This window comes from Triticum urartu, chromosome 5, assembly GCF_003073215.2.
Source record: "Triticum urartu cultivar G1812 chromosome 5, Tu2.1, whole genome shotgun sequence".
NCBI classification, from domain to species: domain Eukaryota; kingdom Viridiplantae; phylum Streptophyta; class Magnoliopsida; order Poales; family Poaceae; genus Triticum; species Triticum urartu.
The window spans coordinates 17,579,196-17,651,284 of NC_053026.1; the positions used below are offsets into that span (position 1 = coordinate 17,579,196).

At 46.2% G+C, this 72,089-nt stretch overlaps 2 protein-coding genes across 3 annotated transcripts; both read right to left on the reverse strand.

The window, feature by feature from the left end:
* Positions 1-22,639: 22,639 nt before the first annotated feature.
* Positions 22,640-23,381, reverse strand: LOC125555471 (thaumatin-like protein). The gene has a single exon (XM_048718414.1). The coding sequence runs from the start codon at positions 23,354-23,356 to the stop codon at positions 22,727-22,729; it is 630 nt and encodes a 209-aa protein (XP_048574371.1). The 5' UTR covers positions 23,357-23,381; the 3' UTR covers positions 22,640-22,726.
* Positions 23,382-27,076: 3,695 nt separating this feature from the next.
* LOC125507055 lies at positions 27,077-30,623 on the reverse strand. 2 transcript variants are annotated; one of them, XR_007282832.1, is made up of 2 exons: positions 30,249-30,623; positions 27,077-29,421 (listed from the first exon to the last, which is right to left on the reverse strand). XR_007282832.1 is itself a non-coding variant. In XM_048671750.1 (2 exons), exons 1-2 carry the CDS (start codon positions 30,596-30,598, stop codon positions 28,322-28,324), a joined length of 411 nt encoding a protein of 136 aa, XP_048527707.1. In that variant the 5' UTR covers positions 30,599-30,623; the 3' UTR covers positions 27,116-28,321. The 2 variants fall into 2 exon arrangements, 1 of the variants encoding a protein (XP_048527707.1); XM_048671750.1 differs by having other exon boundaries at positions 27,116-28,382.
* Positions 30,624-72,089: the final 41,466 nt, after the last annotated feature.

Genomic DNA, 72,089 nt, shown 5'->3' on the forward strand with positions numbered 1-72,089 from the left:
CATTAATGACCCCAAAGGGAAACAACGCTACACATATGAACCTAGGTATGAAGGAATCTCACCAACGCATAGAATAGTGTATTAGCTAAATCATCAAATGAAGGGTACTTAGCAGCAACAAATTAAACACCTATGCATTGAGACTCTTAGTTGCTAAACTATTTAATATGCTTAGCACATCATCTAAACACATATGCGGGACCTAAATAGGAGTAGTTCCCATTACCTTACTTCCTCCGTCCATGAATAAGTGTATATCTACCTTTTGTTCTAAGTCAAAGTTTTAGATTTTGACCAATTATATAGAAAAGATTAGTAACATATATGACCAAATTGGTATATTATGAAAGTACATTTTAAAATGGATCTATTGATATTAATTTGGTGTCATAAATGCTGCTACTTTTTTCTAGAAAGTTGGTCAAAGTTTTAAAACTTTGACTTAGAACAAAAACTAGATGTACACTTATTCGTGAACGGAGGGAGTATTTTAATGAACACACACCTATGCCATCTCACCATGGTTACCAGATCATCCCAATTAGTTTTAGCAATTAATTGCATGGATGCATGCAAGCGTGGTTCATAGCAAATTTTCTTCTCGCGCTCTTTTTTTTAACTCCTTTTCAACTAGTAACTGACGCCACAGTATGACTTGATTTATACGCAATAACCAAATAGTTGTGTTCATACAATGAAATCTCATTGAAATATTTTACAACGAATTCGCACGACAACGCGTAGGGCATCATCTAGTAGTGAGAAGAAAATCGTGAGCATTGGTTGGATGTCGTGAGCGTTGTTCCGTGTGGCCAAGGGCATCGGCACGCGCCACCGCAGCGCGTTGCATCGCATGCATGCCCAAACCATTCCGTGTGCCAGGTCGTTGTCATCATCGAAAAGATAAAGGGATGGACGATATATTTCCGAACAACTTGCGATAGTGATACGTCCAATTGGTCGTGCCAAATGCAGAGACGCCAACCTTTGTGTGGCCGCATGCAGCCTGCAATACACGGCAACAAAAAGAAAAAAAAACATTTGTCTTGGTAAAGAAAAGGTGCTGGTACGGATATTAAAAATAGCAATAATTTGTGAACCATCCTGTGGTTGAGATGGTTAGGTGGACAGTGATATCCCCAACCCATCAGGCTTCAAATCCTGGTGCTCGCATTATTTCTGAATTTATTTCAGGATTTCCGCGATGCGCTTTCAGTGGAAGGAGACGTTTCCGTCGACGACGAGGCGTCTATGGTGATTTCGTAAATCTCAAAATGATATGCCGACTCAGTCTCTCGAAGATGGTCATAGGGATAGGGTGTGCGTGTGGGCGTTCATAAGGGTGAGTGTCTGCACGTGTACATGAACGTTTGTGTCTGTATTGATGCTAAAAAAATAGCAATAAACTTTGAGTTTAGTGTTCATTCGAGAGCATGCGATCTCAGGAGCCAAAATGCTATGTGTGCTACCACAAGCAGTACAACTACTTTACTGGTTGGGTAGATCTTCTCCAGAAGAAAAATATATTCGACGAAGAAAAATTTACAACGAAACATTTTGTGAAAACCAAGTTTGGAATCTTTAAAAATTATCAAAAAGTTATTTTGTGTTAGAAAAATAACTTTATATAAAAAAACCCAGGCATTTGGAGCAGTCCGCACTGTTTCCGTGCTAAAACCTCGCACTTTCTTCACCTCCTCCGCTCCAACCGCTGGCACTTTCTTCACCTTTTCGCATCCGCCGCTGCATGGACTCGATCGACAAGCTGCCGGAGCCGGCAGAGGTGGAGCATCCACAGAAGGTGGAGGCCCGGAGGATCAACTTGGCGACACGGCAAGCCCGCCGCCTCAAACAGAAGGCAAAGGAAGGCGCCAACAAAAAGGGCGGCAGGAAGGGCGGGCAGGGGTGGGCGACGGGGTGCATGAGTTGGGTGTGGCTGGGGACGCAGGGTACCCCTGCCACAACAGTTGTCTGTCCACACACCATCCTAGCTGGAGCAATATCAACGGCGTCTAAGATGACGAAGAGATTCAAGGGAATCTTGGTGAAGAAGGAGGGGCATGTATCAAGCGGTCTAAAATGGACAAAAAGACGAAGAGGTTTAACATATTGATGGCGGCGTCTGATAAGAAATCCAAGCTTGAAGAGAGGAGCGTTGAGCTTGCGCCCGCTTCGAAGGATACTAAAATGTTGACCACGAGGGACAAAAAGTTTGACCCCAAAGCAGCGTGCATCGTGCGCGATGTCCGTGTTAAGATGTTGAAGCACTTGAAGGTCGGGATGAAGAAGGACAGGAAGTAGGTGGCTGAAGAGGAGCCATAGGCGGCAAAGTGACCACGGACACTCGGACTAAACATCATAGACCGGCAAAATTGAGTTAAGGACAGCACTTCGGCCAGAATTGTTCTTTGAGACAATTTGCCCGCCTTCTTGATTCATTGATCGTATGCTGAACAAGGCGACAATATAGAGTGGTAGTTAGAGGCGAGATGAGGTCCGAGTCACCCGCGGCGGCCAACGAGGATACAGGGTGGTACCGCCAAGTGGATACACACTTCAAGGTTGGAGTGGGGCCGACAACACTGAGACACAACACGGATTAGAGTAGATGACTATGTTAGCATGGCGATGACGGCAGGGGCAACTTGAGATAAGGCGACAAGTTAGGGGTTAGCGTCACATCCTCGGACTTGTCTCTAGAGGAAACAACATTTCTGATCAGATGGCTCCTCGATGGTGGGTGAGACTATAGCCGGCCCGGAAGAAAAAGACGATGGCAAAGGGTGACTTTGGTGTGTCGAGTATAAGGATCGGTTCGTGTTCCAAGTCTGATCCTGGCCATCCAATCTCAATCCAACGGTGTGAAGGATTAACTAATCCAACCTAGGCGAACTGAAATAAGTCTAACTTGTGATTAAACATACTCTCTTCATCATATGCTAAAAAAGTACTCTCTCCATCATCCGCAAAAAAAGGGACATACTCTCGCCATCAAGTTAGTTTTCTTTTATTGATGAGTTTTGCTAGAGCTACGGGCAGTGAGGGAGTTCTGGATTAGGGGGTGTCCGGATAGCCGGACTATACCTTTGACCGGACTCCTTGACTATGAAGATACAAGATTGAAGACTCCATCCCGTGTCCGGAAGGGACTTTCCTTGGCGTGGAAGGCAAGCTTGGCGATACGGATATGTAGATTTCCTACCATTGTAACCGACTCTGTGTAACCCTAGCCCTCTCCGGTGTCTATATAAACCGGAGGGTTTTAGTCTGTAAAAACAACAATCATACCATAGGCTAGCTTCTAGGGTTTAGCCTCTCCGATCTCGTGGTAGATCTACTCTTGTAATACCCATATCATCAATATTAATCAAGCAGGACGTAAGGTTTTACCTCCATCAAGAGGGCCCGAACCTAGGTAAAACATCGTGTCCCCTGCCTCCTGTTACCATCCGCCTAGACGCACAGTTCGGGACCCCCTACCCGAGATCCGCCGGTTTTGACACCGACATTGGTGCTTTCATTGAGAGTTCCTCTGTGCCGTCGCCATCAGGAAGGATGCCTCATCCCGTCTTTAAAGACGGCACCGTTGCTAAGGGAGCTTTGGCTGTCGGCCAGACTCTCAGGCTAGGTGGTTTCCTTATGACCGCCCATTCGGCTGCTGCGCCAACGATGACCTCTCGGGTCATCGAAAGCAATCTTCACGTCAGCTCGGAATTCGCCGAGCAGCTAGATCCAATGGAGCTCTCTTCCCTAAACGAGCTCTTGGATCGCTTCCCCGCCTTAGGAGTCGCTACGGATTACGACCAGATTGGGCCTAAATCCGATCTGAGAGAGATTAACTCTCCCCAGGTCACCCATCACGTTGCCGTGGTAGAGGGATAGTGCGGCGACCCTTCATCTATCTTAAGGACTATCTATGTCCGGATTCCCGATCCCTCCAAGGCGGATACCCGCGGAGGGGAGGACATCACTCAAGACCTGAACTTAAAGTCAGGCGACGGGCTAGATTCATTGGACAACATCCAAGAATCCAAACTTCTGAGTTCGGAAACTCGTTGGCCCCTGGGTCTCAGATTGGGTGAGGTTTCGGATTTGATTCCACCCACCCACCGGTACATAAGCGATTTATCCCAAATTAGGCAAGAACCCGAAGAAACAGTACATCATTACCGGGCCAGATTCCTCCTGGTTATGAACAGGATAAAGGACTGCCGCGAGGAAGACGCAATTTCATTCTTCTGCAATAATTGCACGGACAAGGGAATCCTCAACGCCATAAGTCGCCGTGATATTACTGAAGGAAATATGCCCTAGAGGCAATAATAAAGTTATTATTTATTTCCTTATATTATGATAAATGTTTATTATTCATGCTAGAATTGTATTAACCGGAAACATAATACTTGTGTGAATACATAGACAAACTAAACGTCACTAGTATGCCTCTACTTGACTAGCTCGTTAATCGAAGATGGTTATGTTTCCTAACCATAGACATGTGTTGTCATTTGATTAACGGGATCACATCATTAGAGAATGATGTGATTGACATGACCAATTCCATTAGCTTAGCACCCGATCGTTTAGTATGTTGCTATTGCTTTCTTCATGACTTATACATGTTCCTATGACTAGATTATGCAACTCCTGTTTGCCGGAGGAACACTTTGTGTGCTACCAAACGTCACAACGTAACTGGGTGATTATAAAGGAGCTATATCTACAGGTGTCTCCAAAGGTACATATTGGGTTGGCGTATTTCGAGATTAGGATTTGTCACTCCGATTGTCGGAGAGGTATCTCTGGGCCCTCTCGGTAATGCACATCACATAAGCCTTGCAAGCATTGCAACTAATGAGTTAGTTGTGAGATGATGTATTACGAAACGAGTAAAGAGACTTGCCGGTAACGAGATTGAACTAGGTATTGAGATACCGACGATCAAATCTCGGGCAAGTAACATACCGATGACAAAGGGAACAACGTATGTTGTTATGCGGTCTGACCAATAAAGATCTTCGTAGAATATGTAGGAGCCAATATGAGCATCCAGGTTCCGCTATTGGTTATTGACCGGATACATGTCTCAGTCATGTCTACATTGTTCTCGAACCCGTAGGGTCCGCACGCTTAACGTTACGATGACAATTTCATTATGAGTTTATATATTTTGATGTACCGAAGTTCGTTCGGAGTCCCGGATGTGATCACGGACATGACGAGGAGTCTTAAAATGGTCGAGACATAAAGATTGATATATTGGAAGCCTATGTTTGGACATCGGAAGTGTTCCGAGTGAAAACGGCATTTTACCGGAGTACCGGGAGGTTACCGGAACCCCCCCGGTAACCTAATGGGCCTTAATGGGCCTAGTGGAGAAAGAGGAGAGGAGGCCTAGGGGCTGCCGCGCGCCCCTGCCCCCCCCCCCCCAAGTCCGAATTGGACAAGGAGGGGGCGGCGCCCCCCTTTCCTTTCCCCCCTCTCTTCCTTCCCCCCAAGTCCTAATCCAACTAGGGAAAGGGGGGGGTCCTACTCCCGGTAGTAGGACTCCTCCTGTGCGCCTCCTCCTAGGGCCGGCCGCACCCCCCCCCCTTGCTCCTTTATATACAGGGGCAGGGGGCACCTCTAGACAAACAAGTTGATCTTCGTGATCGTTCTCTTAGCCGTGTGCGGTGCCCCCCTCCACCATAATCCTCGATAATATTGTAGCGGTGCTTAGGCGAAGCCCTGCGACGGTAGAACATCAAGATCGTCACCACGCCGTCGTGCTGACGGAACTCTTCCCCGAGACTTTGCTGGATCGGAGTCCGGGGATCGTCATCAAGCTGAACGTGTGCAGAACTCGGAGGTGTCGTACGTTCGGTACTTGGATCGGTCGGATCGGGAAGACGTACGACTACTTCCTCTACGTTGTGTCAACACTTCCATTGCCGGTCTACGAGGGTACGTAGACTACACTCTCCCCTCTCGTTGCTATGCATCACCATGATCTTGCGTGTGCATAGGAAAATTTTGAAATTACTACGTTCCCCAACAATTACACGCTTCGCTGACTTGGCGTCCATAGTACGAAAGTACTGTGCGATGGAAAGCGCCTGGAAAACCGAAATAAAATTTTGGGACAATCCGGCCTTGAATACAAACCCAGTCCGAAATAAAAGGATGCATCATCGCCAGACACCCGGATAAAATACCAAAAAGCAAAAGCCCTCTACAGGGCACGGAACCGTGCTGGAAGGATGGCTTAATGGACCCTGTAAAATTCACAGTGCAGAGGGTGCCACACCAACTCATAGCCTTAGAGCATGTTGGATACTCCGGCAGGTGGCAAAAATTGGCGAAGATCTTCTAATTCCAGAAGCCACAGAAAGTCACCCCAGAGACACCAGTACGGTATTAACAATCTTCGAGACTTTCGCATCAAATAATATGCGAAAAAGAACACTCCGCAGCCTTGCCGAAGTATACCAAGTAGCAACAATAAACCCATGGAGTGACACGGCTATTATTTTTAACGCCAGTGATGAACCTAAATTCCGAACAGCCCGAGCACCAGCCACATTGGTCCTCAGTCCAATGGTGGACGGCTTTCGTCTTACCAAGATACTCATGGATGGCGGCAGCGGATTGAACCTCATTTATGAGGAAACCCTTCAAAAAATGGAAATAGACTGGAACCGCATTGAGCAAAGCAGCACAACCTTTAGAGGAATAATCCCCAGTCGGGAAGCGCGCTGTACAGGAAAAATCACACTAGATGTGGTGTTCGGCACGCCGGATAATTACAGGTCCGAAGAGGTCACGTTCCAAGTGGCCCCGTTCAGTAGCGGATATCACGCTCTGCTCGGGCGGGAAGCGTTTACAATCTTCCAAGCAATACCCCATTACGGGTACATGAAGCTCAAGATGCCCGGGCCAAACGGAATCATCACTCTCGCTAGTGATCCGGACATAGCACTCCGCGCCGAAAAGAAGACAGCCGCACTAGCCCTCGAGGCGCTATCCGAAGCCCTAGCGGCTGAGGAACTGACTGCGCTGCGCTCCATGGTGAATAGGGACGATGTGATACTCGACAAAAGATCCAAGTCCACCTCCTTTAAACCGGCGGACGAAATAGTCAAATTCCAGGTCCATCCAACGGACCCCAATAAAACAGCTTCCATCGAGGCACAGTTAAACCCTGATGTAGACGCCGCACTGCGAGAGTTCCTACGAGAGAACTGGGACATTTTCACCTGGCACCCTTCAGACATGCCAGGAATCCCACGCAGGCTGGCCGAACACAGCTTAAATATCCTAAAAGGATTCAAGCCAGTCAAACAGGCTCTTCGGCGTTTTTCCGAACCTAAGAGACAGGCCATGGGAGAGGAACTAGCCAAGCTATTGGAGGCCGGATTCATCAAAGATATAAAACACCCGGACTGGCTAGCAAACCTGGTGATGGTACCAAAAAAGGACAAATCCTGGCCCCTGTGCGTTGATTTTAAAGACCTTAACAAGGCTTGCCCAAAGGATCCCTTCCCTCTGCCCCGCATTGATCAAATTATCGACGCTACCGCAGGACACGATTTGTTGTGTTTCCTCGACGCATACTCCGGCTACCATCAAATAAAGATGGCAAACTCAGACCAAGCCGCAACATCATTCATCACACCATACAGCCCTCTTCAACACAATGCCCTTCGGGCTCAAAAACGCCGGCGCAACATATCAGCGCATGATCCAGACATGTCTGGCAAACCAGATCGGTAAAACAGTGGAGGCATACATAGATGATGTGGTCGTTAAAACAAGACATGTCGAATCTCTAGTAGACGACTTGAGGCTAACATCCGGTAACCTCCAAACATACGACATCAAGCTCAATCCGGAAAAATGCGTTTTCGGTGTTCCAGCCGGAAAGCTCTTGGGCTTCATTGTATCCGGTAGAGGAATTGAAGAAAATCCAGCCAAGATCCGAGCTCTGTCACAATTGGATATCCCGAAGGACCTCAAACAAATACAAAAATTAACCGGAGGCGTGGCGGCTCTAAGACGCTTTATCTCCCGCTTGGGAGAAAAGGCCCTACCCCTTTACCGCCTCCTTCGGCGCACCGAACACTTCGAGTGGACGGATGCAGCCACGGCCGGACTCGATGAAATAAAAGCCATCTTGGCAACAAACCCAGTCCTGACCGCGCCAAACATTGGCGAACCAATGCTATTATACATTGCTGCAACTCATCAGGTCGTAAGCGCAGTGCTCGTCGTCTAACAAGAAACGAACGGACACAAATTCCCCCTTCAAAAGCCGGTCTACTATGTGTCCACTGTCCTTACTCCGTGCAAGTCATGGTACCCGCATTATCAAAAGATTGCATACGCGATATTTATGGCATCCCGGAAGCTGCGACACTACTTTCAAGAGTGTTCAATAACAGTAGCCTCGGAAGTGCCACTTAACGATATTATAAACAACCGCGACGCGACGGGCCGGATTGCAAAATGGACCATTGAGCTCCTCCCGTTCGACATAACTTACAAGCCACGACGAGCTATCAAGTCGCAAGTCTTGGCTAACTTCGTCGCAGAATGGACGGAGGCCGAACTCCCTAAAGAGTATGGCACATATTCAAACTAGGTCATGCACTTCGACGGCTCCAAAATGTTGGCCGGTCTAGGGGCTGGCGTCGTTTTGACGTCCCCCACAGGAGACACAGTTCAATACGTACTCCAGATAATGTACACGGACTCCAACAATGCAGCCGAATATGAGGCCCTTTTACATGGTCTCCGGATGGCAGTATCCATGTGCATTCAACGCCTAGAGGTGCGTGGGGACTCAAACCTCGCAATATCCCAAATAAATGGAGACTTTGATGCCAAAGATCCAAAAATGGCAGCTTAACGCAACGCCGTCCTAAAAATGTCAGCTCGGTTCGAAGGGCTCGAATTTCACCATATAGCCCGGGAAAATAATCAGGCGGCAGATGTCCTGGCACGCATCGGCGCAAAACGCGATGTAGTCCCCCCAACATCTTCTTGGAAAGGCTGTTCAAGCCGTCCGTAGTATGGGAAGGGGAACCTGGCAATAACAGCCCGGACCCAACCGCACTGCCCGACACCGAACACTCTGACATAATTGGAGGCTCTGCCAATGAAATAACACCTTCGGTCCACGTAATAATGGCCGTCATCGCCCTGTGGGCAGAACCATTCCTCGCCTACCTTACCAGGCAGGAACTCCCCGAGGACCAAAATGAGGCACGCTGCATAGTGCGGCGATCTAAAGCCTATAAAGTCCATGAGGGAGAGCTTTATAAGAAAAGCACTACCGGAGTCCTTCAAAGGTGCATCTCCGAAGAGGAAGGGCGGAACCTCCTGGCTGAAATTCATGCCGGACTCGACGGTCATCACGCTGCAGCTCGGTCCCTTGTAAGCAAGGCCTTCCGTACAGGCTTTTATTGGCCGACGGCCCGGGCAGACGCCCAGGACTTAGTCCCACGATGCGTCGGTTGCGAGCTTTTTGCAAACCAAAGACATATGCCACCCACCGCCCTCCAAACTATTCCCATCATTTGGCCCATCGCGGTCTGGGGGCTTGACATGGTTGGACCCCTTAAAGGCGGAACCCACAAGAAAAAATACTTACTGGTCATGGTGGATAAGTTCACCAAATGGATAGAAGCCAAGCCTGTTAAGACGGCCGAATCCGGACCGGTGATAGACTTTATATCCGGGGTTGTACACCGTTACGGCGTCCCCCACAGCATCATCACTGATAACGGCACGAACTTTACGGCCGGCGAGGTAAAACTCTGGTACAAAAACATGGGCATCAAGCTCAATTATGCTTCCGTCTATCACCCACAAACTAACGGCCAGGTTGAACGTGCAAATGGTCTTATCATGAGCGGCATCAAACCCAGATTAGTGCGGTCCCTTAAGGAATCTAATACGCACTGGGTAGAGGAGCTCGACTCCGTACTCTGGGGGCTGCGGACCATGCCGAATCGCACCACCGGATACACACCATTCTTCATGGTGTACGGCGCAGAGGCAGTTTTGCCCTGCGACATAATTCATGACTCACCTCGAGTGCGCATGTACGAAGAAAGAGAAGCCGAGCTCGATCGGCAGGACAGTTTGGACGCCTTGGAGGAAGAGCGTGACGTGGCAAAAGCCCGTTCCGCATTCTATCAACAGCAGGCTCGAAGATACCAAAGCAGAGAAGTACGGGCCAAAAATTACAACGTTGGCGAATTAGTTCTACGCCTGCCGGACAAGAAAAAGGACAAACTCAAGCCCAAGTGGGAAGGTCCCTTCATAATTGACCAAGTCCTGACTGGTGGAGCATACCGCCTGCGAGATGCATCGGATAACCGACTCGAGCCGAACCCATGGAACGCAGCCCGTCTCCGAAGATTCTACCCCTAGCGCCGGACTCTGTGTCCGTCTTCTTCCTCTGTCCATTTTTTATATACTTTATGTCTTACATTTCTCTCCTTCTCCCCTCTCTCTCTCTCTCTCTCTCTCTCTCTCTCTCTCTCTTATAGCCTTTAAAGGGTCATACAGTGATGCGCTATCCGCGCTCATTAAACCTGGGGGCTTCTTTGAACAGAAGTTTATTCATACGGGCTTCATGCCCAACACATGTGTCACACTTCCGCATGTACCTTTTATTCACCATTATATGCATCAATATGACTTAAGTTTTGGCCAAGATGGGTTGCCTGACTCCTGTGCTTACCCCTACGTTCCCGATTGTTTGGATAGGTGGTAAAGGGAGCACCTCTGTGATTGTTACTGCCGGGTCAGCCGGATGTGTACCTCAGACTAGATGAAGCCGAAAGCTAGTGTTCTTAAGGGAATATTCGGTCGGTGAACTAAAGATGATCTTTTTTTATTTATCTATACGCCCCCAGATGTTTTTCCTACGTCTATTTTCGCAGAATGGACATGCACTTTAGGGCATGCCTCCCAGGGAAAGGAACCCCTAACGGAACTATTCTCCCTGGAAGATGTTTCTTACTAACCATGTAATATAACATAACTAGTTGGGCACTTGTCTGTTCAAGCACTAATGACCCCTACGCCTGGTCTCCATGCATACCCCGGTTCTTATATAACCGCGAGGGTATTCGGACACACTTTGGACCGTCAAGTCCCGAGGTTGAAGCAAAAAAGGTCGGCCATGACAAACGATCTACAATCCAGCTAGAAGGCATTACACATGTCAATTATAATGACATAGTCAATCTAACTGATTGTATTCCTCTTCAATACCATCTAACAGGCTGTCCAGTTTACAGTCCTGTTGAGAATACTTTGCGGCCAATTCTACTTGGCCGTATACTAAGCTCACAGGGATCTCCTTCCCATCGGGCCCCACGGGTCCGACCACGGCCATGTGGTTTGGGTCACCCTTCATGTACCGCGTCTTCACCATGGCCCAGGCCTCCCTGGCGCCTTGACGGTAGGCCGACATCTTCCATAATCGGAAGCGCCGCCGCGCTCCCTTCAGCTTCTCTACAAGCTCTCCAAGGCCTTCGGGCATGGAGACGGATGGCCACAAGACCTGGGCGACGCTTTGCATCACCTACCAAACTCGCTCGTGCAGTTGTGAGAGCTCGGGAAGAAGGTCACCCATAGAACCGGGCATTTCCTCTGCAGGACGACCTGTTAGCATACCTACAGACATTACTCTGTTAGTCGACTTCCTCGCCGAACTCTTTTTTCAAAGTTCGTTTAAGCACTTACTATATATGCTACGTCGAAGTCGCTGATTCTCCTTCACGGAGTCCAACAGCTGGGCACGAACATCCTTCAGTTCAACGCCCAGCTTGGTGTTGGCATCTTGGAGATCGTTCTTCTCCCGCCTCACCTTTGTCAGCACGCTCTCACCAGCCTTCAGCTGGCATCGGAGTTGTTGCTCTTCCGGATTTAATCCGGCGCCATCTGCAATTTCATTTGTCAGATTTGCACCCACGTCGCACTTCGCAAAATACTTATCTTTCAAAGCGTATATTACCAGAGGGGGTCTCCTTGGGCTCCCCTGCCGCGGCTAGTGCGGCCTCAAGTTAGGCTTTGCACTCTTCCAGCTCCTGGGACAGTAGGGTATTCTTTTCTGTAAATACATGTATAACAAATGATCCTTAAATCAGTTATTTTAACTGTTTCAAGTCTCGGGGGCTACTGGTATATATATAATTACCATAATTTTCTTACCCGTCTTTTACATATTGCTCCATGGCTCTGGTTAGACCATTTTAAGTGGCACGGAGGTACGCATCTCCCGAATTGAAGGCATCCAATGCCTCTTGGGAGAAACAAGCGTCGCGAAGAACTGTCCGGCGACGCTTGTGGTTCATGGCACTCTCCACTTCGGAATTGGTGGCAGAGAGCCTATCCGCATCCTCTGTCAGAGGAGCGTCCGGTGCGCGCCTCGTGTTCGCCTCCGCTTCCGGACCAGGCTTTGGAGCCTGGCTGGTGGAGGCGCGATTGGCAACCTCTCCGGATATAGTCCGGCGAGGTCTCTTCGTCCTGAAGAAAGCACGAGCGTTAGTATGCCTTGAAGGAATAACACCTGGGAATAAGATGGCGCGCTATACCTTCGCGCCGGCGTCTCAGTTCGGACCGCACTTCTTTTCAGCCCGCGGGGCCTTGCCGCCCCTCGTTGGCTAGTCACTGCAGGCTCGGGCTCCCGTCTCAAGGACCTCCCCTGCAAAACACGGTTGTCATACGGCAATCGAAAATACGCGAGGATAGATCCCTTTTCAAAGTGCTGGGACTTCGGTCTCAGTTACCTGTGAGGCTGGGAGTAGCCCTGGGTAATCGGCCGTGATGGCCACCAAGGCGTTGTCCTTACTCAATTGATGAAACACCCCATCAATCAGCTCCACAGATAAGTCCGGATCCTCTTGAGAGGCCGGGTCGAGGGACCATCCCGGATCCTCGGGTCGTGGAGGAGGGCTGTTTATTTATTTAACAGCCTGGCGCAGTTCCTGCGTTGAAGTCGTTAGACTGAATATTTAACGATGAGAATATAAAACGGATGGGCAAGTAAAAGTGTCCACTTACCCAACTTGGGGGATTATACATAGAAAATCCACCCTGTGGGTTGACGCGGAGAAATTCCTCCTCTTCTCCCTTGTACAAAGCGGACAAGGTCTTTATTAGAGCGGCAGCCGAATCCGGCCCCTTACGGCCGTGGCAGGTGGCGTCGTCCTCCCCGTTGAAGTCCCACATGGGGTGGCCTCTATACCGGAGCGGCTGCACCCCTCGCATGATGCATGCGGCCATGACCCTGATCATGGTCAGTCCGGAATGGGCTAACAATCTTATCCGGCCCATCAGATAAAGAACGTCCTTGTCGCTTTCCCTCTGAGGGCTCCGTGGACGCCAACTTAGGCGCTTCTTTAGGGGAGCACTGTCGAACTCAGGGAGGCCGATCCGGACAGGATCCGGCAGCGGGACGTCCTCTATATAAAACCATTCCGAAGACCAGTCCTCGGACGCCTTCTTTGGGATTCCGGATAGATATCTGGTCCCGGCGATGCGCCACACCTCGGCTCCGCCCACTTGATATATTGACCCCTTCTGAGAACGGGGCACAAGGCAGAATAGCCTTTTCCACAATGCGAAATGAGCCTCGTAGCCCAAAAACAGCTCACAAAGGGCTACGAAGCCCGCGATATGCAATATGGAGGCAGGCGTGAGGTTGTGCAGCTGGAGGCCATAGAACTCCAGGAGCCCCGGAGAAACGGATGAATTGGAAATCCGAGCCCTCTTATTAAGTAAGGGACAAGGCATACCTGCTCTCCTTTGGAGGGATTGGGGGCGCTCTCCGCTTGCTCTCCGTCATTATAGGTGGCAAGTCCGGCTCGAACCGGGACCATATAGGCCGGGGGGAGAAATCCCTTGGTCTGGAGCGTCGCTAGCTCGCTGTGCGGGATGGAGCACCTCTTCCAATCTCCAGGCTGAGGGCTGGAAGGGCGAGAGGAGGAGCTGCTGCGGCCGGCCATGATAAAATGGACCTCTGTCGGATACGCTCCGATGAATACTCGCGGAGGGGAGAAGGTGTGGTTTGGATCTAAATCCTCGTCCCCTTAAATAGGCGGCTCATTCACGCGACTAGGGGTGTAAATATAAAGAAAACACCCTGACATTTCGTATTCGTTTGACACGTGGAAGACGGCCATTATTGGGCGTAGAAGCCAAGGAGCACTACATTTACAAGAAACCGGACACTATTCAGCAAGTACACGGAATTTGGAGGAGAACCCGCCTTGCAATGCCGAAGACAATTTGCGCGCCGGACTCGTCGTCATTGAAGCCTGGCTCGGGGGCTACTGAGGGAGTCCTGGATTAGGGGGTGTCCGGATAGCCGGACTATACCTTCGGCCGGACTCCTGGACTATGAAGATACAAGATTGAAGACTTCGTCCCGTATCCGGAAGAGACTTTCCTTGGCGTGGAGGGCAAGCTTGGCGATACGGATATGTAGATTTCCTACCATTTTAACCGACTCTGTGTAACCCTAGCCCTCTTCGGTGTCTATATAAACCGGAGGGTTTTAGTCCGTAAAAACAACAATCATACCATAGGCTAGCTTCTAGGGTTTAGCCTCTCCGATCTCGTGGTAGATCTACTCTTATAATACCCATATCATCAATATTAATCAAGCATGACGTAGGGTTGTACCTCCATCAAGAGGGCCCGAACCTGGGTAAAACATCGTGTCCCCTGCCTCCTGTTACCATCCGCCTAGACGCACAGTTCGGGACCCCCTACCCGAGATCCGCTGGTTTTGACACCGACAGGCAGATTTATACTGAAGCAAGCTTACAGGCTGAGTTGTCAAATTGCCATTGCAAATAGGAGGGAAAGAAAGGCCCACATCGTGAATTTCACGGGGGAGTGGATTAATGAGGGTAGGACACGTACATCCCGTAGCCCACTTCCGTGAAACCATCCCGTAAGCCTAGGATTTTCGTTTATTGATCGATACAGCAACAAAAGTAAAGCTGATAGCTAGTACTTCCTCTGTTCGTAAATATAAGTCTTTTTAAAGATTTCACTACAAACTATATATGAATGTATATAGACATGTTTTAGTGTAGATTTACTCATTTTGCTTTGAATGTAGTTCATAGCGGAATCTTTAAAAAGACTTATATTTGAAAACGAAGGGAGTAGTTGGTAACTAGGTAGGTGTAAATCTTTATCCACTTCTCGGTGGGAAAAGTAGATGGTAATCATCTCATGATCAAAGCTGGATGGTCTAGCAAAAGAAAAGAAATGAAAACAGCGTTTGCATGCGGTGTGTGATGAGTACGGTGACACGGCAACGTCTTGAATTCGCTTTTAGATGTAAATTTGTGGCCCCTGAGTTGCAAACACGCTAATAAACTAGCGGCGTGCATCCATGATTGGCCCTTTTAGCTGGTTATTATCAATATCTGAACCACATATATACGTACGTACGTGTAGGTAGGAGCAGCACCAGGTCGATCCTAGGTATCGAGACCCCAGGAGAGATCTTTCCAGAACACAGCTAGCTAGGTAAGCCTTTGCATGCATGCACGTTGTTAGACGGACGAGCGCGAACATGCAAAGGACTGCATAGCTGTCTCTTTCATAACCTTCTTTCACAAACAAAATCCCGTATTTTTTGCAAACCAATATGTACTTGGATGGTTTGAGGCACAGTGATATCCTCAGCTCATCAGAGTTCAAGTTAATTTTCAGCGATGCACTTTCGGTGGGAGGAGACGTTTCCATCGACGACGAGTTGCCTACGGTGACTTCGTAAATCTCAAAATAAATGATGACTCAGTCTCTCGAAGGTGCTCATAAGATAGGGTGTGCGTGCGTGTGTTGATAGGGATGAGTACATATGCGTATGTATGAGCCCTTACATCTTTATTGTGTTAAAAAAAATCCCGTATTCTTCAAATGTCTCTGGAATTTATTCTGAAACCCTAAAACTTTTTTATATATAGATCCGGTCTCTTCGAAATCATGTCACACCTTTTAGAAATTGACGAACCTTCATGAGCGTTTGGCACGGGTTACAACTCGTCAATCCTGCCTGCTCGATGATCCTGCCGGCATACGTGTTCTGCGCGATGGTCACGCCAGCTGCATCCTGAGGGCATCTCTAGCCGTTGGCCTTTCAGAAGGGGCAAAAAATCGCTCCCTGGGCGCACCGGCGCTAAACCGCATACTGGGGACGTGATGTCCCCCGGTCACGGCGCTCACGGTTAGTCGAAAAAAATCAAAAACGGTGCAAACATGACTCAAATTCAACGCAAACATCGGCGAGTTTATTCAAACTTAAACATATTTTATAAAAAAAGAAAAAAAAAACTACCGCGGGCTACCCCGCCGTCTCCCTCACCGCCCGCCCACGCGGTTCTACATGACGAGGAGGCTGTAAAACCGCGTGTAGTCACCACCGTCGTCGTCGTCGTCATCGTCATCGTCATCGCCGCCGCCGCCCCTGCCTACGCCTCCGCCGTCCCTGCTGCATCCCTCCCCCGGTTGGCGCGGCGGGTTGGATGGTCCGGGGGCGTCGTCGTCGTCGTCGTCGCCGTCGAGGACCACGACGCCGTGCTCGTCCTCGCGCCCACGCTTGCGGGCGGCGATCTCCTCCAGGGCCCGGCGCCGCCGGACCATCTCGTCGCGGAGGTAGTCGTCCCGCGCCCACCGCAGGGCGTCCTCGTTGGAGAGGCCGCTCCGGCTTGGGCTCGACGAGGACGAAGCGGCCGGTGGGTGGGGAGGCGTTGGCGCCGATGCGGACGCCGGAGCTGCGGGTGCGCGCGTTGACCGGCGTGCCCTGGGGCTCCGGCTTGACGGGGCGGAGGCAGGGCGAGCCGCCGGACGAGGAGGAGGACCCCCCGGTCTCCATGCGCCTCGGGGTCCAAGAGCTTCCCCGGCGGCGTGAGAAAGACGGGGGAGCGGGGTACTCGAGGCGCGGCGTGTTGCCGCCCTCGATGTACTCAAGGACGGCCTCCAACGTGCGCCCGGGCACGCCCCACCACCGACGCCGGCCGGCGGCGCTGAGTCTGCCGGAGGGCTCTACGCCGTTGGTGGCCTCGAGCTGCTGGGCGTGACGGCGGCGGAAATACGGGTCCCAGAGCGGGCTGTCTGGGACGTACCGTGGCCCCTCCCTCGCCGCCTGCGGCAGGTTTGAGCGGATGCGCGCGATCTCCGCGCGCCACGCCGCGCCGGTGGGTACTGGGGGCACCGGCACGCCGCCGACGCTGATCCTCCACGCCCCCGGCACCCGCATGTCCGGCGGGACCGGGTACTCGGCCTCGTAAAGGAGGCGAGTCTCGTCCTCGTGAAGATGGCGGCGGCCGAAGCCGTTCGCCGCCGCGCCGTCGCCTGGGAAGCGCTCGGCCATGGGTGATGAACTGGAGACGGCGAGAGAGAGGAGAGGGGGGACCGACGGCGTCGAGAGAGCGTGAGATCACCGAGCTTGCTGGGGCGCGTCTTATATAGACCGAGGCGCCGCCCGTACGCGTGCCCGCCGTGTTTACGCGTGGCGGGCGAGGGAGGTCAAGGGACGCGCGTCATCCGGCCTTTACTGCGCCGCCCGTGAGGCATCAATGGCGCAGGCTGACCGGCGCGGCAGCGCGGCAGCTTTGGCATTGATCGCCGTGGGAAACGAGGTGATGAGGACGACGAAGGGCCGAGAAGAGAGCCGTGTCGCTGACGCGGCGGGCCCGCGGCTTTTTCGCGCCAAAAAAGTTCGCCTGCCCCCAGCGCGCCGGGTTCGGCCTGAATCCGCCGGCGCTGTTTTTGGCCCAGGCCGGCGAAAATCGGGCTCCTGAGGGTGCGACTGGATCGATTTTTCGGCGCCGGCGAAAAAAAAAAAAACACCTGAGAAGGCCTTTCTGAAAACGCGGCTGGAGATGCCCTGACACACTTCAATGCCCATGTAGTAAGACAGTAATCCAAGACCACCCATCCGAAACGTGGCCTTCATCGCCGTCCTGAACTTGTCAATTTCACCGGCGTCAGCTCTGGTGATCACGAGATTATCGGTATACACGCGGAGAAAGTAGGAACTCGTGGCCTGACTCGCGTACATATAGACAGCGTTCTCAGAGTTGTAGCGCCTGAAACCCATGTCGACGAGCATGGCGTTCCAGGCCCACGACGCTTGATGCAGCCCGTACAGGGCCTTGCGCCGACGCAGCACCTTGTGCTCATTGTTGATGGAGACGAATCCTGGAGGTTGCTCGACGCAGACCTCCTCCTCTGCGACCATTGCCGCATGCCGGCTTGGATCGTGCTCCGCCTCTCCTCTTCTGCAAGCACAAACCTTATTTTTGTGAAGAGGGAAAAAAATGGATGGGCTCTGCGGGCCCATCTATCTACATGGAAACATGGTCACCGCTGGAACCGTGGTCACGGGAGGTATGCGCCCCCTAAAAAAAACCCAAAAAAAAAAAAAACGAGGTGTGCGCGATAGCTAGGGTTTCAACTAGTCGCGCCGTCTCTCGTCCTTGTTCTTGTTCTTGCTTCAACCCCCCATCTCTCACCCACCTAAGATTAACCTGAGAAGAGAAGAGAAATCCAAAGAAAGAAATCTAGGGTAGGGCAGGGTTTCCCATCCATGGCGGCCGCCTGCTGCGTCCTCGTCGATTCCGGCGCCTACATCGACACCACCAACGGAAGCACCAACCACAGCACGGCCCAAACGTTTACCAGCACAGGCAATCAGATGGTGGTTTCCCTATGGCCTGCTCACCCGCCGATCCCCTCCCGTCTCTCCGTGCACCTCAACAAGAGGACGCAGCATCCCGATCCCGCCCAAGACTTCCTCCAGGAACCCAAGATCCTTTGCGCGGTGGATGGCTTCTTCGTCCTCCGCGTCGCCATCGGCCGCGGCCCCCCACCCAACAACATCACGCACAAGATGTGCGACTACTTCGTCTACCAGCTAGGTAGCTCCACAGGGGGAGGCCCGTCGCTCAGGCTCCTCGCTCACCCTCACCCTCAGACGATGAGGTCGCCGTCCTCCCCCGCGCCGGCGGCGACCACTTCACTATCGCCGCGCTGTCCCAAGCCTCGTATTTCAAACTCGTGCTCTACCTCTTCAAATCCGAGGACTGGTGTTCGACCTCCAAGAAGGTGCTCCTGGACCCGCCGCCGATACCCTTCCCGATGCCGCTCCCCCCCTGGCCGCCGCCACTTTCAGCATGTTACCAACTCTGTCATCACCATCGGGAGCAGGGGAGCCGTTGGCTGGGTTGATCTCTGGCACGGAATACTGCTCTGCGACGTGCTCCATGACGGCAATGACGACGACGACGACGCCAAAATCCGCCTTGTGCCGCTGCCGGTAAGGCCCGGAAGCCATTGCGGCAAGGCGCTTGACTGCTGTCCAAAGCCTTATGGAAGCGTCGCTGTCGTGGGGGATTGCCTCAAGCTTGAGTATTCTATAGTCTCACCTAAATAGCTTGGCGTAATCATGGTCATAGCTGTTTCCTGTGTGAAATTGTTATCCGCTCACAATTCCACACAACATACGAGCCGGAAGCATAAAGTGTAAAGCCTGGGGTGCCCCGAGGATTGGAAAATCGACTTCACTGTCAATGCATCCGCCATCCGAATCGACACGACAATGCGGTCTGCATTGGTACGCTGTGGAATGCTGCTGCGTAAGGCTCACAACAGTGATGAGGCCGCAGAGAGAAACTTGCAAAATCTTTGGACATGTCAGCCTGAATGATGATGAAGGTGCTGTTGTTTACCTCATCGCCAGGGTCAAATTCCAGCACCCTAAGGCATGGCTTCTTGCTGTTGACATGGCCAACAACCAAGTACGAGCAATGGCCATGATTGAAACTGAAAGGAGCACCGCCTTGTCGCTCAACTATTTTCCTTGTAGGATCTCATCTCCAGCTACCTGAATGGGAGTATGGGACGACTATGCCGCTAGGTAATTATATTATATTATAGCGGCAAATGCTATCTCCTGTGATTACTTACTTGTACAAGCTGCAACCGCTATGATAAAAAAATTCTTGCCAATTGCAACTGTTAACTACTGATGAGGCCCATGTGACATGTTGCTTTTCAGGTGACAATGAATTTCCTTCGAATTGTAAGTTTGTAACTGAGGAGAATTAACATTCTAGTGATATGCTGATATGAAATCAACTATGTAGTGTTTTTGTCGGTCATGTCCTAAGTTCTGTCTCGCTTGAGGATTGTTGTAGTGCCTTCCTTAAGTGTGTCATTATTTCCAAGAAACCAATCGAACACTTGAGTTTATTTACCTACTGAACTTCACTCTCAACTAGAAGACAATTGTCTAGTGCCATGTCAGAACTGGTCAGAAACGATACTGCAGTAGAGAACATATATGGTTGGGGTCCACCTGAGAACATACCATTGGAATGAGAAGCCACAAGAAGGCCATTCTCATTAAATTTGTGGCTTTGCGTTGCCATAATTTAGTGAAACTTGGATCTCTTGATTTAACAGGGATGCAAATGGAGTGATGGTTAATTCTTTTTGCAGCGAGTCGAGTGAAATTTACTCTATTTTTTTGAATTGAAATGAGTAAACATTAATATTTAACAGTGAATAAAATGAAACTTAACTTGTTTTATACTCCCCCGTTCCTAAATATAAGTCTTTGGGGAGATTTCATTATGAACCACATACGGATGTATATAGATGCATTTTAGAGTGTAGATTCACTCATTTTGCTCCGTATGTAGTCCATAGTGAAATCTCTACAAAGACCTATATTTAGGAACGGAGGGAGTATATTCTAGCACCATATCTTAGTGTGTGATAATTAACATGAAGATTTTCTGTTGCTGTTTGAAATAGTAGAGGATGCAGCTACCTTACGTAGCATATCAAATTTGATCTATTTACTATTTGTCTTATCAAGGAGCTGATTTGTTTACTCTCTGTTTCTATGAATGAAGTAACTCGCCGTTGGATCTGTGGTGAAGAGAAGAATGTATTGTGAGAAAAGAAAACTGGATATTTGGGCCCAAGTTGAAACAAGCAGAACACAAATCGTAACATAATTAAGTACATCCATCCTCCAAAAGAAAGATGTACATAAGAGTACTTCCACCCTCAGAAAAAACGTATGTAAATAATAGATTATATTATGAAGTAAAAAAAATAAACCTCATAAACAAATCAACTATGGAAACCAAAAACAAAATTATGTACCACATGTCACATGAATGTTACAAAATAGCTTCATCTCGAACCAAACGATTCCTCTGAAATTAAGTTGCCTTATTGCTACACCACCCATGTGAGAGTTTTTTCTAGTATCGTACCAGCATTCATTTTTGGCTGCTGGTAGCCAATATAGTTTCATGGCAAAGTATATGGTTTTGCTTGATATGGATGCATGCACCAACCGACACAAATTTCAAGAAGAATATCCATATTTCCAGTGCAGTTTCCATTGCCAGCCTTTCCTGCTTGTGATAAACAACAAGGATTATACAACTACAGTGCATGAACGAGCTAGACATGGTAGTGGAGTCTCAAAGTGGAAAGCCTTCGCCAGAAAGTTAAGTCATCTTTCCCTTGATGGATTTTTTGATATGTGTTTGGGCCTGCCCTTTGGCCTGTTATATTACTGATGGTGGAAAAAAAAGTAATAAGAGTAACTTTTGTAGTCTCTCAGCAGACATTTAGTCAGGGACTCAGGGGAAGCATGGTGACAGCCGGTCGTATAGTGTAGTAATGAATTGTTGACATCTTGATGACAAGGGTGTTTATGATTGTGCGCAACTTCTAACCAGTGTAGTAACCGACCTTTTTTGGTCTCTGTGAGCCGTTGGATCCCTACTGGACTGTACCATGAAATAATAGGGAAGAAAAACAAAATAGAATTTCAGACATTGGCCAATAAAATGTCAGTCTCACGCAGACAAATCTCTCATTCAACTTAACAGTAGAGTATATATGAGAAGATTACTAATATCTTCCAGTTGAGATATCCAACGTTTCTATTCACCATCAATTTATTTCTAATACATACATTGGCTGAGACAATATCATTATGATTACTTGATCAAATGGAATGCATGATGAATTAGAACCTAGGTAGGTGCAGTCAGAAACTGGAAAGCCTTCGTCAGAAAGATTGTTATCTCTCCTTCAATGGAGTTCTTCAGTCTTTGGAGCTGTCCTTCACATGGTGCCAATGGCCGATGGCAGGTATGGTCACCGCGGGTGAGCATTTACGCCAGCTTATCGACTTCTTGCTCCCCCCCTAGAAAAACCTCCCTGGCAGCGTAGACCATAGAGTACGACAAAAAATAAAATGTCTTGTGGATTAAGCAAGTAGTGAATGTAATATTTAGGCGGGCACACGAGCCGTTGAATTTTTATCGAACGGTGAAGAAAAGAACCAGTGGTGAGAAAAGGAAACTGGCTGTTTGACCCCGGGCTGCAAGAACCAAAATGCAAATCGTAACATCATTTTGCTGTCGATTGACAGACACTTAAGAAAATCTCACAACCATGAAGTAGCAACTGCAATATTATTATTCTACCAGAGCATCACTAAAATAGTTCCATGATAAGAAAGAACACATCACTAAAGAAACATCAGGTTCATGCCGAGTTGGCTGCACAACCAGACACAAGAACTGAAGAACATTGCTGAATTTTATTCGTCGCTCAATTTAGCTGAGATAATGTTGCCATGAAATGGCTAGCTAATTTGAAGCCATGCCCCTGCTCATGCATGGACGCACGTCGTCTCGGGGTAACTAGGGAATGGGCAGAAGGCGACCTCATAGTCGATGTTGCTGTCGTCACCGCGGTGGTCGTTGAAAGGGCAGGTGTGGCGCTTGCCGTCGCCGGCGCGGTGGCTGGCTACGCAGCAGTCGGGGTCGTAGCACGTGAGGAAGCCGCCGTCCCCACGGGCTCTGCACAGGATCCCCATAGGCACGTTGAAGCCGTCGACGAGCGAGATGCTGTAGTTGTAGCTGTCCGGGGCGCTGCCGGAGGAGCCGAGAGTGAACTCGGCCTGCGTCACGGGCGGCTTCCTGTAGTCGTCACAGCGCAGCGCGCCGTCGCAGTCGCTGGTTCCGCAGCTACCGCGGCCGGTGGCGGGATCGAATGTGCAGTTGGTGCGGGCCCATATCCTGACCGAGGAGGCGCCGGCGGGCACCGCGAGGTTCCACGCCTGGCCGATCCCCAGGCCGGTCCCTATCTCCGCGCCCCAGCCGACCGGGATGGCCGCCGGGTACACCACGAAAGGGCAAAAGTTCATGACGGTGAAGGTGGCACCCCTGGCGCCGGCGGTGAGCGAGAACGAGAATAGGAGGAGAAGGATAGCCGAGGAGATGGCCGCCGGAGTTGCCATTGTAAGTATGTCTTGTCTTGGTAGAGCGCACCCTCTAGGCAACAGAGTGCATGCGTATATATAGAGGCCTTTCAGTTCCAGGAGAGAAGCCAGCATCTAGGAGAATATAATTCGAAGCACGTAATGTGCCTCTGACGGACCTTAGATCGTACTCTTTCACTGCAACACGGTAACATGCAACACTGCAGTGTGCAACATGAGAAACAAAAATACACTCTCTAAACATGATTGGTAAAAGGAGCCTAAATTATTGTTTGCAAATTTGGGAATGAAACTGAATAAACACTTGATAACAGTGCCGGTAGCGCAGCGAGGTGGCTCATCGATGACAAATTTTGATTGGGTCTCATGGCAAGGTGGTGCGGCATTACTTCACGAGGAAGGCCTTCCATGTTAATCGGAGAACATGTGGAGAGGTCGCCAGGTCGGTGTTCTTTCGGAGAACATGTGAAGCTTTCCACTATTTTTTCTCTTGTCTTTTTAGTCGTACTGTATTTTTACTAGTCTTTTTGCTAAAACTTATCTTTGTTCCCTTCCGTTTGCTCGTTGTTCTAAACAGATGTCGTCAACACAAACAGAGTCTGTAAAGCTATTCGTGCGGATCGATGCGGTTTTAGAGGCACCACCATCATTCGTTTGTGGTTGTTGGTGACCAGTATGATTTTGGGACAAAGTAATTGCATTGCTTGATATATTTGCAATTTTACCAGCTTTGCTAGTTTTCAGCGAACCATTCGGTTTTCTTTCCATTGCTTGCCTTTCCTGCTCTTGATAGACAACAACAAAGAGTGTACAACTCGAGTGTACAAAGGCCTGCAGTCTAAAGTTGGAAAGCCTTCTTGAGAAAGTTTGTTACCTTTCCTTCCATGGATTTCTTCATATATATGTTCTTTAGACCTGCCATTCACATGTGACTGGTCTTTTTTTTTTTGTGGGGGTCACGTGTGACCGATCCATGGCGACTTGATTAAGATCTTGAAAAAACCGTCAATGGCAGCAACATTGAACAGTGTAGCTAGTACTCCATCCGTGCTAGAAAAGAAGGCGTATGAATTTTGTCTGAATTCAAAAGGTTCAAGTAACTTGGTTTAATTTTTTATGAGCACGGATTGAGTAAGTAATTGAGATATTTTAGTCTAGTCTACGTGAGGCGCTGGATCTCTTGTGAGTCATCAATCAAAAAGGAAAAGAAATTAACTGAAACTGATCGATGAGAAGCAACGTGAGCTCCAAGCGCCAAACAAACACAAGAACACTGATGCTGATACTCCAACACAACCTGTATGTTCATCAGATTATTCTCCCATGGTTACAACCATACGTACGTGACAAGGACGATCAGATGGCTAAGAGCTCGTGCCGATCATGGGAGCTCTATCATGGGCAGAAGACAACCTGGTAGTCGCTGTAGGCCGGGCAGGCGCGGTACTTGCCTTCGCCAGGGCGGTGGTTGCCATCGGGGCAGCCGGGGTCCCTGCACCAGAGCACGCCGCCGTTCCCAGCGCTGCTGCAGGAGAAGTCCGTGGGCAGGATGAAGCCGCCTAGCTATGTGGCTAAAGGCTGTCGATGCATGGCCATCGTCCATGCACGTTTAGCCGTCGATGCATGGCCATCGTCCATGCACGACACGTACGCAGCGCCTCCTAGGAGCTCGATCACCAATGGCCATGATCATATTTTGCTGCATTACCGAGATACACTATCACTCTAATTTTAATGAAATCGTGAACGATTTTAGAAAAAAAAATCATGAATGTTTTCTAAAACTCGTGAACACATCTGAGATACACTATCACTCTCATTTTTGTGAAATTGTGAACAAGTTGAAAAAACCATGAATGTTTTTTTAAATCATGAACATTTTACAAATTCATTAATAATTTTTTTTCAAATTTTAGAACATTTACTAAAATCATGAAAAAATTGAATTCATGAACCTTTTATACTATTTGCAAATATATTTTTGAAATTGTGAACATTTTATAAAACATTTTTCTTGAATAGGCGAACATTACTTTTGGAAATTGGTTTTACAAATTTTTTAATTCTCGAACTTTTTTTGATTTAACGATCAATTTTCAAAATGCTTAATGATTTTTGGAATCCTCAAACATTTTATGAATCAGTAGACTATTTTGTAAGTGACAAACTGTTTTTGAATTTTTAGGATATTTTCCAATTTATCAACATTTTTTGAATTGGCGAATTTTTTTTCAATGTAATTATCTTTTTTAATACATGAACTTGTTAAAAAAATCATTAATATTTTTCTTATTTCTCGATCAAAATTACGAACACTTTTTAAAAGTCCCAAGTTATTTAAAGTATAAAAAACGAAGATGAAAAAGGAAAACGAAAATTTGAAAACAGGTCTCAAATGTCTTGTCGGAAGGTAGACGGAGACTAATAATAGCTCTGTCATGCAGATTGTCCATGGCTGATGATGGCGGATTCAACGGACGGAAATTAACCGGAGATGTCACTGAAGTGCGCTTTTGTCACATCTTTGATGCGGGGGTGAATAGAGTGGGCCCGGACTTAAGAATATGTTGTCATGTGTACAGAGAGCTTTTTCTATCTAGTATAGCACCATCGTTGTTCATTTGTGGCTGTTACTCCAGTACTATAATTTTGGGACAAAGTAATTGCATTATTGGTTGACATAATTTGTATGTTTAACCAGCTTTGCAGCTAGTATTCAGCGAACTATTTGTCTTTTTTCCATTGCTTTTGATGAATGGGCATGAATGGTACAGGGGGCCTCCAGTCTGAAGCAGGAAAGCCTTCTTCAGAAAGTTTGTTACCTTTCCTTGCATGGATTCCTTCATATGTTTTTTAGACCTGCTACTAATTTACATGTGGCTGAGTGATGGCGACTTGATTATAAGATCTGAAAAAAACGCAACATTGAACAGTGTAGTAGTCCATCCGTGCTTGAAAACAAGGCGTATGTGTTTTTTGCTGAATTCAAACGGTTCAAGTAATAACTTGGTTAACTTTTGCGCCTTCTTTTCGACCGCTACTGGGCAGGCGCGGTACATGCCTTCGCCGGGGCGGTGGTTGCCGGAGGGGCAGCCGGGGTCCCTGCACCGGATCACGCCGGCTTCTGCGGTGAAGTCCACCAGGAGGAGGACGGCGAGGAGGGCCAACGAGGTGGCCGCCGGAGTTGCCATTGTAGTTGACTACTTGGCTTTGTAGTTTGTGTAACAAGTGGAACCTTAGATGGAACACTTGTTTAGCAGACTCATTATTGTGTAACGAGTGGTGGCATGGTTAAAGAACGAATCAATCACAACATATAAGTACTTCCACAGTCACAAATAAGAAAATTACTTAAGTAATAGAATAATAAAGTAAAAAAGTAACATCTCGCCCACAAACAAACTAATAAAACCATAAACAAATTTAAGTACAACATGTTAACTAAACATTAAAAATAGTTTCATCTTAGACCAAACGATTCCTCTCAAATTAAGGCCTCTTTTGGTTCATAGGATAGGATTATCGTAGGAATAGGAATCTTGTAGGAAATGAGATGACATGTATCTCAAATCCTATGAGTAGGAATAGGAAACAAGATGTCATTTGGTTGACACCAAAGGAATTTTTCCATTGAGTCTAGGCTCATTTTTATTTTCCTATGAAATGTGGAGGATAGGAACCAATCCTATATAGGAATAGGAATCCATTCCTATGAACCAAAGGGCTCTAAAGGAAAAAATCCTATAAGAATCCTATCCTTTAGAATTCCTATGAAATTCCTCCAAACCAAAGGAGGCCTAAGTTGTCTTATATATTGCTAGACCACCCATGTGTAGAGTTTTTTCAAGTATAGTACCCACATTCCTTTATGGCTGGTGGTTGCCAATATAGATTTGAAGCAGAGTATATGCTTTTGCTTAGTATGGATGCAGAGGAACTGGGATTACCTCATCTTTGAAGGAAAACAAATAGGTTTGCTTGATACACTACAAGTTTCCAGATTTGCTGTCCAGACGTCCACTGGCAGCTTTGAAGTTCTCATTGCCAGCCTTTCCTGCTTGTGATAAACAGCAAAAGTTATACAGCCGCAGTGCATGAAGCTGACACGGTACTGAAGTCTCAAACTGGAAAGCCTTTGGCAGAAAGCTACTCATCTTTCCCACGATAGATTTCTTGATATGTTTTCTGGCTTGCCTTTGGCATGTTGTTGATGGTGATGAAAAATATTTAAGACTAAATTTTGTACTCTCCCTGCACACATTCATTCATGAATCATTGACGTGTTGACGACAAGGGGTTTTATGACAGTGCACAACTTCTAAGCTACGTTGTGTAGTAACCGATATTTTTTGGAATCTGTGAGCCGTTCGGTCTTCTGACCATCCAAAAAATGAAGAGAGATGAACAAAACTGAATTTTAGAGCTCGCAAATAAAAGGTGAATCTCACTGACCATCTCCGCTCAATCTGACAACAGTACAACATAAAACAAGATTGCTAAGATCGTCTAAATGAGATATCCAAAGTTCCAATGCACTGGCTTAGACAGTATCATCATGATCAGATGGAGTGCACAAACGAGACACACCGTAGGGGCAGTCTGAAACTGGAAAGCCTTCATCAGATAGTTTGTAATCTTTCCATCCATCGATTTCTTGAGTTCTTGCAGCTGTCCTTCACATGTGCCGCATGAGAAAATCAACTATCGAAACCAGAAACAAATTTATGTACGTCACATGAACGTTACAAAATAGCTTCATCTCAAACCAAACGATTCCTCTCAAATTAAGTTGCCTTATTACTAGACCGCCCATGTGAGAGTTTTTCTAGTATTTTACCAGCATTCATTTTTGGCTGTTGGTAGCCAATATAGTTTCCTGATAAAGTATATGGTTTTTCTTGATATGGATGCATGCACCAACCGATGCAAATCCCTGACATTATCCCATTTTGAAGAAGAATAAATAGGTTTGCTTGATATACTCTATGGTTTCCAGCTGCTTTGCTGTCCAGACTTCCAGTGAAGTTCCCATTGCCAGTCTTTCCTGCTTGTGATAAACAGCAAATGTTATACAACTACAGTGGATGAACGAGCTAGATACGGTAGTGCAGTCTCAAACTGGAAAGCCTTCGCCAGAAAGTTAGTCATCTTTCCCTTGATGGATTTCTTGATATGTGTTTTTGACACGCTCCTTGTCGGATTCAATCGATTACTCACTCAATCAGTAGTGGATACAGATGATTTGGTAGCTAGGGTTCACAGGAAGAAAGGGGTTCGGGGAAGTAGAGCCAGGGGGATGGAAAGGAGAGATACACGCCCAAGGGCGGCTACCAGTCTAGTGATCCAAGGATGCCCCAAACCCTAGCAGAACACACTAATTCTTTTTTTAGAAAAACCTCGCCACTTTATTACTCAAGGATGTTCATAGGCACACGTGCAAGGTCATGAGGATTACCCAGCCATGCGTGTCTACCTACACTCAGATTACAAGCAAACTTCGTGACGTTATGAGCCTCGAAGTTGTGGTTTCTAGACTCATGAACAAAAGCACAGAAAGCAAAACTATTACTATGACTTGTTATTTCATGAACGATGGCAGCATGGGCTTCTCCCGTGCCCTTGTTAATATCATTCACCACTCCCAGGCAGTCCGATGCCACCTTTAGCCTCCGCTCGAGAAGATCATCTGCCAAAGCCAAAGCTTCCCTGCATGCATAAGTTTCCAGGATAGTTGGATCTCTAATCCCATTGTATACCACGGCGGAGGATCCAAGGTACGTCCCAGTATGATCACGGCACACCGCGGCGACTGCACCTCCTCTTCTGTTGCGTGCCAATGCACCATCAACATTGATTTTAACTGTTGGTTTTGATCTGACGGCTTAAACAGGCCCGTTAGATCTATTAGTCTAACAAAAAAAATTGAAGGGATAACGATAAGTGAAGGGGTCCACATACCAACGCACGTGAGCCTCGATCAGAACTAACGCGCCCTGATCGGGGGCGCCCAAAAACCAACTCAGGTTTTGGGTCCCCTGTCGCCAGCGCCATATTAAAAGGGGATACGGGAGAGAGCTGGCCACCTACGAGATCACAATTCACGTAAGGTTTACTCTCCTCCCGATATTCTCTCACCCCATCCGATCAGGGGGAGTGCTGCAGCGACGGGAAGACCTAAGCCAGCCGCCGCCGCTGTCCCTGGGCAGTGCCGGTGGCGCCCTGAAGGAATCAGGACGTCGAGCAGAACCTCTACTTCGACTACATCACCCCTGCATCAAGCCTGCACCAAGCAGGCGATCATGTCCACTGCCGTGACATGTAATGATCCCCTAAAACCCTTCTCTGTTCATGCTTTTAGGTGATCTAGATGCAACCAGTTCTTGCTAATGGTATCCTAGAGATGCATTATTAATCCAACAATGGTATCAGTCGCCAGTTATGATTGCAATAGGTCCCTATATCATTGATCTGTAGATCAACATGAAGTTTAGATCAAGTCAGGTTTAGGGTTTTATGATCAAGATTGAAAATTTTAGTCCCATGCTCATGCTACTGTTTGATGTTCATGCAAATTGCCGTCTGCAAATAATTATGTGATACTCTAATTTTGCTACGGATCAGTACTGCCACCTATGTTCATCAATTTTAATTAATCTCAGTTAAGATCTAATGCTCACCTTCATGTTAAGTTGATTAAAATTGATCATGCTTCAGTTCTGTTTCCATATGCACTAAGCAAATTAGAAGGCAGAGGTCTAAACAGTATACAACCAGTAGAATCCCCACATCAAGAACCCTAGAAAAAATCCCCAAATTTCGTAAGAACCCTAATTCTGCAATTGGGACTGTTTTCCCCCCAAATCAAGCACTGATGTACACGAATTGAAGAAGCAATGAGGAGAATCCTCACCTAATGCGCCGCGTAGCCGCCTCTTCCCTTCGGGGCCCGCACCGCGTCCACCGCGGTTGCGAGGGCGGAGACGCCGTGACGCCGCCGTCCTCGGGACGACGCGCGGGAAGAACTTGAGCCGCCGCCGCCGCCCTAATGGACGTGCTTCCTGTGTGGCCGACGCCGCACAGGTCGCCGTCGCCCTTCATGCCGCGGTGGCCGCCGCCCATCCTCCCTCCTTGACGCGCCATGTATGCGGACGCTAGCAGCCACGCTCGACGAAGGAGCACGCCGGACGTCGTCCACGGCATGCTGCTCCGGCGAGCGCAGCCGCTGCGCCGCCATGGCCGGCGTGCTTTTCGGGCCGCCATCGAACGCCGCTGCTAGAGTGGGAGAATCGGGGAGGAGGAGGGGAAATGGTCTTTGACCCAGCCGGCTGTTTTGCTCATTTGCGGGGCGATCCGAGCCGTCGGCTCGATCCGACGACTGAAAGCGACGCGCGGCTCCCAGCCGGGCCGTCGGGTGTTTAACGGGCCATATCCGGCCGTGGGCTTCAGCCCAGGTATTTTCAGTCCAGCCAAAAAAAAATTACGCTACTGGACTGAGCTGCATTTCGGACAGCCGTGTGGATTTTGGGCTAAAATCACTGTCGTGATTTTCTGTTTTTACAGTGCTTTTAAGTTAATAGTTATTATGTTTTTGCACCGTTAAAAATAGAAAATGCCTAAAACTAAAATGAACACATTATTATTCTGGGTAAAATTGAACCAACGAGATTTTTTATTCAGGACTTATGTGTTTTTTGCATGATGAATTTTTAGACATAAAAATAATGATATTTTCTTTCATGTTGATGTTTAAATTCAGAATGAAATGACTCTAATTTTAATTCGGACCAACGTTGTTTTATTATTATGAGTCATCCCCTATGATATTTTAATTCCATGTTTTTTTCTGCCCAACGGTGTTTTGACATGGAGTTGAAATTAAATACTTGGCATGTTTGTTTATTTACCAACGTAAATTTATAATCATGCAAGTTTACTTATGAATTTTTATGATGATTTCAGCTTCCGCTCCATTTCTGAAGATGGAAAAGTGGAACAAGTCCAACCATATTGCGCTTCTCATCATGAAAGCGACAATATCGCCGGACATTTCTGAAGCACTCCCTAAGAAAGAAACTGCTAAAGAATTCCTCACTGAAATGGAGGAGCAATTTAAAGGCTCCGACAAAGTGTATGCTCATGAGCTTTTTGCTAAACTTCTTCAGAAATACACTATTGACGGAAATGTTAGGCAACACATATTGAGGGTGGTAAATGCTTACACCAAACTTAAGGCTTTGGAGTGTTCTTTAAGTGAAGCCCTTCTTGTCATAATTATTCTTGAGTCTCTTCCAGAAGAGTTTGAACAATTTAAGGTCAACTATAACTCTCTAAAGGAAAAATGGCCACTCTCTGAGATGACCGCACGGATCGTCCAGGAGGAAGGGAGGATCTGAAGGAAATATGCCCTAGAGGCAATAATAAAGTTATTATTTATTTCCTTATTTCATGATAAATGTTTATTATTCATGCTATAATTGTATTAACCGAAAACATAATACATGTGTGAATACATAGACAAACAGAGTGTCACTAGTATGCCTCTACTTGACTAGCTCGTTAATTAAAGATGGTTATGTTTTCCTGACCATGGACAAAGAGTTGTTATTTGATTAACGAGGTCACATCATTAGTTGAATGATCTGATTGACATGACCCATTCCATTAGCTTAGCACCCGATCGTTTAGTATGTTGCTATTGCTTTCTTCATGACTTATACATGTTCCTATGACTATGAGATTATGCAACTCCCGTTTGCCGGAGGAACACTTTGGGTGCTACCAAACGTCACAACGTTGCTGTATGATTATAAAGGAGCATTACATGTGTCTCCAAAGGTAGATGTTGGGTTGGCGTATTTCGGGATTAGGATTTGTCACTCCGATTGTCGGAGAGGTATCTCTGGGCCCTCTCGGTAGTACACATCACATAAGCCTTGCAAGCATTACAACTAATATGGTAGCTGTGAGATGATGTATTACGGAACGAGTAAAGAGACTTGCCGGTAACGAGATTGAACTAGGTATTGGATACCGACGATCGAATCTCGGGCAAGTAACATACCGATGACAAAGGGAACAACGTATGTTGTTATGCGGTCTGACCGATAAAGATCTTCGTAGAATATGTAGGAGCCAATATGGGCATCCAGGTCCCGCTATTGGTTATTGACCGGAGACGTGTCTCGGTCATGTCTACATTGTTCTCGAACCCGTAGGGTCCGCACGCTTAAGGTTACGATGACAGTTATATTATGAGTTTATGCATTTTGATGTACCGAAGGTTGTTCGGAGTCCCGGATGTGATCACGGACATGACGAGGAGTCTCGAAATGGTCGAGACGTAAAGATTGATATATTGGAAGCCTATATTTGGATATCGGAAGTGTTCCGGGTGAAATCGGGATTTTATCGGGTTACGGGGAGGTTACCGGAACCCCCCGGGAGCCATATGGGCCTTCATGGGCCTTAGTGGAAAGGTGAAAGGGCTGCCCACAAGGGCTGCGCGCCTCCCCCCTTCCCCTAGTCCTATTAGGACTAGGAGAGGTGGCCGGCCACCCTTCTCCCTCTTTCCCCCTTGGGAATCCTAGTTGGAATAGGATTGGGGGGGGGAGTCCTACTCCCGGAAGGAGTAGGACTCCTCCTGCGCCTCTCTCTCTGGCCGGCGCCCCCCTCCCCCCTTGGCTCCTTTATATACTGAGGTAGAGGCACCCTAGAACACACAAGTTGATCCACGTGATCTATTCCTTAGCCGTGTGCGGTGCCCCCTGCCACCATATTCCTCGATAATATTGTAGCGGAGTTTAGGCGAAGCCCTGCTGTTGTAGTTCATCAAGATCGTCACCACGCCGTCGTGCTGACGGAACTCTTCCCCGACACTTTGCTGGATCGGAGTCCGGGGATCGTCATCGAGCTGAACGTGTGCTCAAACTCGGAGGTGCCGTAGTTTCGGTGCTTGATCGGTTGGATTGTGAAGACGTACGACTACTTCCTCTACGTTGTGTGATCGCTTCCGCAGTCGGTCTGCGTTGGGTACATATACAACACTCTCCCCCTCGTTGCTATGCATCACATGATCTTGCGTGTGCGTAGGAAATTTTTTGAAATTACTACGAAACCCAACAGTGGTATCAGAGCCAGGTTATTAATGTTGATGTTATATGCACGAGTAGAACATAAGTGAGTTGTGGACGATACAAGTCATACTGCCTACCAGCATGTCATACTTTGGTTCGGCGGTATTGTTGGACGAGACGACCCGGACCAACATTACGCGTACGTTTACGCGAGACCGGTTCTCCCGACGTGCTTTGCACATAGGTGGCTTGCGGGCGACAATCTCTCCAACTTTAGTTGAACCAAGTATGGCTATGCCCGGTCCTTGCGAAGGTTAAAACGGAGTCTATTTGACAAACTATCGTTGTGGTTTTGATGCGTAGGTGAGATTAGTTCTTACTTAAGCCCGTAGCAGCCACGTAAAACTTGCAACAACAAAGTAGAGGACGTCTAACTTGTTTTTGCAGGGCATGCTGTGATGTGATATGGTCAAGGCATGATGCTAAATTTTATTGTATGAGATGATCATGTTTTGTAACCGAGTTATCGGCAACTGGCAGGCCATATGGTTGTCGCTTTATTGTATGCAATGCAATCGCGATGTAATGCTTTACTTTATTACTAAGCGGTAGTGATAGTCGTAGAAGCATAAGATTGGCGAGACGACAACGATGCTACGATGGAGATCAAGGTGTCGCGCCGGTGACGATGGTGATCATGACGGTGCTTCGGAGATGGAGATCACAGGCACAAGATGATGATGGCCATATCATATCACTTATATTGATTGCATGTGATGTTTATCTTTTATGCATCTTATCTTGCTTTGATTGACGGTAGCATTATAAGATGATCTCTCACTAAATTATCAAGAAGTGTTCTCCCTGAGTATGCACCGTTGCGAAAGTTCTTCGTGCCGAGACACCACGTGATGATCGGGTGTGATAGGCTCTACGTTCAAATACAACGGGTGCAAAACAGTTGCGCACGCGGAATACTCAGGTTATACTTGACGAGCCAAGCATATACAGATATGGCCTCGGAACACGGAGACCGAAAGGTCGAGCGTGAATCATATAGTAGATATGATCAACATAGTGATGTTCACCAATGAAACTGCTCCATCTCACGTGATGATCGGACATGGTTTAGTTGATTTGGATCACGTGATCACTTAGAGGATTAGAGGGATGTCTATCTAAGTGGGAGTTCTTAAGTAATATGATTAATTGAACTTTAATTTATCATGAACTTAGTCCTGGTAGTATTAGCATATCTATGTTGTAGATCAATAGCTCGCGTTGTTGCTTTCATATGCTTATTTTGATATGTTCCTAGAGAAAATTGTGTTGAAAGATGTTAGTAGAAATGATGCGGATTGGATCCGTGATCTGAGGTTTATCCTCATTGCTGCACAGAAGAATTATGTCCTTGATGCACCGCTAGGTGACAGACCTATTGCAGGAGCAGATGCAGACGTTATGAACGTTTGGCTAGCTCAATATGATGACTACTTGATAGTTTAAGTGGACCATGCTTAACGGCTTAGAATCGGGACTTCAAAGACGTTTTGAACGTCATGGACCATATGAGATGTTCCAGGAGTTGAAGTTAATATTTCAAGCAAATACCCGAGTTGAGAGATATGAAATCTCCAACAAGTTCTATAGCTAAAAGATGGAGGAGAATCGCTCAACTAGTGAGCATGTGCTCAGATTGTCTGGGTACTGCAATCGCTTGAATCAAGTGGGAGTTGATCTTCTAGATAAGATAGTGATTGACAGAATACTCTAGTCACCATCACCAAGTTAGTAGAACTTCGTGATGAACTATAATATGCAAGGGATAACGGAAACAACTCCCAAGCTCTTCGTGATGCTGAAATCAACGAAGGTAGAAATCAAGAAAAACATCAAGTGTTGATGGTTGACAAGATCACTAGTTTCAAGAAAAGGGCAGAGGGAAGAAGGGGAACTTCAAGAAGAACAGCAAGCAAGTTGCTGCTCAAGTGAAGAAGCCCAAGTCTGGTCCTAAGCCTGAGACTAAGTGTTTCTACTACAAAGGGACTAGTCACTGGAAGCGGAACTACCCCAAGTGATTGGCAGATAAGAAGGATGGCAAAGTGAACATAAGTATATTTGATATACATATTATTGATGTGTACTTTACTAGTGTTTATAGCGACCCCTCAGTATTTGATACTAGTTCAGTTGCTAAGATTAGTAACTCGAAACAGGAGTTGCAGAATAAACAGAGACTAGTTAAGGGTGAAGTGACAATGTGTGTTGGAAGTGGTTCCAAGATTGATATGATCATCGTCGCACACTCCCTATACTTTCGGGATTAGTGTTGAACCTGAATAAGTGTTATTTGGTGTTTGCATTGAGCATGAATATGATTTGATCATGTTTATTGTAATATGGTTATTCATTTAAGTAAGAGAATAAATTGTTGTTCTGTTTACATGAATAAAACCTTATATGGTTACACACCCAATGAAAATAGTTCGTTGGATCTCGATCGTGGTGATACACATAATCATAATATTGAAACCAAAAGATGCAAAGTTAATAATGATAGTGCAACTTATTTGTAGCACTGCCGTTTAGGTCATATTGGTGTAAAGCGCATGAAGAAACTCCATGCTGATGGGATTTTGGAATCACTTGATGCTTGCGAACCATGCCTTTTGGGCAAGATGACTAAAACGCCGTTCTCCGGAACAATGAAGCAAGCAACAGATTTGTTGGAGATCATACATACAGATGTATGTGGTCCGATGAATATTAAGGCTTGCAGCAGGTATCATTATTTTCTGACTTTCACAGATGATTTGAGCAGATATGGGGATATCTACTTGATGAAACATAAGTCTGAAACATTTGAAAAGTTCAAAGAATTTCAGAGTGAAGTGAAAAATCATCGTAACAAGAAAATAAAGTTTCTACGATCTGATCGTAGAGAAGAGTATTTGAGTTACGAGTTTGGCCTTCAGTTAAAAACAATGTGAAATAGTTTCACTACTCATGCCACCTGGAACACCACAATGTAATGGTGTGTCCGAACGTCATAACCGTACTTTATTAGATATGGTGCGATCTATGATGTCTCTTACCAATCTACCACTATTGTTTTGGGTTTATGCATTAGAGACAGCTGCATTCACGTTAAATAGGGCACCATCTAAATCCGTTGAGACGACACCATATGAACTATGGTTTGGCAAGAAACCTAAGCTGTCGTTTCTTAAAGTTTGGGACTGCGATGCTTATGTGAAAATATTTCAACATGATAAGCTCGAACCCAAATCGGAGAAATATGTCTTCATAGGATACCCAAAGGAGACTGTTGGGTACACCTTCTATCACAAATCCGAAGGCAAGACTTTTGTTGCTAAATTCGGAGTTTTTCTAGAGAAGAAGTTTCTCTCGAAAGAAGTGAGTGGGAGGAAAGTAGAAAACTTGATAAGGTAATAGTACCTTCTCCCTTATTGGAAAGTAGTTCATCACAGAAATCTGTTCTTGTGACTACTACACCAATTAGTGAGGAAGCTAATGATGATGATCGTGTAACTTCAGATCAAATTACTACTGAATCTCGTAGGTAAACCAGAGTGAAATCCGCACCAGAGTGGTACGGTGATCCTGTTCTGGAAGTCATGTTACTAGACCATGACGAACTTACGAACTATGAAGAAGCGATGGTGAGCCCAGATTCCGCAAAATGGCTTGAGGCCATGAAATCTGAGATGGGATCCATGTATGAGAACAAAGTATGGACTTTGGTTGACTTGCCCGATGATCGGCAAGCCATGGAAATAAATGGATCTTCAAGAGGAAGACGAACGATGATAGTAGTGTTACTATCTACAAAACTAGAATTGTCGCAAAAGGTTTTCGACAAGTTCAAGGTGTTGAATACGATGAGAGTTTCTCACTCGTATCTATGCTTAAGTCTGTCCGAATCATGTTAGCAATTGCCGCATTTTATGAAATCTGGCAAATGGATAAACAAAACTGCATTCCTTAATAGATTTATTAAAGAAGAGTTGTATATGATACAACCAGAAGGTTTTGTCAATCCTAAAGGTGCTAACAAAATATGCAAGCTCCAGCGATCCATCTATGGACTGGTGCAAGCATCTCGGAGTTGGAATATACGCTTTGATAAGTTGATCAAAGCATATAGTTTTATACAGACTTGCGATGAAGCATGTATTTACAAGAAAGTGAGTGGGAGCACTACAACATTTCTGATAAGTATATGTGAATGACATATTGTTGATCGGAAATAATGTAGAATTATTCTGTAAAGCATAAAGGAGTGTTTGAAAGGAGTTTTTCAAAGAAAGACTTCGGTAAAGCTGCTTACATATTGAGCTTCAAGATCTATAGAGATAGATCAAGACGCTTAATAAGTTTTTACAATGAGTACATACCTTGACAAGATTTTGAAGTAGTTCAAAATGGAGCAGTCAAAGAAAGAGTTCTTGCCTGTATTACAAGGTGTGAAGTTGAGTAAGACTCAAAGCCCGACCACGGCAGAAGATAGAAAAGGAATGAAAGTCATTCCCTATGCCTTGGCCATAGGTTCTATAAAGTATGTCATGCTGTGTACCAGATCTATTGTATACCCTGCACTGATTTGGCAAGGGAGTACAATAGTGATCTAGGAGTAGATCACTGGACAGCGGTCAGAATTATCCTTAGTAAAATAAGGATATGTTTCTCGATTATGGACGTGACAAAAAGGTTCGTCGTAAAATGTTACGTCGATGCAAGTTTTGACACAGATCTGGATGACTCTAAGTCTCGATCTAGATACATATTGAAAGTGGGAGCAATTAGCTAGAGTAGCTCCGTGCAGAGCATTGTTGACATAAATATTTGCAAAATACTTACGGATCTGAATGTGACAGACCCGTTGACTAAGATTCTCTCACAAGTAAAACATGATCACACCTTAGTACTCCTTGGGTGTTAATCACATAGCGATGTGAACTAGATTACCGAATCTAGTAAACCCTTTGGGTGTTGATCACATATCGATGTGAACTATGGGTGTTAATCACATGGTGATGTGAATTATTGCTGTTAAATCACATGGCGATGTGAACTAGATTATTGACTCTAGTGCAAGTGGGAGACTGAAGGAAATATGCCCTAGAGGCAATAATAAAGTTATTATTTATTTCCTTATTTCATGATAAATGTTTATTATTCATGCTATAATTGTATTAACCAGAAACATAATACATGTGTGAATACATAGACAAACAGAGTGTCACTAGTATGCCTCTACTTGACTAGCTCGTTAATCAAAGATGGTTATGTTTCCTGACCATGGACAAAGAGTTGTTATTTGATTAACGAGGTCACATCATTAGTTGAATGATCTGATTGACATGACCCATTCCATTAGCTTAGCACCCGATCGTTTAGTATGTTGCTATTGCTTTCTTCATGACTTATACATGTTCCTATGACTATGAGATTATGCAACTCCCGTTTGCCGGAGGAACACTTTGGGTGCTACCAAACGTCACAACGTTGCTGGGTGATTATAAAGGAGCATTACAGGTGTCTCCAAAGGTAGATGTTGGGTTGGCGTATTTCGAGATTAGGATTTGTCACTCCGATTGTCGGAGAGGTATCTCTGGGCCCTCTCGGTAAGTACACATCACATAAGCCTTGCAAGCATTACAACTAATATGGTAGCTGTGAGATGATGTATTACGGAACGAGTAAAGAGACTTGCCGGTAACGAGATTGAACTAGGTATTGGATACCGACGATCGAATCTCGGGCAAGTAACATACCGATGACAAAGGGAACAACGTATGTTGTTATGCGGTCTGACCGATAAAGATCTTCGTAGAATATGTAGGAGCCAATATGGGCATCCAGGTCCCGCTATTGGTTATTGACCGGAGACGTGTCTCGGTCATGTCTACATTGTTCTCGAACCCGTAGGGTCCGCACGCTTAAGGTTACGATGACAGTTATATTATGAGTTTATGCATTTTGATGTACCGAAGGTTGTTCGGAGTCCCGGATGTGATCACGGACATGACGAGGAGTCTCGAAATGGTCGAGACGTAAAGATTGATATATTGGAAGCCTATATTTGGATATCGGAAGTGTTCCGGGTGAAATCGGGATTTTACCGGGTTACCGGGAGGTTACCGGAACCCCCCGGGAGCCATATGGGCCTTCATGGGCCTTAGTGGAAAGGTGAAAGGGCTGCCCACAAGGGCTGCGCGCCTCCCCCTTCCCCTAGTCCTATTAGGACTAGGAGAGGTGGCCGGACACCCTTCTCCCTCTTTCCCCCTTGGGAATCCTAGTTGGAATAGGATTGGGGGGGGAGTCCTACTCTCGGAAGGAGTAGGACTCCTCCTGCGCCTCTCTCTCTGGCCGGCGCCCCCCTCCCCCCTTGGCTCCTTTATATACTGAGGTAGAGGCACCCTAGAACACACAAGTTGATCCACGTGATCTATTCCTTAGCCGTGTAGTTCATCAAGATCGTCACCATGCCGTCGTGCTGACGGAACTCTTCCCCGACACTTTGCTGGATCGGAGTCCGGGGATCGTCATCGAGCTGAACGTGTGCTCAAACTCGGAGGTGCCGTAGTTTCGGTGCTTGATCGGTTGGATCGTGAAGACGTACGACTACTTCCTCTACGTTGTGTGATCGCTTCCGCAGTCGGTCTGCGTTGGGTACGTATACAACACTCTCCCCCTCGTTGCTATGCATCACATGATCTTGCGTGTGCGTAGGAATTTTTTTGAAATTACTACGAAACCCAACAGGATCATGAGAGGCAGAAGAAAGACCATGTTTTTCATGTTGGCTCTAACAAGAGAAAGCATGACGGGCAAGGTTTTCCCAAGCCTCAGAAAAAGCAAGTCAAGAAAGAAGGCACTAAGCCATTCAACCCTAAGGCATTCAAGGGTAAAGAAGCCGGCAGTTCTTCTTCTGCTCCTAGCAGCTCCACTGCTGGAGAAAATGCTTGTAACTTCTGCAAAGAGGAGGGACACTATCAAAGGGACTGCCCAGGCTTTCTAAAATGGATGAACAAAAGAGGTATTGATGAAATTACTTTTGTAGATGAATCTCTTTATGTTGATTTTTCTATAAAGTCATGGTGGATTGATTCAGGGGCAACCACTCACGTTGCTAACTCTATGCAGGGATTCGATACAATCCAAACTATAAGAGGAGGAACAAGAAAGCTTAAGGTTGCGAACGGAGTTGAGGCCGATGTTGAAGCTGTGGGATCTCTCACGTTGGAGCTACACACTGGCCACACTCTTAGATTGAATAATGTTATTTATGTGCCTACCTTAAGTAGGAATTTGATTTCAGTTTCTCGTTTAGATGATGATATGTATGAGTGCCATTTTGGCAAGAAACAATTTGCTTTGATCAAATGTAATAAGAATGTAGGCATCGGTGTTAGACGAGGCCAACTATACATGTTATCTCTTAATAATGATTCAGTTATGCATGTGAGTGATGAAATTAATGTTGAGAAGAAATGGAAAGGAGTTAGTAATTCTTCGAAATTGTGGCATTGTCGTTTGGGCCACATTTCGAGGGGGAGAATGGAACGCTTAGTTAAAAATGAAATACTCCTCCCATTAGACTTCTCAGATGCGGACAAATGTGTTGACTGCATTAAAGGAAAATTCGCAAAAACAATTAAGAAAGGAGCAGTAAGAGCCACAGGGGTTTTAGAATTAATTCACACCAACATATGTGGACCCCTTAATGTTAAGTCTGTAGATGGTTTTGATTCATTCATTACATTCACAGACGACTTTTCCTGCTACGGATATATTTATCCCATACATGACCGATCGGAAGCTTCGGAGAAATTCAAAGTCTATAAAGCGGAGGTTGAAAATCAAATGAACGCAAAAATCAAAGTTGTACGGTCTTATCGCGGGGGAGAGTATTATGGTAGGCATGCTCCTTATGGGCAGATTCCTGGACCTTTTGCCAAGTTCTTATCTGAAAATGGAATCATTGCTCAATACTCAATGCCTGGTGAACCACAACAAAATGGTGTGGCCGAGCGTCGCAACCGCACCCTTATGGATATGGTGCGAAGCATGCTTAGTCACTCGAGTTTACCAGTAAGCCTTTGGATAGAGGCATTAAAGACAGCTGCACACATACTAAATCTTGCTCCAACTAAGTCAGCACCGAACACACCTTACGAGATGTGGGCGGGAAAGAAACCGAGCTTGAATTACTTACGGGTGTGGGGTTGCCCTGCTGAAGCTAAAGTTTTCAATCCACAACTTAAGAAATTGGATCCAAAACCAGTTAGTTGTTTTTTCGTTGGATACCCTCATAGGGGAAAGGGATATCGTTTTTATTGTCCAAGTCATACCACCAAATTTGTGGAGACTAGACAAGCGGTATTTTTGGAGGATAATGAGGTCACAAATTTAAGGGAGATCGATCTTGAGGAGAAGCGGGTTTGTGTGCCATCCCCGACTATCCAAGAGATTGTTTTTCCAATACGAAGAAATGTGACATCTGATGATCCTGAATCTCACGGTTCAGTCTCTCAGTCGAATGGTGATCTAGAAACTAATAATGAGAATCCAAACACAAATGAGGATCTCCAAGAAAATAATGAAAATGATGATGTTCCACCACCACCTCCGCCCATGGGTAGACCACGGCGTGAGAGGAAGAAAGCCATATCAGATGATTATATCACTTTTCTAATGGAGGACATGAATGATATGGGAAAGGTGGAAGATCCAACCTCCTATAAGGAAGCTATTAAAAGCGAAAATTCGTCCAAATGGTTGGTTGCCATGGAAGACGAGTTGAAATCTATGGGCTCAAACGACGTATGGGACTTAGTAGAAGTTCCCGATGGAGCTAAGAAAGTAGGCTGCAAGTGGGTCTACAAAACCAAGTATGATTCCAAAGGGAATGTCGAACGGTTCAAAGCAAGGCTAGTGGCAAAAGGGTATACACAGAGAGAAGGCATTGATTATAAGCAAACCTTCTCTCCTGTGTCAACCAAGGATTCTTTCAGAATCATAATGGCATTAGTAGCTCATTACGACCTAGAACTACACCAAATGGATGTTAAAACGGCATTTCTAAATGGTGACTTAAAAGAAAACGTTTACATGGCTCAGCCAGAAGGCTTTGTTGTGGAAGGGAAGGAACATTTGGCATGTCGTCTAAAGAAATCGATTTATGGCTTGAAGCAAGCTTCAAGAGAGTGGTACCTCAAGTTTGATACAATTATCAAAACTTTTGGTTTCACCGAAAATGTTGTGGACAATTGCATATACGTTAAGTTTAAAGGTAGTAGGTTCACATTTTTAGTCCTATACGTTGATGACATATTGTTGGCATGTAGCGATAAGGATATGCTGCATGAGACCAAGAATTTTCTATCATCCAGTTTTGATATGAAAGATCTTGGTGAAGCCTCGTATGTCCTCGGCATCGAGATTCATCGAGATAGGTCCAGAGGAACGTTAGGACTATCTCAAAAGGCATACTTTGAGAGAGTACTGAAAAAATTCAATATGCATAAGTGCTCACCCTCACCTACTCCTCTAGTTAAGGGCGATAAGTTTGGGACATTTCAATGTCCGAGGAACCAATGTGAAACTGATCAGATGAAGTTGGTTCCTTATGCTTCAGCTGTCGGAAGCATCATGTATGCCCAAGTGTGTACATGCCCAGATTTATGTTTTGTAACCGGGATGCTTGGCAGATACCAATCAAATCCAGGACCGGACCACTGGAAGGCTGCAAAGAAAGTCTTGCGTTATATGCAAGGAACTAAAGATTTCATGCTTACATATAAAAGAACTGATAACCTAGAAATTGTTGGTTATTCAGACTCTGATTTTGCCGGGTGTGTGGATAGTAAGAGATCCACGTCAGGTTATATATTCACACTCGCGGGAGGAGCTATATCATGGAAAAGCTCCAAACAAACATTAACTGCTGGATCTACGATGCAAGCAGAATTTGTAGCATGTTATGAGGCCACCGGGCAGGCTGTATGGCTAAAGAATTTTATTCCCGGACTTAAAGTGGTTGACAGCATATCTAAACCAATTTTATTGTACTGTGATAATGAACCAGTAGTTTTCTATACGAGCAACAACAGGTCAAGTAATGCTGCCAGACACATTGACATAAAGTATTGTGTTGTGAAAGATAGAATCCAGGATCAAACAATTGATGTTAAACACATAAGAACGAAGCATATGCTTGCGGATCCGCTAACAAAAGGCTTACCACCCAGTATTTTTCATGAGCATGTTGCCGGCATGGGACTACTGGAAGCCTTATGATTCTGGAATAAGAGGACCATTAAAATGAACCACTCCCCAATTAGCAAAATGTTTTCCATTTCGAAATAGGCGGGTGTGCTATAAGTGTTGAGGTTCTATGGCGTTTCGAGCTGTAGTAACACCTCACTTTGGTACATCATTCCTATGTAGAATGGGCGAATGAAGTTAAGCCTAACGATCAAGGGGGAGAATGTTGGTTTTGATCTGACGGCTTAAACAGGCTCGTTAGATCTATTAGTCTAACAAAAAAAATTGAAGGGATAACGATAAGTGAAGGGGTCCACGTACCAACGCACGTGAGCCTCGATCAGAACTAATGCGCCCTGATCGGGGGCGCCCAAAAACCAACTCAGGTTTTGGGTCCCCTGTCGCCAGCGCCATATTAAAAGGGGATACGGGAGAGAGCTGGCCACCTGTGAGATCACAATTCACGTAAGGTTTACTCTCCTCCCGATATTCTCTCACCCCATCCGATTAGGGGGAGTGCTGCAGCGACGGGAAGACCTAAGCCAGCCGCCGCCGCTGTCCCTGGGCAGTGCCGGTGGCGCCCTGAAGGAATCAGGACGTCGAGGAGAACCTCTACTTCGACTACATCACCCCTGCATCAAGCCTGCACCAAGTAGGCGATCATGTCCACTGCCGTGACATGTAATGATCCCCTAAAACCCTTCTCTGTTCATGCTTTTAGGTGATCTAGATGCAATCAGTTCCTGCTAATGGTATCCTAGAGATGCATTATTAATCCAACATTAACTACTCCCACCATCGCCGAGGAGCATTCTTTCGCCCCACCGCAACAGGGTTTTACCTCACCCCTTGTGAGGGAACCTGATGAAGTTCAGCTGTATAGCGATCCACGAAAGATGACGTTTGCCTCGGTGATTGGAATATTCCTTCGTGAATAGCTTGTCTCCAAGCAAACCAAATCGACCAAAGAGTTACCACCATCCGTACGAACATGTTCTGATCAAGATCCTCATTCAGCTGGAAGAGCCAGTTCTTGGCTCGGGGCTCCTCATTCTCCGCCATCTTTGACACCAGGACGGGATCAGCCAGCGCCCAAGTGCACCTCGCGTGGGTACGTGAAAGCAGTGCATGGCGCCAAGAATCTGCCACACCGCACAATGGGCACGCATCCCTTGTTGACATATTTCGTCTGTTAAGCACATCCGTCGTCGGCAGCGAGTGGCGAGCCAAACGCCAAAGAAATACACGCAGCTTCGATGGAACCTTCATGTTCCATAGACTCATCCAGTCCTTTTCCTCCTTTTCACATGTAGATGAACCACTTCTCCCTTCGAGCCAATTTTCTCTTGTGATCTTAGTTTTTACCATGAACTTGTATGAGGAGCTCACTGTGAACCGCCCCTTCTTATCCGGGTGCCATGCCCAAAATTCATCTATGTTCCTGGTGCATACCGGAATCTTCATTATTACCACAGCGTCAGTGGGCAGGAAAACTATTGTAATCAACGCCGAGTTCCACGAAGCCGTTGCAGGCACAAGCAATACTGAGACCAACTCCGGTGGGTTTTGAACCCGTGAAACAATTGGGCGCAGGGATGATTCTTTGGGGATCCAATTATTCCCCCAAATATTCGTACTCTGGCCATTACCAATCATCCAAATTATTCCTTGTTTGAGGATGTCTCTCCCTCAAGCAAAGCTCTCCATATTTGTGAGGGCCGTGAACCCAGCTCGGCACCGAGAAATGAAGTGTCAGGGAAGTAAGAGGCCTTAAGGATTCTTGCGCTCAAGGAAGTAGGATCATTAATCACTCTCCACGCCTGACGTGCTAGAAGTGCCAAGTTAAATAGTTCCAGGTCCCTAAAACCCATTCCACCTAGGTATTTAGGTCTTGTCATCACCTCCCAAGAAACCCATGCCGGTTTCCTTCCTCCCTGTTTGCATCCCCACCAGAACTTGCGAATAAATAGAATTGATGTGATTGCATAGTCCTCTGGGCAATTTGAAACATGAGATTGAATATACGGGAATTGATGTGTTTGAATGTACCCATCTTTGAGTGGCCGACGTGGATTGGGCCTTGGATGCGTGGATTGGGCCTTGCCTTGCTTCCCTGCTAGGCCGGTCCAACTGAGCTAGGCTTGTAGAACCTTGGACGGGACAGGTTGTTCCCGCGACATTCCTGCCCACAGCCAACGCCCTAGGAAATCTGGACCTGAGAGGGATCTCGTCCTCCTAGGTGTGGCTAGCAAGGCGGGGAACTCGGACCAGTGTACCAGGACTTGCTAAACTTGGCGAGTCCCATGCGACACCGAGCGATGCCGAAGAATAGCTTCCGGCACGTGAAGTGGAAGCATGACATTGTCCAGCACAGGCAGCTCCGGCATGACTTGAGTCGAGGGAGGAAGGCCGGCCCGGAGTTGTGAGACGTGGATGACAGGGTGGATTTTCGCCGTCTCCGGAAGTGCCAGCTTGTAGAAGTAGACAGAATAAATGAGAGAGAAAAACACATGTATACTTTTTGTTGAATTCAATCTCAAAATTTGGAATACAATCTCAAAAAAGTAACACGGCCGTTTGAGAAGTCTTCGAGCTTGGGGCAGTGAGGTGGCGGCGCTGTCTCTGTCTATGAATAATGTTCTCCCTACTCTTCCCCATTTCGCTGTTGTGTTTATCACCGAAGGAGGGAATGTGGCCATATCTCCGGCGGGTCTATAGGGGATTTCGTATGTTTAGGTTTCTGGTGTATAGATCTGGATTTGGCCGACGTTTGTGGTCCTTGGAATTTCTACATGCCTTTATGGACATTTTCTTCTCCCATGCGACGAATTTCTTTGCCGATCGTGAGTGCCGACGTCCCCTGATTTGCATTCACGAGTTCCCCCCATTGCTACAAACACCTAGGTTTCAAAAAAGTTGCTCCCCAAGGCGGCTGCATCAAGCTATGCTCGTGGCGCGTCATTGGTGGATGAAGGAGGAAGAAGACTTCGGCATTCTCGAGATTTGAATGTAACTTTATGTTTCTGTATGAGTGTGTTTACATGAACCTCTGATGCCTGAATTCTTAAATGCGCAGCTGCGCTTGTTGGTCGCGTCGAGCACACACGCCTCAATCGTTTGATGCGCTGGAGCGATCCCACGCGCGCGATCCGCTTTCGACCAGGTGGCGTTACGGGATAATGCGGGGCGTGCGACGTGTGGTGGGCCCGGCTCCTTTATTCCAGGCGAAACCGCCCGCACCCTGCTCCTCTTGTTCGAAACCGGCCGCCCGCACCCCGCAGCTATTTCATTTGAACTCCTCCCCGTCTCTCTTCCTCTCCTCTAGCAACGACGCGACGAGGCGAGGTGCTGCGGTGGTGGATCCGGCGCGGAGTCACCATAGCGGGAGGCCGTCCACGAGCGCCGCGAGTCGCCGGCTACAAGTGGAGGTAAACCCGGCACCTATTTGTCGCTATGCTCCCCGGTTGCGGTCCATGGCGTCCATAGCATTTAGGGTTTCGGTGACGGGGCGGGCACGAGCTTGTCGATGGCGTCCTCGGGCTCCGTGTCGTCAATTAATGCCAAGGAAGGGTGCGTCGTTGATATGGCGGGGGGAGAGCTTGGCGTTGCTATGGCGAGGGGGTGGGGTGGTGCTAGGGGGAGGTGGAATTGAGTCTCTATAAGGGGATACACGCGACCGAATCCTGGTGACCGGGGCATAGGATTCTTTTTTTATGTTGCTTGCTTCTCATGACACAATTGTTCATGAATTTGATGGCAGTTTCTTAGATTTTTGCTGCAATTTGCGAGATGGATGGGCAGGGGTAAGGGGATGCATCTGACTTGGGCAGTTGTTCATAAATTTGATGGTAGTTGCTTAGATTTTCCCTACGATTTTGCGAGATGGGGGTCAGGGTCAGGGGATGCATCTGACTTGGGCAGTTGTATAGAATTTTGATGGTAGTTCCTTAGTTTTTTCCTGCAATTTGTGAGGGGAGGGTCAGGGTAAGGGATGCATCTGACCGGGGCACATGATCCATTTTTTTCCTGATGTTGCTTGAATTCCTGGATCGAGTTGTATAGGGATGCAATTGTAATTGCTTAGTTTCCCCCCGCATTTTTCTGTGATGGAGAGGCGATAGAAGTTCATAGTGTCCACAGTTGCACTATTTAGGGGCAGTAGTTGCCTTGTGTTTAACATTAAAGCAACACACTCTTTTTTTGGGGGGAATATGGTTTTTGTGGTTGGTTGATTTTAGTTATTTCCATCTCATTACTGTCCAATTGCCTATATTGCAGCACCAAGTTGTTATCATTTTTGTAGTGTTCTTTAAAATTACTGTATGAAACATGACGTTGCCTATTTTCCACCATTGAGTTGCGGTTTTTATCGCAACTATGTATAGAAGATGAGATATCTCTCACAAATAAGTGGTAACTTTTTATGAGTGTTTTTGATGTTCTAGCTAATGTGATGAAGAAGAATATATTACTGTCTTTTGTGATGAGGAGTTTTTTATGTGCTTGTTTTATGTCATTTTTTTAGTTGCCACAAAATAGTGAGTAGTTGCCTAGTTTTCAACACCAAATTGCTTCTGCAAGCACTAGCATTCGGTAGTTGAGTTATCTCTGGGTAGGAGTAAATGGAGATCGTTCATTCCAAATGACAGTGAACTTACCTCCAAATGCATGCAGTATCATTGAGCAGTTGAGTTATAGGGCTTTGTATCTTTTTTCATCAACATAATATTTTTTGGTGTGTTTCTTTTACAGAATGGATCCCAAAAGCAAAAGGACTGCGTGAAGAACTGATGGTGAAAATGAGGGAGAAGAGGTGGTAGCTCAAACAACAAGGAGTAATGTTGGACGCAAGCGCGGGCGGACGAATCAGGATCTTGTTCGTGGTGGTCGGGCGGGGAAACGGGGCACCAATTCTGGCTGGGGTGGTCGGGCGGGGAAACGGGCCACCAATTCTGCCCGGGGTGGTCGGGCGGGGAAACGGGCCACCGATTCGTGCGAAGAAAGTCGCGGACGAGGTATTTTTTTATGAATAACTTGAAAGAAGGGAGGCATCTTTTTTTTTGAAATATGTAATGCTCAATCGGCATGCCATTTTCTTGTATATGCACTCCTATCTTTGATAAGCAGTAGAATAGCAGTGTAGGAGTTGCGTAGTTTAGTACTAGCAGTTGCAGTTCAATATAGATCTAGTTGCTCAGTTTTTAGCAAACACAGCTTGCTTTTTTAAATTATGGTGTGGTTTGCTTAGTTTAGTACAGTGAGTTGCTCAGTTTAATATAGTGGGTTACCCAATTTAATATAATTGCCTCTGCCCTTTTTTTAATATAAGTTTTTTCGTACATTTTTAATGTGGATTGGTAGACATGGGCCACCACCGAGGAACAGGGCATCACCTTCAAGACTTTTTGTCCTAAACAGTGGCCTTGATGATATACAAAAGGATGCCATCAGTGATATAAGCTTCAGGGGCGTGCTTGATATTGGCACAAGATCAATGAAAGGAGATCTTGTGAAGTTTGTCATGAAGTGTTATGATCCAGAGTTGTCACAGCTTGTTATCCCAGATAGGGGGAAGATCCCAGTTGATGCAGCAAGCGTAGAAAGAATCTGGGGTTTGCCAAGGTGGCAGAGGAAGGTTGCGTATGAAGTGGAGCCAGACGTAGTTAGTTTGTTCAACGAGACGTTCAACATCCCGATAGGGCCTGTGCCAACAGTGACCCAGTGGTGTAAAATAATAAAGGATATGTGAGTTATTTCGGATGACAAGTTCTTAAGTGCCTGGCTGGTTGTTGTTTATAGCTGTTTTCTTGCACCGACTACCAGCTTGAAGGTGTCCTCGTGCGCATACTCAGTTGCGCTGAATCCACGTGAGGTTGTGAATTCAAATGTTTGCCAGTTTGTTGTCGACCAACTTAGGCTTGCCTTCATGGGTTTTGGAGACAAGAAGAATACTATATGCTGCTGCCTTTTTCACCTAGTGGTAAAATGATCTAGACCTCCCCCCTCTTTTTTTCGGTTCATTGTGTTTTATGTTTCATGTGTTTTCGCAACTCACATGTGTTGTCTATTTTTTGAAACAACTCCTCTACCTTGACTCACTTGATGTGGACTTCAGGACAGTCCATAAGGATTATGTGGACCAGAGCACAACAATTGTTCTTCCAAGGGTCAAAGCATGGAATGACGGTCTGATCAAAGCAGTAATTAAGAAGGGTAGAATTAGGAAGGGTGTCTATGGAAAGTTGCGAGTAAGTGTTACTTTACTTTTCTGAACAAAATTTTGTAGTTGCATGATTTTTCATGCAGTTGCCCACCTACAGGGATTGTATTGCTTAATTTTAGGAGCTAGTTGCTTTGAGCTAGTTCCATGACAATTTTTTTTGCATGAAAATTGTATGGTAATCTTCCTCATTTTGTCTCCAAGTAGTCATACATGTCCAATTACATGAGTTTCTTTTAAGCAAAAGTTGCCAATAATTTTTAGATTTTTGTAGTTGCTCAATTTATCGGGGTTGCTGTAGGTGTTGTAGTTTTTTGGGATGTCCATAGCTGCAGTTGCCATCAATAGTGCTGTTGTTGCCCTAAGTTAGGGAGGCAGTTTCTCATCCATCCCTCTTTTCAACTTTTTCTGATCTTTTTTGCTAACTGAGTTTACCATGTGATTTCTTTTGACAAAAAACAGCTCAAAGACGAGTTCTCAAGGTGCACATAAGATAGTATTTTGGGGAGCATGGATCACATCCAGAAGTTTGTCGCTGCGAGGCTTCCTCAAAACTACAACATCAATGTATTTTTTGCTACCATGGTTTTGTTCATTTCATAAGAAACGGACTACTTTTTTTGTTCATCATTGTTGTTATATAGTATCCTCATCTTGAGTTTTGCATTTTTGTGTTTTGCAGAAACGAAAGAGGTTGTCATTGCTGGTCCATGATATGTGCTCTGAAATATCAGTCCAAATTGGGAGGTTTGTTCAAGGGGTGGACAAATTGGAAGAGGACGAGGTTGAACCAGCAGCCACAAGAGTTTCAAGGGTCGCAAGCGTACGTCTATCAGCACGACAGATAAGGGCAGCGGCAAGTCCAAAATAGCAGAAGGCTTCAAAGCAGAAGAATACAAGGGGCAGTAGCAGTCGTTGCAAGGAGACACTTTTGGCGTCCAATGACGAGGAGGAGGAATCTGACGAGGAAGAATTTTAATCTTCAGAAGAGGAAGAAGAGGAGGAAGGGAAAGATGAGGACAGTCCTAAAGAGGAGAGCTCAGATCAAGACGGGGAAAACAATGACGACGGCGACGATGATGACTATGATGATGATGTTCCGTCCTACAGCAACCCGCCAGCAGCCACAAAAATTGGTGATGATGATTCATAGCACATGGACATTGACAACTCACAACCGTCTCTTGCTGGTGAAGACGATGGTGAAGATGAAGAAGAGGATGACGAGGATGATGTTGAAGAGGAAGAGCAGGACAACGAGGATGATGATGAAGAGGAACAGGACGATGAAGAGAACAAAGAGAAGGAGAGAAATGTGGAAGAGGGCAATGAGAAAGAGAATGAACCAAAAAAGAAAGAGGGGAAAGCACAGGAGAAACATGATGATGAAAAGAATTTGTTTCGTGAAAAAGAAACGTCCCCCGGGCAGGGGTATTTCCTAATGCGTAACGGCAATAAAATAAAATAAAATACGGACATGCCAGTATACAATAGTATACAAATAAATAAAAGAGACAAACATAGGGAAATATTGTTTTATTAATTCTTTATTGAATTACAAAGTACAATTTCCCATTGATTACAAATATTGCGCCTTCAACAAAATCTGACTTGAATTGGCGATTGCATAGTTGCAGGTTCCCGCAGCCTCGTAAGACAATCCGGTTAATTACATCCGCGGGGCAGTCCGCGAAACACCTCCGATTAAGCTGCACTGATGGTCGTCGTCTTGAACCTGAAATATTCTCCAAAATATATGTGGCCGATGTGACCATGCTGTGACATGGTAAAGACTTGTCGGTCTTTGGACTAAGATATCCAGCCTCATCGGCACCGGGTTCGTAGCAAAGTCTCAAGGTGAACGTTCGGCCTCGTCGATCATGAACAAAAGGATATCCTGCCTCATCAGCAAGGATGTGTGAGTAACTTCCGGCCTCGTCGGTCACGGAAGGTAGCGGTCTCCCAACCCCGTCGGTCGAGGAGAAAATGTCTAGCCTCGTCTGCCTAGACCAAGTTGTGAAGACAGTGGATGAAGTGTATCTAGATAGTAGCCATGTCATGACATTGAGAAGCTACACTGTTCACATATCACAGAAAGTTTAACCTCATGTGCGGGCTAAATTACCTAGTCGGCGCTACTGATAGTGCAATGTATTGCATCACTTACTGACCATATAACTTATTTAGCTGGCCCCTACTAATCTACTCAATCTGAACTTTATACACAAGCCTTATGAGAAGATCTGCCACCCCTTTGAATATTTGCAAGCCCAACCCTTCCTGATTAGGCTGAGGGAATTTTATAAGTGCAGAATCGATCTGCTTCCTGAGTTATCTGTATCCGAGTCAAGCGTCATGATTTTCCTCTCAAAATTTTCTAACAGGAAACGATCTACAATGGCAATTCGAATCCGACTCAAGCTGGCAAATTAACAGGCTCCTCAAATACTTCTACGTGGAAACGATCCGCACTAGGGCGATCCGAAACCAAATATTTCTTCTCAAACATTTCTGTCCGGAAACGATCGACTATGAAAGCGATCTGAATTCAAATCCAGCACCAGCAATTTGTGTCCAAATATTTTTATACGGAAACGATCTGCTATGGGAGCAATCCGAATCCAAACCATGCACTGGTTGATCTGCCTATCAAATATTTACTACATGCCACGACTGGATTGTTAAAGCAATCTAAAACAACCCGAAGGAACAAATGGATTCGGTGTAAACCGATCTTTTAACTTGAGGCAATCACCTGTGAGAAAAGAGCATGTCAAAGATCTCACCATTTCTTACCATAAGAGAACGCGGTCGTGTCGATGCGGCCGCCGGCCAGGCGAGGTATACTATGTGATTTTGGTGGAGTAGCAGGGCAGAAGTAGTGGGGCTTCATCATTAGGGACTATGCGGGATGTACATGTTCAGGGCTCCATGCATGCGAGCAGCCTGGCGGCGAGCAGCCCATGTGTGCCTCTCCTCCTCTGTACATGGGAGGAGATGAGCCTTTTATAGGGAGCACTAGGGCAGCAGTATTAGCGAGAGAAATCAGTAGTGCGCCGCCGTGAGCTGTTGGCCAGAGTCCGATTCTTGCTCAGCGGCTCGCTTATCCTGCGTGCATGATGAGCAGCCCGTACCAAGCCATCTACTAGATAACTATGCATTGTTATAACAAACTCATAGGCTAACACCGACAAGGCGGTTCGGCCACACGTACGTTACATGCGCGCTGCTTTCATGTACGTGGCTGGCTACGTGTTGACTCTTTCCATTGATAAACGTGCTATTTAGCAATACTATCTACTCCAGTCATGGCATGGCATGCATAGACTAGGACATGGGCTGTAGCCTCTCAAGCCCACTTAATTAAACCATAAAGATTATGCACGTACCAGCACATTCCTTTGTACTCTTAATTGCACACACTAGTGCTTCACATCATTATTTATATTTTCCATATGAAATGTGGGCTAGATAAATAAGTGACAAAAACTCATCAAACAGAATGAAGGGGAGGAAAAAAGGAGGAAGACAGAGAGGATGAAGATGATGAGGTGGAGCAAGATGGCGGGGTTGGGAAGAAGGGTGATGAAGACAAGGATGATGGTGGCACTGGCGGCAACGCTAGCACCGACCAGCCCAGCGGGGGAGGTGGTGATGATGAGGGAGGTGCACAAAATCTGGGGTGGCATGGGGGCAGTTGTGATGATGAGGTGCCGCTAAGTACGATCATGGAGAAACTGAAGCGTACTGGCAAGTAAAAAAGTGAGCCAGAGAAAACGATGTCCGTCAAGAGCACACAAGGAAGCATCCAAAGCGCCGACAGTTTTTTAGAGCAGCTTCGTTAAGATGGACATGTTGAAGGAGCCGTTTGAGGTTCAGAGTGGGCCTGTCATTTCAGCTACAGATGTGGTGAGGATTGAAGATACCCAGTACAGACAGAAACAGATCATCCCCGAAACCCATGATATCCCTCTTTTCCCGATGCCCGTGATGCCAAATGAGGAAAAATTCTCCGGGATGGATTTGTGCCTTGAGACGATGGTAGATGAGTTAGAACTACCAAGTTTTGGCCAAAAAGAGAAGGAAACAAAGCCTGTAGGAGGAGATGGAGCGGCTGTCGCGAGCAAGGTTAAGAAAGTGAACCATAAGACAGTTAAGGCTTCTGTTATGTCTCTGAAAGGAAACGATGATGTGGTGGGTCAAAGTGCTGTAACTATGACAAGCAGCCAGCAAGCTCCAACAGCTCAGAGGCCGACAGATGAAGCGGCAAGTCAGAAAGACACATCACCAGCGAAAAGCAAGGTTTATCAGAAAAGAACAGCAAAGAAGCAAAACAGAGCAACTGATCATATTCTGCAAGCAACCGAACAGAAAAAATAAGCAACTGCTGAATTAGCAAAGACTGAAAACAAAGCAACTGGTGCTACCTTTGAAGCAACTCAGCAAAAAACTCAGGCAACCAGAGTGAGCATGCAGGCAGCAGCCCCTCCCACACAAAGTACATAAGCATCTGCTGTGCTGGAGGAAGCAACCCTTGAGCAGGAGCAAGCAACTGTTAAAGCAACAGCCCAGGAATCAAAAAACAAGCCTTTGGTACCACCCAACAAGCAAGTGTGCTTTGCAAAGGGAAAGAAATCTCATTCCATGATATCAGGGGCATCAACGAGTTGCTCGAGAAGTGTGTGAGCCTAGGTTCGACGCCATCGCTCGTGAGGAGTAAATATGATGGCACCATACCTGTAATACGGACATCAACTGCCATCAATCTACCAGCAAACAAAGGAGCATGTGATTTAGGTGAAGAAGCACGATTGCTGCAAAGATCAAAGTCTGGGAGTGTTGTGTTAGATGATTACTGTCCAGCTCCACCATTCGATCTTGGGATAGATGAGACAGCAGGAATAACAGGTGAGAAGGCAGCAGAGGATAAGGGGGTGGCAAACGCACCTGCCACCGGCGACATTGAGTGGGGAATTGACTGGGGCAAGATGGATTTCGATCAAGTTGTCGAGGGGGTAGTGAAAAATGCTGTAGGACAAAGTGTGGGGCACATGTCACCTGCCAGTTTCAGTACACCAACTGAAGTTGCCAAAACTACTAGTGAGGGGGAATCTGGCAAAGGTGTAGCCAGCAGCTCGGAAGAGCCCGTTCTTGAGAAGCGCGAGAGGAGGATATTGAAAGCTCTAGCATCACAGAGGTCACCATATGTGAATGTAGAGATGAGGAAGGATTTCACATGCAATGCAGAAACAAACAGAGTGTACGCACTGGTTCTGTTGCTTCGAGGAGGAGGAGGGACGAGAAGGACGTCGCAGGGTGATGATACAACGTGTGTGTTTCTTCCCGTAGCCACTTTTTTCCTGCTTTTTTCCTTTGCATTCAATGATCATTCTTATTGTTATTTTTCTCAACAGAAGCCTTTCTTTTGTTCTACAGAATGCAAATGATAAACTATCGTGGTTACTTTTGCACAATCAAGGAGCTTGCTTAATCAATGAGAAAGGCAGGATGGATGAAGACACATGTCGTTGAGTTAGGGATTGAAGCAATCATGTACAACAGACAGGCTGGGTCCATGAAAATAATCATCCTGTTAGGTTTATGGTAAGACAAATAAAACCCACCGTTTTGTCCTTTTGGTTTGCCACTGAAGTTGTTTCTTTATCATCTCATTCTACCTTTTTTCACAGACTTGGCTTCAAAAACTTGATTTCGATGTGAAGGAGCTGCATGACAGGTTCAAAGAATCAAACCGCTTGGATGAGCAAGACATGGTATGCTGTGATAGCCTGACTTATTAGGGATGATAGACTACTCATATCAATAAGGAATTCCTTCTTTTCCGGGAGCCCATTCGGACAGAACTCCAAAGTTAAGCGTGCTCAGCTTGGAGTAGTGTCAGGATGGGTGACCGACCAGGAAGTTGCTCCCGGGTGCGCACGAGTGAGGACAAAGTGCGCAGAAAAGACTAGTATTGATCTATGGGGCCAGTCTAGATCCCGCCAGGAGTAACGGCCACCGGCGGGTGTGTCCGGGGCGTTACAAGTTGGTATCAGAGCCGACCCTCGCGGTTACACGGATGGTTGCGGACAGGTGCGTGGTCATGTTGTTCATGACGTTTGTGACCCGTCGTGGCACCCGGCATGGCACATGTACCAGACTAGAAGCACAGACTTTTGTGCCAAGAGGGAACGTTCCTGTGGCCCAACGAGGACGTCGGTTCCTCTGAGTGGGGGTGTATGTGATAGCCTGACTTATTAGGGATGATAGACTACTCATATCAATAAGGAATTCCTCTTTTCCGGGAGCCCATTCGGACAGAACTCCAAAGTTAAGCATGCTCAGCTTGGAGTAGTGTCAGGATGGGTGACCGACCGGGAAGTTGCTCCCGGGTGCACACGAGTGAGGACAAAGTGCGCAGAAAAGACTAGTATTGATCTGCGGGTCCAGTCTGGATCCTGCCAGGAGTAACGACCACTGGCGGGTGTGTCCGGGGCGTTACATATGCTCCATGTGTTTAATAGTTTTCCCCTTTTAAAAACACTTTTAGTTTGTCTATAATCGTGTGTGTGTGTGTTGTTGTCTAAATTTCTATGACATGTGATACATAATTAGGATGGCTTTAGGTGCATGTACAGACCCCCTGCTGTGCATGTACAAACCACCCTGCTGTGTACCTACTATAATAGCCCCCTCAAGATATCATTGAGCAGTATCTGTCAGTTGGATTTTTTTACATATAAGTTGCCTGTTATAGAGTGCATTGTTGCCTAAAAAGTGCATGGGTATTAGTGACATTTTTTTCAGTACATGTTGAAAAACCAAGTGCACTGCCTGTGCTTTGTTGTTCAGAAGTCAGATTTTTTTCTTTATTTTTGGTTTCTACATATCCGTCGCACCGAGTCAAGTAAAGTTGCTCCTAAAAACTTAGGGTTGCCTGAGATCACATCAGAAAATTGGTGTTTTTTCTATTTTTTCAAAGGTCATTTTTGAGAAGCTGATATCAGGAAATCATAGGGAGTTGCTTGAAATCACATCATAAGTTGCTCATAAAAACTCACGGAGTTGCCCGATAAGCCATTCCAGAAGCTTCATACACATGTCAGAAGTTTTTTGATGTTTTTTAGTGTTTTGAGAGCCATATCAGAAGTTGCCTAAAATTCTAGAGAGTTGCCTAAAAATCATATCAGATGTTGCTCCTAAAAACATATAGAGTTGCCCAAAATCATATCGGCAGTTTATGTCCTTGTTATGCACCACTTTTCTGTTATAGCTGACATGGTTTTTTTGAAGGTTATGATTCCCGTGCTTGAAAATTTAGATCCAGAGAATGCCGATGGTGCACACCACTACTAGATATTCAACATCAATCTGAGGGACAAAAGGTTCAAAGTGTTTGACTCATGGAGGATGTTAAAAAAAGCAAGAGGCTGGATGATGTAGCAAGGGCTATTGTAGCAGTAGTTCGTGTGTTGTGGGACAAATACTATCCAAAACAAGCAAAGACAATGGACAAGTTCCCGCTTCTGGATATCGATGCACCAAAGCAGACTGTATCATAAGGACTAACCCACCTACATACATCTCGTTGTTATAAGACGAAGTTTTGCCTTTTTTTGCAAGTGCTTTCTTGACATCTGTTTTTTTGTAGTGGTGACTGTAGCATATTCACATTGATGAATGCGTTATTGTGGAATGAGACATGGCTCCCAAACTATGCACAAAGCGACATACCAAACATCAGGAAGAAAATGACCATCTCCATGCTGAAGTGTGACCTGAACAAGATTCCATGGCAGGAGATTCTCAAACTGGTCAACAAGTGAATGAATAACTAGGTATATTTTTTTCCTGATCAATGTGTGCCATTAGAGAACACCAATGTGAATGCTAATGTGTTCAATTAGAAAACACACAAAAGTTTGTTCCAAAACCACCTATAACAAGTTTGCATAAATCATAAGCGTCCATAGGTTTTTGCAAGTTTACGAGTATGGAATATAAGCACAAATGTCAAACATCCACCTCCACATGTCTCCAATTTGTGAATTTAAAGCTAGGAAAACACATAATTTAAAAATACCCTGCAAATCATTCTCATAGTTGCTTTTTTGAAACTGGTAGTTGCTTGATTTCCCTTCTACATCTACTCAGAAATCAGACCACAATTGCTTCATATCCCCGAACATTGTTGCTCTTTTATGCTTCAGCTAGTTTGCAAGCGCAGGGGTTATTATCTTCATGTGGTTACGATCACAGCAGCTTCCCTAGGCATGTCGCGGGAGTGTGATCGATTGATTCACAAATGCTGCACTTGTTCTATTTCTTAGGGTGTAGCTCCAGTGCTGATTTGAAGCGCCTGCTGCGGCTGCGCCCTTTTGTGACTGACCGAGGTGGATCCATAGGAGCAGTGGGGGCAGGGGTGCAGGAGGTTGGTTTGAACCACTTGGGGCATTAGGGTTTGATGCTTCCCTAGCCTGGGCCGCTTCTCGGGCTGCCTTTAGCATCTTCTTCCTCACTTTATTCAGCTTAGTGACCTCAATATCTACTGCTTTCATGTGCCTGCTAACTGCAGTGGCTGCCTCATCACTAGTCATTGCCTTCTTGGCTAGCTTTGCAAAATTCATTGTCAGAGTCACTTGTCGAACTTGGTTCTCTGACTCAGCGGGCAAGTCCGTTGGAGGGCCCTCGTTAGTTGGTGGTGGTGCACTTGGCACTGCATCTTGTCTCCAGCGGCGCTTGATGTAGTGTGCAGGTATCTCATTAACGCCAAGGTGTGTGAAGATTTTATAGACATGGCAAAGTATGTCATCCCTATGCCACTTGCAACATTCACAATCATAGATTGCTAGCTCTGGCCTCACTGTGACTAGGTACTTCCTTGAGCCATACCCTTGAACTTCTTCTGTTTTGGGCTCAAGGTAATAGAAGTTGATTCCAGCGAGGCGCACATCGTACTGGCCAATCATCTGAAACTCTGTTCTAAATTTCACATAGATGTCCCTAGTGTATGCCTTGTAGGCATGCCTCTCAATGGGGAACCACGACCATCTTTGTGCGTCTAGATGCTCTGTCCGGTAGTCGTTCCCACCCTCCCTCACGAGTATGTGTACCTGAATCTTCTCAAATTGCTTGACGAAGTTGAGAATTGACTTGTGTGGGTTCACATAGCACTTCAACACAGCATTAAACCCTTTGCTGCATTGCGTTGACTAAAGGAAAGGGAAGAACCTGAGTTTGAAGTAACACGACACCCATGTAGCGCGGTATTCATAGAGTTTCTCAAAGTGGCCATCCATAAGACCTTCATATTTCAATTGAAGTGCAGCCCATTTCCTTTCAAATTTAGTCGGGGTGAAACTGAAATCAATGCATTCATTGAAGTCTTTCACCAAATTCGGGTTCCTAGCCAACACAGGACCAAGCTTCTCTTGTGCTTTCTTCATTATATGCCAACGACAACAACGGTGGATCGTTGTCGGGAACTTCCTCTTGATAGATTGTGCCATAACAACATCTTGGTCCGTGATGATGTTTTCCGGAGCCAAACCATCCATTGCCTCTAGGAAACCCTCAAACAACCAGTCACAACTTGAGGCTAGTTCCTGCCGCACAAATCCACATCCAAGCATAATTTTCTGCCCATGTCTGTTGATGCCAATGAAGGGGGCAAACGGCATACTGTACATGTTCGTGAGATAAGTTGCATCAAACGATATGCAATCATGATAAGCCTCCGCGTATGCTTTCCGTGCCGCACCATCCACCCAAAACAAGTTTTCTGTCCTGCCTTCCGCATCTGTCTTGCATTTAAAGAAGAATCCTGGGTCGTTTTCCATCACCTTGAAAAAGTAGTTTAGTGTTTCTTTAATGTCATTGTCCTTAGTTGGGGCATTGACGTTCGAACAGTGTTTATGGATGGCTTTAGCTGTGTACGAAACAATTAACTCCGAGCCGTAGTATGATGACATTATCAGCATCATCTTTCCTGGCATATAAAAAACAGAAATTGTGTTTTCAGGACAAACTAACCTCAATGCAGCGAGCAACATGTTTTTATAGAGATCATAAAGCAACAATTATGCATAAGTAGAACAAGACCAAGTCTGTTTCCCACCAAGTGTTTTTTCTTCTGGGTGATGCTTTTTTTGAATTTATCAGAGTTGCACCGAAAATGAACATAGTTGCCTCAGTTTACTGTTTAAGTTGTCACGCTTTTTTCCTAATCAACATCGCCCATGAACCCTAAGCACCTTATACTAGGATAGGAAAGAAAGCCAAGTAGTTGAGCTAGGAATAGGCAACACCAAGGTTTTTCTGCTGGGTCATGCTTTTTTAAATTACCACAGTTGCATAAAAATGAACATAGTTGCATAAAAAATGAACATTGTTGACTCAGGTCAAAGTACTTGACGCAAGAATAAGTAACAGTTCTCTAGTAACAAGATTTAATCCAATGTGAGTTGTACCTGCTATCAAGTTGCAGTCGTTTAGGCGAGTCAGAATTTTTTTCTCTTCCGGCAGGATGCCTTGGTGAGAACGGAGGTACTTCGAAAGCGATGGCTTGTCAATCAGTGGGTGGTTGTGATCTGCAATAAAAGTGATAACCTCCCATCTGACATCTTCAAGCTTCACCACCATCTTAGGACGACATTTTGTTTGCTTCACAGTTTCTCGCTTCCTCTTCTTCTTGAAAGTGTGTTCCTCACTATCCTCTTCAACATCTTGTTCAGGTGAACTTGGGCATGTAGTGCTTTTGTTTGACGAGGCAACATCCGGGATACCAACCCTCTCAGCTGGTTTGCGGAACTTGTTACATCAAAATTGTTGTTTTTCCAGCACGCCTGTGTAGGCCGACCTGTAAGACATATTCGATTTGATTGAAAAGCCCTTCATCAAAGAGTAGCGATTGTAGTGTTCCCTCGCATCCTCTAATGTGTCGAAGCGCATGCCAACGTAAGGTTGTTGTGGCTGTGACCCAGCTTCTTCCTCTTCCAACTCATGTGCCTCATGAACTAAAGCATTAGCAGGAGCAACCATAGGTGGGGGAGCAGCAACACGATTGTCCGGGACATGAGTAGTGTTATAGCCAACGTTGGGGTCAGGAGACTCACCAACCTCCTCCTCCAAATGTTGATTCTCATGCTCATCCCCTACATGCCAGAAGGGTGCACCCAACTCGACTGAAATGTTGATGGACTCTACGTCAAGCGGTGGTTCATTCAGATCAATCATCACGAACAATCAACCTACAACAAATTGTGTGTTAGCCCACCACAAAAGCATGCATGACCTTTTCGACAAAAACTAGTTGTAGAATAAAAGGAGCAACATAAACACTTGTTTGGGCAACTATAAAGTTAAACAGAAGCAATTTATATCTTCTTTTTTCTCAAAAGTTTCTTGTTTCTCTTTTTTCTTATATGTTTTATGTTTCTACCAGTATGACACACATAAATAGCAGCATAGATTTGTTTTACATGATATGGCTGATTCATTTGTGCCTTTTTTCAGCAGCAAATTACAACTTTTGATGATGGGAAACAACGTGCATATCTGATGGAGAGCTTACTAGGAGCAGAAGGCCTATCATTTGGTGTAGTTTATGTCTTTTTTATTTTTTTAGTGAGACCATATGCAATGTAGCAAAGTATCTTAGTGTGGGATTGTTCAAATCTATTTATCACGTGTCCGTAGTTTTGTGCGCTTGTCGTTTGTGTCTTTTTAGCAAGAACCAGTTTGTGTCTTTTTAGCAAGAACCATACTGACATGGCAAAAGTTGTGTGTTAACACATACAAGTTACTACTTTCTACCCCCGCTTCTAACATGAGTTTGTTTGCATGAGTTTTATGTTCTTGGTAGTACATGCTTCAATGCACAGGGAGTTGCATGTGTTTTAGTACTAGAGTTGCCATGTTCTTACATCTGGTAGAGGCAACTGTAGATTTTTTGAACAGCTAACGCTTGCACAGATCTTTTTTAACAGAGTTGCTTCAAAAATGAACATAGTTGCCAAAGTTAACTGTTCGAGTTGTCAGGTTTGTTTCCTGATCAGGGTCACTCATGAACCACAAGCACCTTATACCAGGATAGGAAAGAAAGCCAAGTAGGTTTCAATGCATACAATATAGAGATGCACCTGCAAAGCACCTTGCAAAACTATGCAATGGTCCTGCATTTTGTTTCGCACTAGAGTTTCCCTATTTTTGTACTAGTGTTGTTTTTTGTGTCATAACAGTTGCTCAAGATGCATGCCATACATAGGGGTTGGCTCAAAGAAGTCTACAATTTGCTTTTTCATCGGATCAAAAGAACGAAATAAAAACTAGACTAGCTAGTTGATATTCAAGCAGGGAAGGGCTGGGGTGGTTGAGTAGGGAACAGAGAGGAGTCGGGTGGAGGTGGTGCTTACGTTTTTGGAGGCAGGTAGGTCTCATTTTTTGTCTCCAGATCTGATTTTTGGAGAAAGGAGGAGGAAGGAGGCGTTCCTGCGTCGGCTTTGTTCTTCGAGACGCCATTGATGGGCCAGATCTCGTTTAGAGGAAGAAAGGAGGAGCATGGAGGAAGAAGGGGACCCTTGCGTCGGCTTTTCCTTCAAGGAAAAGGGGAGGAGGGGGTCGTGTGAGGCACGTGCGCAAGGGAGTGTGGCCGGGGGTGCGGGGAGGGGGTGGGGACCGAAGCTTGGGGCGACGACAGGCGTGACAAAGCATGGAGCGCACGCTTTCCTTTTTCCGTGTCCGCGCGCACGCTGACAAGTTTCTTTCCTTATTGAGGATGGCGATCACTGGAGCAAACGGGCGCTCGGGTGCCAGCTAGCTAGGACCTACTAGATATATGGCCTTTGACCCTTTCATAGAAAAGGCAGCACGGTCGAACCTATACAAGGTGATGAGGAAAAACTCTTAGAAAACATATGAAAAATCAAAAGAGAATACAAGAGTGCATACACTCCATCAAGACACATCCAAGGCTACTAACTAGAAGGGAGACCCGCCCCTCGTGAGAAACCATTGTGCCTCGATCCAACACACACACACACACACCAAGTTGTCGCTGGATAGGGACCCCTTCCCCTCTTGCTCCAGACCATGGAGCATCGATCCTACCTGCAGACAACAAGGACAGAGAGTGATGCTTTGACGTCACGTGCAGAAGATAGGAACCCATCATGACCTCCCCAAGAAAGAGCCGAAGTAGCGTCAAGATAGGATCTGAGCTTGCTCGCTGATGTCAAAGAAACACAAACGCATGGCACCTATGCTCCACGAAAAAGCTCCCAAGAGGGTGTTGACGCAACACAAAGCTGCGATCAAGGCCGAAGCTATGGTCAAGGGTTTTCACCTGAAGCCCTGAGATGGGGATAGGTACCATAACAACACCCTTAAGAGGAGACGGTACCATCGGCATCACCGCCGGCGAGCGGAGCATTCACCCGGAGAGTCTTCAGCGCCACATCGAGGTGCCACGGTCCAAGTCCACTGCCACAAAAATAGGTCTCCGCACCACGATCTGGACGATTAGACTACAAAAGCACGACCACCGCCATGATTGCCCTCTTCCTCACACCTTGTTGCCCACACCGCCAAGGGGAAATGCCACCACAACACCACTCATCAGAGAGCTGACTGTACAACCCACTTTCTAGGGTCGCCGCCTCGACATCCTAGTTCTCACCGCTCCAATCCCCGCCTGGCCATCCGTCACTGCCCATCAAAGTAACGAGACAAAATGGATCTCCTTTCTGCCCCTAGACGAGCCCACACTGCTCCTTGAGGCGCTCGTGTAACCTCGACCCACAACAAAGGTCCCAAGTCCTTAGATCGGCTCCACAGCCTGCGGGCCCAGATCTGATAGGTCCCGACTAGCCAACCCATGGTCTTGTAGCCCTTTGTGTAGGCTACACGACGCGTGCCTCATAAACTCGGACTCGGAGATGACCTGCACTGGCGTTCCCCCTGGGATAGTGAGTGGCATCTCTCTGGAGAATCAGACCACACGCCGGTGTTGTCACTCGGGTTTCATGGCATGTCCTCACTCGGACCTCTATTCAACCTCTCCCGAGAGACATATAGATGCCACCGAGTATTGCCCAGCAATCAACCCAATCTGATCAATCAGAAAACGTATAGTCCAGAATCCGTGGAAGTTCCATTCAAATCATAGTGGACTAAAGCTTGACGACGGGCGCCGAGTGCCCCCGCAGTGCTCGGGCCACATCAGGTTTTTAGTAAGCTCATTCTACAAAACCACAACAGATTCGGGGGCTAAACCTATTGGAGCGTCACTTGTCGGCATGTTCCTCACTCAACTTTCTACTTTTAATAAAATATGCTCAATACCTAACGCTCACTCTTTGTCTCCAACTCTATCCCGACCCGATCGTCTGGTTGGCAAGAGCAAAAGCTAACGGTCAATGTAAGAAGTACTTCTGGAACGATTACTCCTTGGAGTATCCAATTTTTTTCTACAGTCGGTAGTTTCGAGGCTGAGTTCATTCATCGTGCCAAGTGCATGAAGATTCGCCCGCTTCACCCAGTTTTAGGCTGAATTTATTTACTCTTTCGAGTGCATGAAGATCACTCCGAATGATTTAGCTCTAGGCTGAGCTTATTTACCATGCCAAGCGCATGAAGATCCATCCGTTTGACTCAATTTCAAACTAAAAGATATTTAGTATGTCGACTGCATGGAGGTTCACCAGGAGACTTAAATCCTCCGCCGGACTTATCTAGTCCGATAGAGGCTCGGGGACTACACTCAGTGTGTGCGCTCAGTGTGCCTCCACTGAAAGAGAACTCAAAAAGAAACATTGGCAAATCCAGCAACAACATCCAAGTACAACAAACACTACAGACTCCAACTGACTACGAGCAATCAGTCAGAGTCTTGGGGGATACACCCTATGGGTGCGCTGATCGCGCATCCATAGAATAAAATTCTGAGTAATCAGTTACTCGGTGCAGGACCAGCTCTAGATCACTCAAAAATAATTGCTATAAGGTGAGTTTAACGCTCCTCCGTGGACCCGTTTTGAGCCTTCTTCTAGCACTCAAAGCGTGAAACTCATATGTTTGGATCTAGAGCCGACTCGCATTGACGTTCCTTCGGGATAAGAATGGGCATCTCCCTGAGAGAGCAGTCCATGCATAAATCTTGTTGCCCAGATTTAATGACACCCCCATGCCCTGATCATGAGTTACCTCTTCCGATATATGAACGACTGTCACCAAGTTTCTCATCGCGGCCACTTACCCTAGATCAATCGGGAAGCGCAGTGCTAGAATCCATTGAAATTTTGTTCGAACCTTGGTTCTTTTAAAGCACAATGATGGGAAACGAGTATTTTCATAATCGCTCGGACCAAATTGTGTCTTTCGCAAAATCGTTCTGCAAAACCTCAACTGAGTCGGGGCCTAATATTGGGGATACACATAACAGGTAGACCCATGAAAGGGTCAAAGAATTATAAAAACATGGGGCCCATACGACAGATGGGTCCACATCAATTTCATACCATACATCAAGCTACTCAGATGATATGTATGTAACATTACTCGGATAATGTCTAGGCTAGCATCACTCGGACAATCAACATACCATCTACTTAGATGACCATCAACTCACTCCGATGTATGAAGACGAATAGTCCGCATGGTGGTCTCGTAGTGGACTGATAATATGGCATTGATGCTCCACCTTGTAACATATAAGTTGAGGCGCTAGCACACTCTATATAAGCCACCCCCATCACTAGACTTGGGGGCTCATTCTTCCCCTCACTCTCATCTCTCTCACCACTAGTCTCAGGACATAGCTCAGGCATGGAGATCCAATTCTCCCCTCTCTCTCTTCTCAAATACACCATGTACTTTCGTGTTCATGAACAGATAAAAGAAAGCCTCTCCGAAGCACGAGACGTAGGGTTGTTATCTCCGCCGTGAGAGGCCCGAACTCGCTAAAATCATTCATGCCACCCATTTCCATCTCGATAGATCATACTCCTTTACCCTACCCCTTACTATTGTGGAAATCGTTCCCACGACAAGCGCATGGGCACATGTGCCGTTGAGTGAGGGGCCACGCGATAATTGGATAATGGGCCCCACGCGATTACTCCCTTCTTCCTTCGGTATTGGACGAGGCTGGCTCATGTTGAATGACCGTTGGGGACAAATCTACATGGCAACCGTAAAATTAGGATTCTAAGGAGCCGAAGCCAGTTAATGCAAAAAAAAGAAACCGCTACTACTTAAAAACAACTTATGGTTCTCTCATCCACCTCGTTATTTGTCCAACATTTCTCTTTTCCTCTTGTATTTTAATTACTTACATGGCAAGACAATAAGTTCTTACTACGACTTTAGCAAATAGAATCTTAATTTTTAATTAGGTAGGTATATGACTGACATTATTTGGATAAACAACTATTTAGACACTCACATTAATATGGAAGGTAATCATGGGCTAAAGGCATCTCCAATATCGACAATCAAACGGCCCGCAACCGTCTTGACATCGCCATCCGGACGTGTTTTCTTATCCAACGTGGGCCTGTATCAGCCGATCATCGGTCCGGACACGACTTTTCCAGCAAACCAGAAACAAACCGGGGGGATTTGCAGGCATTCGGACCGCTGCCACACCCACGTCTGACTGCCTTGGCCCACCAAAAGTCCCTCTCCTGGCCCACACATTTCAACGCTCAAAACCAACTGCCAACATTCGTATTGGCCTAGAGCGCATGCGACTGCTGACTGGAGTCATTATTGTGTATTTCAACTTGAAAAAAGAAGCTTAAAAATTAACTTCTCATATTCATCTTTTCATATGGATGAAAATTCACATTTAAAGGGTGAACCGAATTATATGGCATGTGACATATACAGATATAAAAAGGGATTGGACCCTTTATATGTTCAATTTGTTGGTTCTCAGCTAGCTAGGGATCATTTCCTGAAAGGTAGGACCTTGGTACTATTATAATTGCATGTACTCTGAACTAGTGTTTGAGACATAATTATGCATGTGTATTTTATGTACGATTGCAAATAGTATCATCAGGATTGCGACTCCCCGTTCTTCTCACAACAACTAAGTCGATCGTAGCATTCACATTTACCAGATCCGAAGCCCTTGCCGTCATCGTGTATCTGAGACCACATGATTCGCGGCTCCCAGCTCAAACATGACATCTGATCCATGATGCCATGAACAACCACTGTCTGTCCCCTCACCCAGTGTTTCTGGAAGTTCCTGAGGTTATCAGGCTTTGCAGCGTGTGACACTACACTGTTGGGGAACGTAGCAGAATTTAAAATTTTCTACGCATCACCAAGATCAATCTATGGAGTTATCTAGCAACGAGGGAAAGGGGAGTGCATCTATATATCCTTGTAGATCGCGAGCGGAAGCGTTCAAGAGAACGGGGTTGATGGAGTCGTACTCGTCGTGATCCAAATCACCGATGACCGAGCGCCGAACGGACGGAACCTCCACGTTCAACACACGTACGGTTGGGAAGACGTCTCCTCCTTCTTGATCCAGCAAGGGGGAAGGAGAGGTTGATGGAGATCCAGCAGCATGACGGCGTGGTGGTGGAAGCAACGGTGATCTCGGCAGGGCTTCGCCAAGCTCAGCGAGAGGGAGAGGTGTCACGGGAGGGAGAGGGAGGCGCCAGGGGCTAGGGTGCGGCTGCCCTCCCTCCCCTCCACTATATATAGGGGCCCTAGGGGGGGGGCGCTCCGGCCCTAGAGATTGGATCTCAAGGAGGGCGGCGGCCAAGGGGGGTGGCTTGCCCCCCAAGCCAAGTGGGGCGCCCCCCACCCCTAGGGTTTCCAACCCTAGGCGCAGGGGGAGGCCCAAGGGGGCGCACCAGCCCACCAGGGGCTGGTTCCCTTCCCCAATTCAGCCCATGGGGCCATTCGGGATAGGCGGCCCCACCCGGTGGACCCCCGGGACCCTTCCGGTGGTCCCGGTACAATATCGGTGACCCCCGAAACTTTCCCGATGGCCGAAACTGGACTTCCTATATATAATTCTGCACCTTCGGACCATTCCGGAACTCCTCGTGACGTCCGGGATCTCATCCGGGACTCCGAACAACTTTCGGGTTATCGCATACTAATATCTCTAAAACCCTAGCGTCACCGAACCTTAAGTGTGTAGACCCTATGGGTTTGGGAGACACGCAGACATGACCGAGACGGCTCTCCGGTGAATCACCAACAGCGGGATCTGGATACCCATGTTGGCTCCCACATGCTCCTTGGTGATCTCATCGGATGAACCGCGATGTCGAGGATTCAATCAATCCCGTATACAATTCCCTTTGTCAATCGGTACGTTACTCGCCCGAGACTCGATCGTCGGTATCCCAATACCTCGTTCAATATCGTTACCGGCAAGTCACTTTACTTGTACCGTAATGCATGATCCCGTGATCAACCACTTGGTCACATTGAGCTCATTATGGTGATGCATTATCGAGTGGGCCCAGAGATACCTCTCCGTCATACGGAGTGACAAATCCCAGTCTCGATTCGTGCCAACTCAATAGACACTTTCGGAGATACCCGTAGTGCACCTTTATAGTCACCCAGTTACGTTGTGACGTTTGGCACACCCAAAGCACTCCTACGGTATCCGGGAGTTGCACAATCTCATGGTCTAAGGAAATGATACTTGACATTCGGAAAATCTCTAGCAAACGAACTACACGATCTTTGAGCTATGTTTAGGATTGGGTCTTGTCCATCACATCATTCTCCTAATGATGTGACCGCGTTATCAATGACATCTAGTGTCCATAGTTAGGAAACCGTGACTATCTTTTGATCAACGAGCTAGTCAACTAGAGGCTCAGTAGGGACGTGTTGTGGTCTATGTATTCACACATGTATTACGATTTTCGGATAACACAATTATAGCATGGACAATAGACAATTATCATGAACAAGGAAATATAATAATAACCATTTTATTATTGCCTCTAGGGCATATTTCCAACAGTCTCCCACTTGCACTAGAGTCAATAATCTAGTTACATTGTGATGTATCAAACACCCATAGAGTTCTGGTGTTGATCATGTTTTGCTCTAGGGAGAGGTTTAGTCAACGTATCTGCCACATTCAGGTCCGTATGTACTTTACAAATATCTATGTCTCCATTTTGAACACTTTCACGAATGGAGTTGAAGCGACGCTTGATATGCCTGGTCTTCCTGTGAAACCTGGGCTCCTTGGCGAGGGCAATAGCTCCAGTGTTGTCACAGAAGAGAGTCATCGGGCCCGACGCATTGGGAATGACTCCTAGGTCGGTAATGAACTCCTTCACCCAGATTGCTTCTTGTGCTGCCTCCGAGGCTGCCATGTACTCCGCTTCACATGTAGATCCCGCCACACCGCTTTGCTTGCAACTGCACCAGCTTACTGCCCCACCATTCAAAATGTACACGTATCCGGTTTGTGACTTAGAGTCATCCAGATCTGTGTCGAAGCTAGCATCGACGTAACCCTTTACGACGAGCTCTTCGTCACCTCCATAAACGAGAAACATATCCTTAGTCCCCTTCAGGTGCTTCAGGATATTCTTGACCGATGTCCAGTGTTCCATGCCGGGATTACTTTGGTACCTTCCTACCAAACTTACGGCAAGGTTTACATGAGGTCTAGTACACAACATGTCATACATAATAGACCCTATGGCCGAGGCATAGGGGACGACACTCATCTTTTCTCTATCTTCTGCCGTGGTCGGGCATTGAGCCGTGCTCAATTGCATGCCTTGCAATACAGGCAAGAACCCCTTCTTCGACTGATCCATATTGAATTTCTTCAATATCTTGTCAAGGTACGTACTTTGTGAAAGACCAATGAGGCGTCTCGATCTATCTCTATAGATTTTCATGCCTAATATATAAGCAGCTTCTCCAAGGTCCTTCAGGCTGTGTTCAGTTGAGAGGGATTCAAAGGGGGTTTGGCAGGGATTGAAGTGGATTTAATCCCTTGCAAGTCAAAACCTCCCCAAATCCCCGCCAATCCTCTTGTGGAGGGGTGTAACCGAACAAGGCCTCATTGAAAAACACTTGTTCAAGTAGGCCTTTATGCTTTCCAAGAATTCTATATCATTTCCCATGAACAGTATGTCATCCACATATAATATGAGAAATGCTACGGAGCTCCCACTCACTTTCTTGTAAACACAGGCTTCTCCATAAGTCTGTGTAAACCCAAACGCTTTGATCATCTCATCAAATCGAATGTTCCAACTCCGAGATGCTTGCACCGGCCCATATATTGAGCGTTGGAGCTTGCACACCTTGTTAGCATTCTTAGGATCGACAAAACCTTTCGCCTGCATCATATACAATTCTTCCTTAAGAAAGCCGTTAAGGAATGCTGTTTTGACGTCCATTTGCCATATCTCATAATCATAGAATGCGGCAATTACTAACATGATTCAGACGGACTTCAACTTTGCTACGGGTGAGAAAGTCTCATTGTAGTCAACCCCTTGAACTTGTCGATAACCCTTAGCGACAAGCCGAGCTTTATAGATGGTCACATTACCATCCGCGTCTGTCTTCTTCTTAAAGATCCATTTATTTTCTATGGCTCGCTGATCATCGGGCAAGTCAGTCAAAGTCCATACTTCGTTTTCATACATGGATCCAATCTCGGATTTCATGGCTTCCAGCCATTTGTCGGAATCTGGGCCCGCCATCGCTTCCTCATAGTTCGAAGGTTCACCGTTGTCTAACAACATGATTTCCAAGACAGGGTTGCCGTACCACTCTGGTGCGGAACGTGTACTTGTGGACCTACGAAGTTCAGTAGCAACTTGATCTGAAGTTTCATGATCATGATCATTAACTTCCTCTCTAGTTGGTGCAGGCACCTTAGGAACATTTTCCTGAGTTGCGCCACTTTCCGGTTCAAGAGGTAATACTTCATCAAGTTCTACTTTCCTCCCACTTACTTTTTTTGAGAGAAACTCTTTCTCTAGAAAGGATCCATTCTTGGCAACAAAGATCTTGCCTTCGGATTTGAGGTAGAAGGTATACCCAATAGATTCTTTAGGGTATCCTATGAAGACGCATTTTTTCGACTTGGGTTCAAGCTTTTCAGGTTGAAGTTTCTTGACATAAGCATCGCCCCAAACTTTTAGAAACGACAGCTTAGGTTTCTTCCCAAACCATAATTCATACGGTGTCGTCTCAACGGATTTCGACGGAGCCCTATTTAAAGTGAATGCGGCAGTCTCTAAAGCATAGCCCCAAAATGACAGCGGCAGATCGGTAAGAGACATCATAGATCGCACCATATGTAATAGAGTGCGATTACGAAGTTCGGACACACCATTACGCTGAGGTGTTCCAGACGGCGTGAGTTGTGAAACTATTCCACATTTCCTTAAGTGCATGCCAAATTCGTGACTCAAGTATTCTCCCCCACGATCTGATCGCAAGAACTTGATTTTCCTGTCACGTTGATTCTCAACCTCACTCTGAAATTCCTTGAACTTTTCAAAGGTCTCAGACTTGTGTTTCATTAAGTAGACATACCCATATCTACTCAAGTCATCAGTGAGGGTGAGAACATAACGATAGCCACCGCGAGCCTCAACACTCATTGGACCGCACACATCAGTATGTATGATTTCCAATAAATTGGTTGCTCGCTCCATTGTTCCTGAGAACGGAGTCTTGGTCATTTTACCCATGAGGCATGGTTCGCACGTGTCAAATGATTCGTAATCAAGAGACTCCAAAAGTCCATCTGCATGGAGCTTCTTCATGCGTTTGACACCTATGTGACCAAGGCGGCAGTGCCACAAGTATGTGGGACTATCATTATCAACCTTACATCTTTTGGTATTTACACTATGAATATGTGTAACATTACGCTCGAGATTCATTAAGAATAAACCATTCATCAGTGGGGCATGACCATAAAACATATCTCTCATATAAATAGAACAACCATTATTCTCGGATTTAAATGAGTAGCCATCTTGAATTAAACGAGATCCTGATACAATGTTCATGCTCAAAGCTGGCACTAAATAACAATTATTGAGGTTTAAAACTAATCCCATAGGTAAATGTAGAGGTAGCGTGCCGACGACGATCACATCGACCTTGGAACCATTCCCGACGCACATCG

Excerpts from the sequence above, each read along its gene's own strand:
- LOC125555471 (XM_048718414.1), bottom strand. The coding sequence starts at position 23,356 with ATGGCAACTCCGGCGGCCATCTCCTCGGCTATCCTTCTCCTCCTATTC.
- LOC125507055 (XM_048671750.1), bottom strand. The coding sequence starts at position 30,598 with ATGGCGGCCCGAAAAGCACGCCGGCCATGGCGGCGCAGCGGCTGCGCT. Across the intron at positions 28,383-30,248 it reads GCGGCTACGCGGCGCATTAG|GAAAGACTGGCAATGGGAAC; the intron begins GTGAGGATTCTC and ends TATCACAAGCAG.